Source organism: Natator depressus, chromosome 12, assembly GCF_965152275.1.
Source record: "Natator depressus isolate rNatDep1 chromosome 12, rNatDep2.hap1, whole genome shotgun sequence".
Taxonomy (NCBI): domain Eukaryota; kingdom Metazoa; phylum Chordata; order Testudines; family Cheloniidae; genus Natator; species Natator depressus.
Genome location: NC_134245.1, coordinates 34,998,871 through 35,059,818, shown reverse-complemented (window position 1 = coordinate 35,059,818; position 60,948 = coordinate 34,998,871). Strand labels below are relative to the sequence as shown.

Sequence of the window (60,948 nt, the reverse complement as noted above, 5' to 3'; positions counted from 1 at the left end):
TTAATTGCTTCAATGTCGAACTATGCAAATCCAGAAAATCTGTGTCGCCACTGCAATTAGATATGGCCTATTGTTCCTTAAAAAGCCACTGCCAGACTCACGTATGTTCCAGTTTGTTTGGCCACTGGAAAAGACCCACACATAACCAGACTCACCCACCACCTGGGTGGATTCATGTTGGATATGAATAGTTGAATTGCCATTTCTAACGTTATATACCTGCTCCTTTGGAAGTCAGTGGGAGTTTTGCCATTGATTTTCACGGAACCAGGATTGAAACTTTTACTTAGGTTCACACATGGCTAGATTGAGTCTTTAGCCTTGGTTCTGAGTAAGGTGAAATATGCAACTGCTTTGCCCCAGGAGCAGAGTCATACTTCCTCACCTGCTCCACTCTTACTCAGGAAAGGGGGAATTTTGAGAATTACACCCCTCAAAAGGAGGCAGCTAACATCCCAAGTCTGGTCAGCAAATAGATGGGGAAACCACCTCTCTCCAGACATTTACTCCCAGGTGATGTATCTGGAGAGCAAGGACTGGGCTTCACCCCATTCTTAAGAAGCACATGGGCCAAACAAGAGTCCTTACTCACTCCTATTCCCCTGCTCGGCTGAGTAAGCGATGGGGACCATTTAGCCCATTATGAGCATTATTACTTATAGTCCAGTGCAACTCAGCCAGCTTGTGTCACATTAACAATTATTGCACGTGGCAGCATTTGGGCCTTTTAGAGTTTTCGTTATTTGTTTTCCCTCTGCAGAAAACAGAAAGACACCTACAATTTCCCAGAGAGTTCTTCCTGCTTTCGTCCTCAGGGTGTCCTCACTATTAATCATAGGATGGCTGGGTACAAAGGAGACGCACTAGGCATCCATAAAAGCAAGTTACAGTAGAATAGCAAAAACATCCATGAACAAAAGAAAGGGAGATAGGGACATCGTCATCACTTAGCAGGTAAAAATAATCAGGAGGCTGGGGCTGAATTTATGGTAGCAGAAAGATAACAGGAGTTGATATGACTGAGGGGGTGGGTAATAAAGGAAGGAGGGATGAGAAGAATTAGAGAGACTGCAAGAGAAATTGAACGAGAGGGAGGAAAAGGGAGAGAGGGATAGCGAGTCTCAAACTGAATGAGTGAGGGAAATTTACAGTGAAAGAAAAGTACCTGGGAACCATCTGGAGTGAGCTTGAAAAAAGACCGGTAACTAAAAGACAAGGAAAGGTAACAGAAGTGCAACTATAAGAAGAGAGAGATGAATTGGGTAGAGGGGACACAGTGACGTGTGCTTAAAAGCACAAAATAGGAGAAACAGAAAGCAAGAATTGGATACAGTGGAAGGATGGTCTGAGGGTTAAGAGTGGGATGCAGGAGATCTGGTTCAATTCCTGGCCCCATCCCAGACTTCCATGTGTGACCTTGGGAAAGCTATTTAGGGCTTGTCTAAGTGAACAGTTAGTGCATGGCAAGTGCACTCGCATGACATGCACTCTCTTATGTGGATTCTGCTACCGTGCACTAAAAATTCCCTAGTGTACTTTGATCTACTCTGCTTTGAAATGGGAGTAGGTCAGTGTGCACGAGGGAACTTTCAGTGCGTGATACCAAGATCCACCTGGACAGTTAGTGCACAGCATGCTAGTGTGCTGTAGATTTATTCCCCAGCTTGTTATCGCTGTCTAGACAAGTCCTGAGTCTCTCTGTGCCCCAGTCCCTATCTGCAAAATGGGGATAATGATATTTCCACCTTGTCTATGTAGACTGTGAACTCTTCAGGACTGTCTAATACTAATATTACTGAGCACAATGGGGCCCTGATTTCAGCTGGGGGCGCTACTGTAAAACAAATAATAAGATTCCTAATACCAGGGATGAGGCATTAAATAGTCATAAACACACATTTTTTGGTGAACACTGATAAAATTTTATTATTCATCGTAGTCAAATTTTGCGCATTGCTGTTGGACACATTCTTGTCTCAATACACTTCAGAAACGTTACCTTTAAATATACCTGACCGGGGGGAAGGAGGGGGGGGCGGGCGCAGAGGTAACTCGGCGATGCTGATTGATTTGCCATTTTATGAAATAATTTATCCAAAGTTAATTAGAATAGGATTGTTTTTTCTTTGCACAGAAATCCATGGGAATGGCTGATATGAAGAGTAAACAGCTACATTTATTAATGTGCTAGGATTTAGTGATTTTGAGCTACATTCCCAGGGGTCTGTTGACTAAAGGCATCTATCTCGTCTTCTCAGTAGATGGCATAATTAGCACCTGTGTGTAAACTCCAGTGCGGGAACTTGATAAGAAGTTCATCATCTGGGCACCACGTGGGCCAAAGGAGATGTGCCAAAGTGTCCAATTAGAACTAGTTGCCTTCCTGTCCTAAACGGTGCCCGAGCATAAGTGTACATTGATCAACAGCTGCACCATTCTGCTTCAAAGGGGCTGCAATTCGGTGGTAGGTGATTCCTCCAAAAGTTAAGTGTGGAAGTGGGGCGAAATGAGCCAAGGAAACAAAGGCCCAGATCCTCAAAGATATTTAGGCTTGATTTCAATGGAAGGTAGGAGCCACCATACCTTTGAGGATCTGGGCCAAAGTGCACAGTACATTGACTGTGTGAATGAGAGAGGCACTCAAACCAAAACCCAAAAGAGCCAATGAAATCCAAACTCTGAGGAACACTTTTGCAAATAGCCCTTATCCATGCAATGGGCCAAAGAAAACCTTTGGGTCTGAACACCCTGTGTTAAAATCCAGCTCTGGATCTGAGCTCTGACTTTGGACAACCCAGGTACTATACATCCTAAGGCTGTTGCCTGGGCAGAGTTAGCTCACCATTTGGGAGCATGAGCCTTTGGGGCTCTGCTGATCAGCTCATTGATCCTACTGTGGCACGGTGAGTGGAATACTGATCTAATCCATGCCTCCTTTCTAACACTTCCATCATTCAACCCAAAGTCCCAGTAGCATTCCAGCCACCAGGTATATCCAATCCCCCTTGATCAAATGTGGAAGAAAGGGAGAGAAGGAATATATGGAATATCCTCCTGCCTCAACTGCTTGTGTAATAAAAAGATGAGAATACCCTCCCTGACCTGGGGGGCGGAGGGGGGGGGCTGAGAGTCTTCCGGGCAGCTCTGTGGGAAATAGAAGGTTCCAACCCCACTCCCTGGTCTCAGGGGGCAGGTGGGTAGGGAGACCCACTGTGCCGGGGAATGTCTTCTCCCAGCAACCAGGAGGGAGGCGGGATACATCCTCCCAGCAACCAAGCAACTTACCTTTCCCCATAAAATCCCATTAGTCAGTCCCTATTTCAGAAGATGGCCAGCGGTGCTGTGAATGGAAGCTGCTCCCAAAGTACTCAGCTGGTGTCTCCAAAGCAAACAACTCTATGAAGATTCATATAGGTAGCAGGTGTTAATGGGGACAGGGGTTGTTTTATTAACTCTGTTTGCCAGAATTTATTTATTACTGCACATGATTACAGGGGATGCCTCTTTCACTGCAGACTGCTACTGAGTTGCTGCTGCTGCCTGCTGGATGGATGGATGCTGGAGAGATTATTTCTAAGCCCTTCCTCCTTCTCCCTCCCTGCTCTTTCAGGACCACACTGACAATCCCCAAGGGAAGCAGAGGACAGATGGGGAAGAGGGCAGGCTCCACCAGCTCTCCCTCAGTTGATTTCACCATGTCGCCCCAGGAGTCCAGATAAGGAGCTGCCTCCTGAGTCTCTGATAGCCTATGAGGATGCCCTTTTGCAAAGGGACTGCTGGTCAATATATGGATATATTCCTTCCACAGGGGATAGAGTGAGAGAGAGGGGAGGGACTGAGATTTACTGGGTACAATAGAGATTCTCCATGTAATCACTACTCTTAAAATATGCCCAAGTCTCTCTGCTAACTGGTACCAGAGGAAAGTCTTCAGTTTGCAGCATGTGTGCAGGGGAGCAGGATACCCGGAAGCAGCCTGTGTCAGGGTGGTAAGTAACTTTGGGGAAGTTGCTTTGGGATTTTTATTGTTGTGGTGGGTTCAGGAGATTAGTTGCTAATGATTGTTACAGATCAAGGACAAAAAGAGGGTTTTGTTCTTTATTAGGAGACTATAAATCAGCTCATAAACTGGGATAATATTTTGCTCTCTGGGATTGTGCATACTCCAAAGTTTTCTCTGGCTGGGAAAATTTTACTTATGTCCTCTCAGTAATTTGCAATGAACAGCGGTGGATAAATAAGGCTACTCATAATTTATATAACCCTTTCTATCTTCAAAAGTACTTTACAAATGCCCAGGAGAGGTTGGTAAGGAGGGAGCATAGTGAAAAGGAGAAGGAGGAATTTCAATCTGTGTACATTTCAAGTTAAAACAATTTAGAAGAACCATGCATCCAGCTGATGATGGGTAATTGACCAGTCTAACTTTAGTAACTATTAAGCAGCTTCCTTTAGCTGGTACATATTTAAGTGTTTATTGAAATACCAGAGGCATGAGACAAGCAAGTGCTAGCAAATACAAAGACATGCTTGTGACAAAAACGAGCTCCAAATGGAAGAGACCGATCTGTTCACTTTATGACTTGCAGTCATCCAGTGCGCTGCCATAATAATGAACAAGGCTTCATTTTTTCTGTGTGTGTATGTGTGTGTGTGTTACCAGAAAATTAATGACGGGGGATTCACAGGCTGCAGATTTCAAAAAGAGGTGCAGTATGACTTATATACACACGCGCTTTGTGAATGTCTTGGGGAAGTAGCCTGTGATGCCTTTTAACTCATAATAACCTTTACTATGTTTCTCTCCTCTACCCCCATCTTTAGGTTGAAGAGTTAACCCTGCTCTGGTGCCATTTTGGATGTCCCAGTGAGAGCTCTCAGAAATGCCTATTGTCTCGGGAGGCAGCAACCAGGACTATAGTAATGTTAGCTTCGGTTCTTGTAGTTCCTTGAACCATCTATTCCCTATCTCTGTTGACACCCCTTCTGTCAAAGGGGTCCACTATCAAAGGGCCAGCAGGATTTACCACCCTGATCAGCTCTGTACTGTTGATGTGAAGAGGGAGATCATAATAAATGTTGGAGGAATCAAATACCTACTGCCTTGGAGCACTTTAGACGAATTCCCACTGACCCGGCTAAGCAAGCTAAAGTTTTGCAGCAGCTACGATGAAATTATTCAGCTGTGTGATGATTATGATGAAGACACCCATGAGTTCTTCTTCGACCGGAATCCCAAAGCTTTTGGGATGATCGTCAGCTTTCTAGCAGCAGGGAAGCTGATGCTCTTCCGAGACATGTGTGCCTTGTCATTCCAGGAGGAGCTGAGATACTGGGGAATTGAGGAATCCAACTTGGAGAAATGCTGCTTCCGAAAACTGTTTAAAAAACTGCAGGAGCTGGCAGAGATGCACAAGGAGGAAGAGATGCAAATGAGCAAGGAGACCACATGTGTCCTGGTTGAGGAAACACAATTTGGACAATTTATGAATAAACTCAGGGATATGGTCGAAAATCCCCAGTCAGGACTCCCAGGAAAAGTCTTTGCTTGTCTCTCCATCCTCTTTGTGGCCACCACAGCTATAAGCCTTTGTGTTAGCACAATGCCGGACTTAAGAGCTGAAGAAGACAGGGTAAGTCAGTCCCCTTTCAACTAGTATGACAACCCTCTATAAACCTACTATAGTGTTACAAGAAACAAACCTGTCATTGTTAAACATGCATCACAAAAAGATATAAAACAATCCTCAGAGAAAATCCTCAGGAAACAATATCAAAATTTGCCTGTGTATATTATTTATTATAAATAGAAATAACTCCTGAAACTGACTTTGTATCAGTTTCAAAGTCATATTCAGTCACAAAGAATTAAACAAAGTTTTGTAGTGCTTGCCAGCCAGAGATATAGAAAAGGCTTTCTGAATGGAATCAAAGAATTAAGATCATACAGTTAGCAAATATGCATGCAATTAGCAAATACCGAGTATTCAACATTGTAACACAGCATTCCCCCCACCTTACCCACAGCTTAGGAAAGCGTTGTTAACAAAAGTTATTTTATTTGCTGCTAGCAGGAGTCTCACACTCAGTCATAGCAGAGTTTCATCTACCACATACTTTATCCTACCATAGGATCACTCTGGTTATCAGCAATATTTCAATCGGACTTAGTGAAAGAAATATTTTCCCCTGGCATCTTTATTTTTAAAAATAGCAAGTTGTCTTCTGTTGTGATAACTAGATCAACTCTGATGTAGTTATTATTTTAGGAGACTTGAAATAATTTTTCCAGAACAATATTGTGTTACATTTTGTACAATGATAACACAGTATGATATACAAACAAACAAACAAACAAACAACACCAGAGAAGCGGAGTTTCAAAGTTTACCTCCAAAATGGATGCACAAGTTTTGTGTCTGTAGTACCCTGCATTTGGCACACACAAAAATTGCAGAAACACTATTAAAGTGTGGCTGAAATTTTAACCCATTAAGTACATATAAACCCTCTCCAAACACTTCTCCCAAAATAATTCAGGGCAAATAAAATCAAACTTATATCATACGTGGGAGAAACTTTCAATGTTTTAAAGATCTGTCATTCTAATAAGAAAAGAAATGGAGATAAGAATGTAATGTGATTTTAGGTATAATAACATCCAAACTACCACTGAATTCTTCCGCATGCTGTATTCCACAAATTGATTCTGAAAGTAACATGACACTTTTCAAAATACTGACACCAAGATTAAATGAACAAGCCACATTCATTTTTCCCCACTGATGCCATAGATAAGTTTATCAGTTTATTGTGCATGGCTTAATTAAACCATTTTCACATTTATTGCACAATATGCTGTGTCATTTTATTGTCAAAGTAGTAATTCAGGAAGGCACAGAATGCAATCACATCAAAGATATGTCATGATATTTGATGTCTTTCAATAAGGCTAAGGATTGCACAGAAGACTGGGATTTAAAGAGATAATTTCCTGTTCTATATAACCTTGAATTTCTACTTACATTTATATAAAAAGTTTGAATCCCTTCAGTAATATCTCTGAGTATCTAAGAGCCTCCCAAAGCTATTGCATTTTGAAGTCAAAATTGTTAAGATGTTTCAGTGCCTTTTCCAAGATGCAGCTTAAACACAGAGCATGTTTTTATGGCTATAAGCAAAATGAACACAAAGACTTCTATGGGAAATATTGCTTCCTATTAACTTTGTTCCTAAAAAAGAGCATGATGCATATTTTATCTCAAATTTAAAACATAAAACAAGAGAACTCTTGTCTAAGTATTTTTAAAGAAAAATAAAAAACACATAATTGGTGTATCAGATCTCAACTAGGTCTAATTTGCTGCATTTTTAAAAATTAACCCTATCTTTAGAAGGCAAGAATTTTGAGCAGAGGGGTACAAATGTAGCTGGTAGTAAGATATAGTAGCCTCTCTGCAGCCAGAGTGTTCTATAAAATAGAGCTGTGTTAATGAGCATAGGTTTTTTTATATATAGTCAGGTTTTTAATGTGTAGACACTTTAAAAAGTTGGGATTAAGACATAAATAATATAGAATCATAGAATTCTATCCATTCATAGATGCTGCAGTATTTGAGAAAGAGTCTGCAGGGGAAGTGGGAGTAATGGGGTGAAGTTGAGCAAAGGATAAAGTTAGGGCTGGTCTACACTGGGAACTTACATTGGTAGAACTATGTCTCTTAGGGGTTTGAAATATCCACACCTTGAAAGATTTAGCTATACCAACATAATCCTAGGTGTAGACAGCGCTAGGTCAGTGGAAGAATTCTTCTCATCAACCTAGCTACAGCCTCTCAGAGAGGTGGATTACCTACTCTGACGGGAGAACGTCTCCTGTCAGTGTAAATAATGTCTACATTCAAGCACTACAGCATTTCCCTTCTCAATATCAGAATCTATTAGACTGTGTAATAGCATTCTAGGGACCATGTACAAAGTTATAATAATCCCATTGTTTGACTCAATTTAAACCAAGATTGGCAAAGCACTTGAGAATGTATGGTGGTGAACTGACCTGGCTTGTGGAGGGACAGACTACAGGATCTAATAAGTATTTTCCTTCTGTCATTTCTATGAGGCTGTGAACTGACCTTATATGCCTAAAGCGCTGCAGCACCGAAGGTCTCCTTTCTGGGGGGCCTCATAACAGTGTCTTATCTAGAGCTTGGCAAGTAACTCATAGCAAGTAATGTAGTCAAGAAATGTAGCTTCTTGGTTGTCGCTGTGACTCATCCACCCACAATCTACAATTTTCTTGAATGTATTTGTTATTCAAAAGTATTCCCCACATGACTTCGGTAAAGGGTGCCTAGCAGGGGGTATGTTCACCAGCAGCTTCAGATGAGCATTCAGAATGTGAAATTCTTGCTGCTCGGACTAGACACAAAGGTCATGTGATTTGCTTCTTTCCACTGACTACATGAGTGCAGCTCTTTGAATCAGGTTTCTGGTGTTAACCAGCAGCAACGTTCAGATCCAGATCTGAATTCAAAACAGTCCAAAGTTGAGGGCTGTTCAGTTCTGGGGTTTTGGCTTGGACCCACCTCTGACCAGAACTTTGCTGAAAGGTATTGTAAGGGTCAATTCCCCCATGTCAGTAACCCAGGAAGGAGGGTGTATTGCTTCCAAGATAGCAATAAGAAAGATTTTACCTCTGTTGCCACATGTTCTTCTCCGGGCTCCTTTCAGCATCCCAACCACACTCCATAGTGTCAGAATGGGCTGCTCTCCAGTGCCTGAAGAAAGAAGAAAGCAAAAAGAGAAGGGAGAATAATACAAGGTGAACTTGACTTCTGTCGGAGGGTTTGGCTGTCTCGGCATTGTATGCTCTGCAGTAACATTCCCTTCTCGCTCCAGCTAAGCATCCCAGAAACGGGCTGCCTGGGCAAGCAGAAGAAGAACAAACAGAACAACTTGCCACCAAAGGGAAAGCGAAAACTCGGGCTCTGCTGAGAGATGTGGCACTCAGCCAAGTAACAAGCATCTGCATCAGGGAAGCCCAGCTGCCATAGTAACAGGAGAGAGGGAAGGAAGGAAGGTGGCCATTTCTACAGAAATGTAGCAATAGGGAGGGGAGGACTGTCGTAAAGGCACAGGTCCCACTTAAAGGCAAATGAGGAAGAGAAAATTAGGAGTCTGTGTTTCCTGTAACCCCCTTCTGAGGCATGGCCAAAATGAAGACCCTGATTCATTCTGTGTTAGGGCTTGCCCACAAGAACAATAAATGCCACGTAAATTCCCATGGGTATTTCAAGCAATACTTAGACACCCAGTTATAAGCACCTTGGAAATATAAAAGACACAGAGAGAAGGACATACAATTTGTATATACTTTATGTAACCCACTGGTTAGTGTTATGAGTCCCCCAGTGTACCCAGACCACAAAGGATATGAGTCTGTTAGAGCCCCCCAGTACAGAGAACTGAATCTTTAGTTCAAGAAGTGGAGACACAAGCTTATTGCTCTAGACTCGAGGTTCCTGGCTTAATCCATGGTTTATTGGGCAAGATGGTAGCTGTCACAATTGGTCTTAATTTATAATCAGAAGAAAGAGTATAAAATGGCCCAAGGACAAATTGGATCATTTGTGCAAACAGTTAATACAAGTGCACATGCAGTTATGGAAAAGGCACTCATAGGCATGCAAATATCTGTATTTTTATATGCACTTTGATCATGCAGGCTTCTGGAAATTTGTCCCATAATGTCATCTATGAGTGTACAAAACGAAATAATCCCAACAGAGGTACACAGATGTAGATGTGGCACTTCCTTACGAGAGTTGGGAAGAAAGAGAATTGTGCTGCAGATGAGTAGATGATGTAGAGCAGGCAGACACAAGCCATAAAATCCAGATTCAAAATTTCCCAAGTGAGCAGTGGCTGTTCAGATAAAGGGGCTTAGCTCAATCCATTATAGACAAGTAAAGGGTTCTGCTCCAGGGTTATAATTCAAACCCAAAGACCTGAGAGACAGAAAAGTCACCATAATGGTCATTGCATAGTTTTCAGCAGGCTGCGGAGATAAAGAGTGTAGCTAATCCGAAGATAAAAGAGGTGACCAGAATGGAATCCAACCACTATAGAAGTGCTTGATTAGGGAAAGGATCTGCTTTGAACTGGACACCAGTGGAAGTTTCTTTTGAAGAGTCGGGGGAGATTTGGGATGACTAAGCAGAAAAGATGCAGCAAAGCCTTTTCCTCAGAAAAGAAAACTAAAGTTAACAAAAGCAGGCAACACAGCCCCCAAACATGGGCTCCATCCTAGTCCTATGGCCCTGGATGTGGAGTCCAAGCTTTCTCAAGGTAGTCAGCCTTTTCCCAAGTTGTGCAGCATAAAGACCCCCAAACCAGAGGGCAAATAAAAAGAGCCTCCAAACCATTATTTGGTAAAATCTAATGATTTTGAAACCTATCAAGTATTTTGGGGCCCTGGTTTGTGATATTTGAATGCTGTATGAATCATACTGAAAATGTCCCTAGACTCTAGAGGAAACTACAGAGAAAAAAACATCTTGAGCAGTTGAAGGATTTTTACCACACAGGTGAAAAGACAATTTATTGACCCTATTGGGAAGGGAAAGAAGAAAATCAAAGACCAACTATTTGTATTGTCAGGGTTAATAACTCCACTACTCAGTCTCTTGCCTATAAACGCACTGCACCTTCTTACACTGAAATAGCCCAGGCTACTCAGGCCAGTAGTACAGGTCCAATATTCAGGAGGAACAATTATTAGTTTGCCTTACACTAGTCCAGTCTTGGCTATTTCCCAACAGTATTACAGTAGTAATACAGTAGTCCCTTGACTTCTCACTCGACTCTGGTGGATCACACAGCTGTTATTAGCACCCAATCAGTTCAAATTCTGTATGCTATCACATGCATTCTATTTGGATAAACATGCTTTCTAGGGGACCTTTTTTGTGTTTTTGAAGTTTGCAGATACCTACAGTAGGACCAAATCCAGTTCACTTTACTCACACAAGTAGTCTGAGTAATTTCAACAGGAATAACTGTGTAATGGCTACCTCCTTTGGAGTGATAGGCATCTCCTCTTGCGCGTTAGACCTTTCCAAAAACAGAGGTCAATAGTAGCCAGCACAAACTCTAATTTTATGACAATAATGCCTCTGTGTAACAAACCCCTTAATCTTACACCTGTGAAATTCCTTCTCCATTATGATATATTGTTTTGGAAAAGTCTCAATCCATTGATTTCAGTGAAGTTAATTCCAGATTTAGCCTGGTGTACCTGAGATCAGAATCCGGTCTTTCATTGCTAATGAGATTTTACAGTTCTATCTCAGGCATGCTAAAGATACTGCTTAGACTATGGATGGATTATGAAATTGTGCATGGAATGTTAACATCCTCTTTTAGCAGTATTATTTTAACTTACAGTGTTATCTGGAAGTCTCGACCTTGTTTAGGGGTCCCATTGGTCTGTGCACTGCACAAACATGTAATAAGAGACAACCACTACCCTGAAGAACTGACAATCTAAGTAGACAAGAAATAGGAGGAGAAATGGTGGGGAGAAAGTGACTTGTCCCAGGTCAAACAGCAATCACATGAGCCCCACTCCAGGCCACTATCCACTTGACTATGCTGCTTCTCATGTTTAAAAAGTGAGTTCCGCTAAGCTTGCTCCTTGAAATACAATAATTCCTGCATAGTGACCTCCCATCCTTCATATTCTGGGCCCAGAAACAGAAGGGCCAACTTTCAGCTGGTGTAAGTCAGATTCACTCCTTCAAGTCATGATCTTTCTTAGGTACTTATATGCCCCCCAATCATCATAGTGTCTGAGCACTGAAAACTTTTAACATATTTATTCTTATACTCTGCCAGCTATGGGCAGTGCTATCACAGTTCCATTGAACAGCTGCAGGACTCAGTGTTTCCATGCATAAGTGACTTGCCCAAGTTTATGCAGCAAGTCTGTAGCAAAGCAGGTCTGTCAAGACTTTTACTCAGGACTCAAGATTATGAATTAGTTAATATAACATAATAAAGATCATGAATACAATAATATAGAAACACAATAATATAATAAAGATTATAAATTAATTAATATAAAATAATAAAGTATTACTTTTCCATTTTAATGTTTTGTTCCCAATAAAAGGCACAGCATACTGTGTACATATGCAAACATAATATCTCGATTTATTTGCTAATGCCCATGTTACTACAAACCCAATATTAACACTATTATTATTTATTATCTATACTACCTGAGTGCATTGGAGCCCTGCTAAAGGACCTGAAGCCTGTACTGGTTTTAACAGTAGTTTTCAGATGTCCGGATTATTTTTTTTCAAGCTGAATTGGGTGGGAGATCGCTGTGTGACTAGAGTACACAATGTTTTTAACAGCTAGCGGTCCTGCAAATAGGTTATAGTCTTTCTTTCCACAGGCATTCAACCTTTTCATTTCACTGCATCCATAACAGGGAGTTTTCAAGTTCTCCCAGAGTGTCGTTTGATTTAACGGCGCGTAGTTTAATTATTCAAACAGCGGCAGCAATGCTGGCATGGTGACTCAGCAGTACCTGCGGCAGTGCAGTCAGATTCCTGCTGCTCCAGATCAGAAACAGAATCAGAATGGTGCATATGCTGAATCTCCAAATTCTGATTTTCCAGTCAAAAGGTCTCAGTTCTCTCCTGCATCTGAGCTCTGCTTAGCACATGGAGAAGGGGGGGAAGGGCCTGGTTATGGCTCTCTGATTCTGCAATGGCCTAATCCAGGCATGAACTAGAGCAATTTAGGGGCTGCTATAATATATGCCATTGATGTATGTTCCCTAATGGTCCTTACACCACGGAAGGATTGGCAGAAACAGGCCACAGTCCTGGTCCATCTCTTCCCACACACAACACACCTCCTTCCTCTGACATGTCCCCTATACACAGGTTGCTGGAACACCTGGTGCAGGAGCTGATTTTCCCAGCTTTACCCTACTGGAGAAGTTTCACTCCACCTGGGGAATACTTTGCTGTCAAGTTATGGCCAGAATCCATCCCTTTGTGCTGTCTGACAGGGGACAAGGCTGGATGGTGATGCTGAATCTGGCCCAAGAAGCAAGTTGCCTGGGGAAATGAGGTGGCGAGTTCCTATGGTTGCTTATGAGAGATACTTCTGAATCCTCTAAGTACAGGCCTGAATAATTTCCATCTGAGTGGACCACAGTGCTGTGCAAATGAACCCTGCTAGAATAATGATCAATCTGTGCAAGCAGGCAGAAGGCAGGTTCTATTCTACTATAACTCGAATAGCCTACAGCAACAACGCTGTCTGCTCCCATCTGTCGGTGTCTTAGTGGACACTGACCTCAATCCATATAATTGCGTGTAAGGCTGAAGGGAGGAAATGGGCAGTAATAGGCCACATTTGAATCTGCCAAACAAAATCTGCATGTGCCAAGATAAGTTTAGCAGATGTTTGAGTTGTGACCTTGCTTCACCACACTGCAGTGCTGTGCTGATCTGTTGCCGGGGCCCATATTCCAGCAACCCATGTTAAGAGCACATGCTGCAAAGCAAAGCCAACCATTTTCTAATACACTCATCCAGGCAGACCCCCTTATGCTTCAGTATGAGTTTGAATTTGGGCTACTGTAAACAGTCAAACACAAACTCTACTGGGTTCACTCACCACTGATTTTGTGCTATTTCAAAGCACATGTGGTTGGATTATGGTATTCTGCAGGATACTAATGACTCTTGTGCCTACCGCATTTCACAAAATGCGAAGCCCTATAACTCTGACTGTGGAATACTAATAACCCTATTAACTGAGGAGGGACAGGTCTGATACCTACATCATCTGTGTAGGTTGTGTGAGTTCTGGGTTCAGTTCCTGATTTTGCCACTGACTTGCTGTGTGATGATGAGCAAGTCGTATCCCTTTCTGTAATACTGGAATAACAATATTTTCCACACTGGGTGTTCTGATTAATTCATTCTTTGTAAAGCACTCGAAGATCCTTGGATTCTAAAATAACAATATTGTTAATCTTCTATGTAGGTCACAGTTTCAAAGCCTTGATTAAGCTATTTGTATACATTCGGCTAATGCAGGATTTGAATCTCCAATATATGGCTTGGAAATAGGGTCACCGAGGACTATATTCTAGCAGCTCATGTTAAGAGCACGTGCTCTTTCAACCGGAATGTCCAGTCAAAAAGGGAACCTGGCAGTGTCCAGTCAGCACCAGGGATGGCCTTACCATGAGGTGAACTGAGGCAGCCGCCTCAGGTGCCAGACTGTGTGTGTGTGTGTGTGTGTGGGTGCCATTAGGACCCAGAGTTTCAAAGTTTTGGCCCAAGTGATGGAGAATGGGGGCGTCATTTGAGCTCCCCGCCTCAGGTGCCAAAATGTTGTGGGCCAGCCCTGGTCAGCACAATAAAAATCTGGTTACCTGCAGTAACCGGCCTCCACCATCAGGGGGTGGGAAAGAGCAGCAGTTGCTGCTGGCGCCTGGAGGAGCATTCAGCAACGGCTCCAGTGGAGACAGGTACCGGCGACACCCCTGTCCTGCCCCGAGCGCGGCTTTCCCTCCCCCGCCCCGCTCCACTCAACCCTCTTCCACCCCTGGAGCGCATTTCTCCCTGTCCCTTCCTGCCCCACTCACCCCTCCACACCTAGAGTCCTGCTCAGCTGGCAGGGGGAGGATGGTGGAGAGAGCAACGAGCGACCGTGGGGGGGAGGAAAGGGGACAGGGGCAGGAACTCAGGGGAAGAGGCAGAGCAGTGGGCGGGGGGAGGTTCTGGCACTCAGTGTCTGGTTTTCACAAATGAGAAAGTTGGCCACCCTACTTGGAAAATATTATTTTCTGTAATGGTGGACAGGCTGTTGAAATAACCCACACACCAGCATATGCTACCAAAATACTCTACAAGTAATAGTATATCCTGGCCCATGTGATATCTGAAAATATACACCTGGTCAGGTGTTCATTGCTTAAACCACCTACAGCCACTGTCCTCAACATGAACAAGGCTGATGAGATAAAACAAGGAGGGAGGCAGGATAAATAATAGAGATTTGCTCTTCTTGTACTTCAGAAAATCAGAAATTTGTCTTGTTTATTTTGTCTTGCAAGTGGCTCATTTCACCCCACTTCATTCAGCATGAAAACTATTAGTGATTACCAGGATCTCTTCTGTAAATCTGCCTCTGGTTTGAGGCTCTTCACTCAGTTGAAGTCCATTATCAATATTCATTTCTATCCTGGCGTGGTATGGTCTTCTTAAGTTAGCTGACATGGTGGTGCACTCTATGTCGTTTGAACAGACAAGGTGAATTGTAACTACAGTTGCAGTAAAACCACTCACCAGAGGAGCAAAGTTTTCCTATAGCAATTGAACTCTACACACTATTCCCTCACAGAAAAACCTGATTGCACCAATTAAGTTTTCATAAGGCGTGAACACAATTAAAAGGCAGAATATCACACCACTGATGCAACACAAACTGCTCCAAGCTCGTTACTAAAAAGAAGAGCAGTGTTCAAAATTAGATCAGTGTATGTCACACTAAAGAGGTCATGTGTCCGAAGGCTGGACCAGCATGGAATAGTAAGAGAAGAGAACTTGTGCAAGTGAATATAAAAATACTGTCAGCAACCCTTCTAATTAATTAAAGCCTCAGTAAAGAATCAAAGAAACATAGACAAAGAGATCATCATAGGACTTTTAGGGACCATCAGGAGTTCTTAGCGCGTCTCCTCCAACTTAAAGTGTCCAAGACTAAGTAATATAGTAATAGATTGTCATACACTTTGCCGGTCCTTCTCTTGTATAACATCTTTCCCTATGGTGGAAGGTCATAACAAAATTGAAGAAGTCTTCAATCAAGTTTTATAGACATGGGAAAAATTCAGCCACTTATGTAATGTACCTGGATGTTCAGAAAGGCTTTGACCAGGTCCCTCACCAAAGGCTCTTTTGCAAACTAAGCTGTCATGGGAAAGAGGGAAGTTCCTCTCATGGATCTGTAACTGGTTAAAAGGAAGGAACAAAAGGGTAGGATTGGATAGTCAGTTTTCACAATAGCGAGAGGTGAATAGCGGAGTCTCCCAAGGCTCTGTACTGGGACCTGTGCTGTACAACATATTCATAAATGATCTGGAAAAGGGGATGAACAGTGAGGTGGCAAAATTTGCAGATGAAACAAAATTACTCAGTGGAGTTAAGTCCAAAGCTGACTGCGAAGAGCTACAAAAGTAATCTCACTAAACTGGGTGACAAAATGGCAGATGGAATTTGATGTTCATAAGTGCAAAATTGTGCACACTGGAAAAATAATCCCAACTACACATCCATAATTATGGGATCTAAATTAGGTGTTACTACTCAAGAAAGAGATTTTACAGTCATCATGGATTGTTCTCTGAAAACATCTGCTCAATGTGTAGTAGCAGTTAAAAAAAGTTAACAAAATGTTAGGAACCATGAAGAAAAGAACAGATAAAACAGAAAATATCATAATGCCACTGTATAAATCCATGGTACACCCACACCATGAATACTGCATGCAGTTCTGGCTGCCCCATGTCAAAAAAGATATATTGGAAAGGGTGCAGATAAGGGCAACAAAATGATTAGGGGTATAGAAATACTTCCATACAAGCAGAGATTAAAAAGACTGGAAATGGTCAGCTTAGAAAAGAGACGACTAAGGGGGATATGATAAAAGTCTATAAAATCATGAATGGTGTGGAGAAAGTGAATAAGGAAGTATTACCCCTTTACATAACAGAAGAAACAAGGGTCACCCAATGAAAGTAATAGGCAGCAAGTTTAAAACAAACAAAAGGAAGTACTTCTTCACACAACTCATAATCAACCTGTAGAACTCGTTGCCAGGGGATTCTGTGAAGGACAAAAGTATAACTGGGTTCAGAAAAAGAATTAGATAAGTTCATGGAAGATAGGTCCATCAATGGTTATTAGCCAAGATGGTCAGGGATGCAACCAACCATACTCAGAGTGTCTCTAAACCTCCATCTGCCAGAATCTGGGACTCGGACAACAGGGGATGGCTCACCTGTTTTGTTCATTCCCTTTCAAGAATCTGGCACTGGTGACTGTCAGACGACGGAATACTGGGCTAGATGGACCATTGGGTTGACCCAGTATGGCCATTCTTGTGTTCTTAAGAAAAGTTCTGAATAAAAATGTAGGCCGATGGATAAAACCACGAGCCTGGAAAGAAAAATACTGCTCTCAACAGCAGGAGAGTTTCAGTCTCTTTTCTCAGGCCATTCAACTACTCAGAACTGGGAGCCCCAATTGCTAAAGACCTTTCCAGTTTCCCAACAGTTTCTCCAACACCACTTTCTCCTCACCTTCCTAGCCCCACCCCGAACACCCATGTGAAAGGCAAGGGTCTGGGTTAACCCCTTAGGTACTGGGCTTGTGAAACATCTTTCTACCTTATCACAAAACAAAGAAATTGATGGCCATGACAATAACGTAACAAGTGAAATCCTCTACTTTTTAACATAAAGAAACTTTGCAAGGAATGACTATTTCATGTGGAATTAGGAAGCTGCTCCTCCATACATTACATGCACACACACTCTACTGCACAAATTCTTGTCATACTGGTCAGACCAGTGGTCAATTTAGTCCAGTAGCCCATCGTCAATCAGGCGAGTACCTGATGCTTCAGAGGAATGTGTAAGAAGCCCTGCAGTGGGCAGTTATGGAATAACCTGCCCATAGAAAAAAATTCTTCCTAGTCCCCATTAGTTAGAGTTTGGTTTATGCTCTGAAGCAGGAGAGTTTATAACTCTTCCAAAACTCCTGTTTATTATTTTAGTATTTTCTGTTATAACTCTCTCTCCTTATCTATGGGAATGTTCATTAACTGTACATATTGGAAGTATATTTTTTAACTTTCTTTCAACAGTGCCCTACAAAGCACTGGAGAAACTAGGAATTTATCATCATTTCCCTTGTCCCGTGCTACCAGACAACTGACATTTTACTTAATCTACACTACAGGAGACTTATATCTGCGCACATGTTATCATTTCATAGTGCAGGACCATTGGGATGTGCCATTTTCCATACTCTCTTGGTAACAATCATAAGCAGAATATGAGATGCTTTGAGAAAGTCACTGGGAGGAGCTGAAATTGGCTTTGATACTTAATTCCTATTTTTTTCCTCTGACATTTGCTGCTTTAGAGTTTTGATGTTAGTCTTGTTCTAATGAGAAGCTCAGGAATAGGACTGTCATCTACTGAACCCTAGAAAGATTGATGGTAGGGAGGAATATTATATCCAAAACATAATATATATAGGCTAATATATAAAAATAGTCCTAATATATAAAACACACATATGGAGTCCCTGGGTGAAATTATTTTCCCACTGAAGTCAATGGGAGCGTTCTTATTGACTTCAATAGGGCCAGGGTTTCATCCTGTGTTTCTAGATAGCCAACTAGACAGATTTTATTTTCAGGAAGCATATAATGTGTATGTATCTTAATATTTTTTGAGCATTTGCTTAGAGGTTGGTTTTTTTTTGCAGATATACTATATAAATTGGCTGAATAAGTAAACAGTAAATCTTTTATTTCAATAGACTGTTTGAAGCAAGGAAAGGCGTGCTTTCAACACAGTGATGGAGAGTGTGGAATTATTATTTTATATTATTTGTCTTTTTTTTTTGTTCTACTCAAGAGAAAGTTTTATGTCCGATAAGTCTCAGATAAGTCGTGGCAGAAATAAAAAAAGCAGAGTAAGATTTCCTAGTATGTACAAGTAGAAGGTTATTTCCCACTGAAATTGGTAATAGTGCGTTTGGGAAGATGATCCTTCAGCTTTCAAAGGAAGAAAGCAGACGTAAGTTATCTACCTCTGGCTGGCTGGCGGGGGGGGGGGGGGCTGGGGGAGAGAGAAGAGGGTAACAAAAGGTGTGGGGTGAAATAAACTAATCAGTTCTGAAGAAATTGTACCTGAAAATTTCACCAGGAGGCAGCTTAGACCATTTTGTTTTATGGCTAAAATTCTTGGCAAAAAGACTTCTTTTCCTGTGGTTTCCTGGTAGAGGAGACTCATGAAGGCTGAGGGGCCTGACAGAGAGATGTGGAATCTCAAAACAAGCACCCTGCTGGAAGGCTTTATTGTATCTTAGGTAATATTCCTCCATTTGGCACACAAGCCCAAATGTACAAAGCTAAATGAAGTAGCTGATGTACTTGTAATTCAGCCCAGATAGCAAAAATTTTAAATCACGCCTGAAAATAATGAATAATTCACAAGTCATTAGAGTGACCACAGGCAGACAAAGTACAGGCTGTGCTGAAAGAATAATTTTCATCTTGGAGAAAGAGAACTCTGCATACTGTGACTGCTGATTATAAGCAATTACATCAAACTAAGTCAGCAAACTCTCCATACATAATGCGCAGCCCATTGAAGTCCATGGCACTGACTTCAATGAGGCTAAAATCTGATCCCCTATGAATAAAACAAAGGGTGCAGATTCCTCATTATCTTTTGAGGTGCTTGCTTTCAAGACTAAATCTTGAAGCTAGAGATAAAACCCAAACTGCTTATTCTAGAGCCAAGCATCAGGACACCTCCTTCAAGGGCAATCTCAGAGCAGGCAGCTCAGGGGAGGAAAGTTCTGTGATCTTATTCTCACTAAGTTTCCTCCAAACTCAAACCACATGGTGAGCTCTTAAGCTTGGAATCACTGTCCCACTCTGGCCAGACTGTGTCCCAAAGTCACAGGTTCACATGCTACACGTCCCCTGAGAGTGTTCTGGGATTGGGCTCCGTTCCTCCTCTTTCTTACTGGCCCACAAAAGAATCATGGCCACTGTGCTACCCATTAGACAGGTACAGCTCATGATCCTCTCTGTAGATGGTCCTCCTACCTCTCCATGATCTTTTAGGGGTATTACCAAGGAGCTATGTTTGAGCATAGAGCATGCAATTGTGGCTGGCCCTTGTGCAGCAGGTGCAAAGGAAAATAAGATTCTTTGGACTTTCTCCATGCCTTTCTGCACCCACAAAAGGGCAGCCACAATCTAGCCCTGAGCAGCAGATATTTCAGTCTCATTTTCAAGCCTCTTAACAACATTAGCTGAAATTATTGCTCCCTAGCATCCCCTTGCTACTCCCCTGGGTCCGTAATTACAGCCTCCCTGGCAATCTAATTAGTGTAATCCCAGCATGAAATTTCAACTGATGATGACAACAGTATTTTACTAACCCATTACTCCTGTTCTCATATAGAAAACCATCCTGGATTTATGGGGAAAGAATAGAATTCTTATCCTCCCAAGGACTGCACAGCTAATGCATTTGAGATGCCTTCATTTTGAATATCTGTTCAGTAACGAAAAATGTATGGGCCCTGCTTCAAAACCCATTGCTGACTTGACTGGGATTTGGATCAGGCCTATAATGCATCAAAGCATGTGTTCCTTAACAGTTATAGCATCCTGGTGTGGAAATATTATGCAATTGCCTGTGTCTTTTGAGTCTTTGTCACAATGGTGGTTTTCCAGAGGTTTATTCACAATATTTAAATGAACATTTTAGTTTTAGTCAAACATCAAGAGCAGGTTTCATATTAATTTACTATCCCAAGGTGTAGGATTTTAATGTGTTAATCTATGGGACAGGTGGACCATATTTTAAGGCAAGAGCAAATGATGGGTACTATGGAGCATTCGGGAGAGAGAGAGAGAGCAATATGGACCCAGATCCTCAAAGATATTTAGGCACCTAACTCCCATGGAAATATTTTTGAGGATCTGAGTCATGCTGATTATTATCCAGTTTAGTGTCAATTTGCTATGGCCCAGTGAATTCTTCTAATTACATAGACACTGGTGGACCTGAAGGTAATGGAACTATGCTGATTTACACCAGCTGAGGCTCTGATGCACTGTGACCACTGGATGGTTTTCTGATCATCTGGACTTTGCCAGAAGACCCAGTGTTTGGCTCTCTTATCACTGAGGTGAAGTGCCCAATGTGGTTTCTCATGTACGTGACATTTTCTAAAGTTTATCCAATTCCTAAGTGACTGAGGGGGTGGGGGAGGCAAGTTGTGTTTGACTCTTGCCTTCAGGTTGAACAAATGACATTTTTAGGCTCAGCCGGGGACAAGGGAAATAGTGAATCCATCACAGCCCATGGCAGTTGGCGTTTGCATAACTGTCTTGATGTAGCGGCTCAGAAGATAGCACTGGTATCATGTGACCTCAACCCTAGAACAGAAATCTCCATTGGTATGTTGCACCTGCTGGATGAGTGTTTTTTAAAATTTAATCATCCTTTTGATTTGAATGTTTATAGCATACTTGCAGACACTGAAAGAAAAGATGTGGTTCATACTAGGGCACAACTAGGGGCAAGGTCTAAATGACCTAGTAAGTCTTCTACATCCCTGAACTATTTCCCTTCGTTACATCAAATTATCTAGTTCTGTGCAGTCACCACAGATTGAATAGCACTTTACACACAGAGCAGAAAGAGAACCAGAACATCCATAAAATAATCCCTCACTTAGGGTTAAATTTACTTCTGTTCAGACTTATGCACCATTTAAGTCTCAATTAATTTCTATTTTCAGGGCTTAAGTGGGATTTAAATAGTCCATATGCCTTGTGCTGGGCCTTTGCACAAAGATAAATTTCATCCATTCAGACTCATAAGAATAATACAATTAAAACAACACCAGTTCACTTGAATAGCTTTTTAACAGAATGTAACATGGCTGCTATAGAAGTAGCTATTTGCTGCGTTTGTTTCCCCCCAATACCAGTACACTCATGAAGATGCACATTTCTTCTTCTTTAATGATTTCTGATGTCAGTTCAGAGATTGCTCATTTATTTGACCTTCTGTTTGTTTTGTGCCAGGGTGAATGTTCTCAGAAGTGCTATTACATCTTTGTCATCGAGACCATCTGTGTGGCTTGGTTCTCGCTGGAGCTCTGCCTCCGATTCATTCAGGCGAAGAGCAAGTGTCACTTCTTCAGAGGCCCCCTAAATATCATTGATTTCTTGGCTATTTCACCCTATTATGTTTCCCTCATAGTGGTAGATGACGAGCCAAGTGAGGAGGCCGAGAGGCCGAGCAGCAACTCATATTTGGAGAAGATTGGACTGGTGCTACGAGTCTTACGTGCCTTGAAGATCTTGTATGTAATGCGCCTTGCCAGGCACTCCTTAGGCCTGCAGACTTTGGGGCTCACGGTTCGAAGGTGCACCCGAGAATTTGGCCTGCTTTTGCTCTTCTTGTGTGTAGCTGTCACCCTGTTTTCTCCCCTGGTCTACCTGGCTGAGAATGAATCTGGGAAGGTCCTTGAATTTACAAGCATTCCTGCCTCATACTGGTGGGCTATCATCTCAATGACCACTGTCGGATATGGAGATATGGTACCAAGAAGTGTCCCAGGCCAGATGGTGGCTCTGAGTAGCATCCTCAGTGGGATTCTAATTATGGCTTTCCCAGCAACCTCGATATTCCACACTTTCTCCCATTCCTATTCAGAGTTGAGAAAACAACATGAAAGATTACAGTCCCGGCTAAACAGGACAAAAAGCACCAATCACTCCTGTGAAACTGATACCTTCAATGAGACAGACAGTTTGATTTCAGAGGCGCCAATGTCACCGATTAAGTACATTTACAGAGGAAACTAAGGCTTGCTGCAAAATGTCTTTAAGTACATGAATAAAGCAAAGCAACAACATGTGACACCTGGAGCCAAGCATTAGAATGGATTCTTGTAGGGCTACACATCATTGCCCTTTTTACAATGCTCATCAATTGGTATATAAAAGAGTCCTTGATATCAATACATATCTATATCCAAAGGCACCAACAAGCTAAAATAAAAGTTTTTAAAGCTCGTTCTGCAGTTACATGATCTATCTATAAGTAAAGAATTGCACTGCTTCTGTAAATGATTTACATAATCCCATAAAAGACTTTGGTTAAAATGCAATTTCAATCTGCCATCTGTAAACATTTCACACTAGATACAAAAAGTTTTCAGGCTTTTTTCTTACATGTACTCGACTCAGATAATGACGAAAGAATTAAAAAAGCTTAGTGACTAAAAGAGAGGAATCAATGTTATCCTGTTTATTGGAGTGTGATGGTGTGTCACCATGTAAGAAAGGTTAAAAATAAATCTGGCAGACATGATAGCACTCTGATATTGAAGCCCTTTGAATATTTAGAAACAGTGAAATGAATTATTTAGGATGGGACAATGGGTGTAGTTAGGAATGAGGGGATTAAACAGAAAAGGGTTTGGTTGAATATCAGGAAACATTTCCAGAAAGGTATTTGGTTTGGTTTCCTACAGAAAATTGTGGACACGTCACTTGGGACATTTAGATCCAGACAGGTCAAGGCACTAGACAATGTAATAAGCCTCAGTGTTACCTCATGGGATAATCTAGATGGCCTAACAGTTTTTTGCAATTCTAACTTCTTAGATGCTCTGAATTAAATTAATTGGGACCTAATTTAAAGTGTGGGGCCTAACTTTATGAACTAACGCCTGAGTTCAGCATGGTACTTACATGTAGGGCTTGTCTACACAATGAGTTAGTACTCAGCAAGCTGGGGCATAAATTTACAGCACGCTAGCATGCCTCACACTAACTGTCCACATAGGCCCTAAAAGTACCCTAGTGTGTTTGACCTTTTGCTGCTGCACAAAGCACACAAGGGAACTTTTGGTGCATGGTAGCAGTGTCCACATGGCCAGCACACCCTGGCTTGCTGTGCACTAACTTGTCCTATAGACATTCCCATAGGCTTCAATGGGACTAGTCTCTTACCTAAAGTTAAGTATATATTTAAGTACCTTGCTGAATCAAAGCCTAAATTAATTAAGTTTCAGACCTGACTGGCAGTCTAAATTACTGTGTTTTTTAAAATCTTACTAAAGTCCCATGAAAGTGAATATTATGGTCCAAATTTTCAAAGGGCTGTGTTATATATGCACCACTGCAAAGCTCCAATCTCACGCCATACTTTGCAGGACAAAGCCCCAGTGCATTCACATTCATTGTAAACATATAATTGTTCAGGAAATTGCACATGCAATCACCTTATTTGCACATACAAACGTGCAAATACAGTGTTATGTGACTGCAATGGGTGTTTACACATTTTGTGTGGCTCATCCTTCATATGGATATTTGAGAACTTGGGCCTGTATTTATCCTAACTGCCTCATTGTTTATAAATAGTAAACCACAACCAGGATTATTTATCATTGCAATGAGCTGAGAGAGGGATACATGACTTGGAATTATGTCCTGTATTGTCCGGCGTTTGACCCTGTGACCTAAAACAAAGAAAACTCAGCAGGTCAGAGATCTGATGCTCCAACATAATCAGGGCATGAAGATACTGTATTTGAGGCATTTAAACTTATTTCACACACTGAACCAAATTCTGCCCTATTTTATACCTCTATCCACCTGATTTCTATCTGTAACTAAGCTAACCCATATTGTCCTACCTGCCAGCAAGTCTTTAAAGCACTGGTCCCCAAACTGTGAGGGGCATGCAGCAGAGCCTGGGCCAGCATCCCCTGCTCCGGCCACAGTTTCGCTCTGCCCCCTGCCCAGCTCTGCCCTCATTCCCTCTCCACTTCCAGGCCAGCTCCGCTTCTAACACCAGCTGTTCTTCCATCCCCAGTTCAGCCCCCAGCTCTGCCTTCAGCCCAAGCTCCTCTGCTGAGCCAACTGTGCAATAAAGGAGGGGGACGCAGACAGATTCCATTATTGGTAAGGGGGGCCCTGACAGGAAAAGTTTGGGCACCGTTGCTTTAGAGTATATACCTCTGTGAAATACACATTTACATTAAAGCATTGGTATTCTCTGGAAACATATATAATTAGTCAATGCCATTGATTTTCTTTCTTAAATTAGTAGTTTTTATCGGTTTAAGAATTATTTCAACATGATCAAGTGCATAACCAGCCCAGCAAAATTGTTCTAAAAAAATTAAATAACCAGGTAAGTGCATGGCCTTTTTGTTGATGTCAAGTGTCGTATCGGTTTAATTTCTGATGCGTCCTTTGTCAAGGGGCTATATCATGCTCAGTCAAAGGTCCCAATGAGCTAAGCCTCAATTCAGCACTTAAGCACACAGGTAAGTCCTACTGAAGTCAATGAAGTATACATCTGTTGAACAGAAGTAGGGATTACTCTCATGATTCCGCTGAAGCGTGTGTTTCCATGCTAGGGCCTTAAGATACATTTCTATCTCTAATTGATCTCATCCTATAGCTTGGTCTGGGCTGCACTGGCTTCCATTGAAATTGGCCTTCATGATTCACTGTGTTAGTAGAAAGAAAAAAAAATGTGTTGAAAGGAACATTTAGTGCCTGTATAATTCAGTCTAGTAATGAATTCAGTACAGGCAGTTACAATTAACGGATGTTGTTGCTGCCAAGTACATATCATTTCATAACCAGACTTATGAATAGTTGAGGTACCTGACATTCAGCTGCTCTTAGTTTCAGCTCTGTTTTTTCCCCTCAGCTAAACCTCAGAAACAGCAATCAGCAGATTGAGAAATACGGTCTATTATCAAGGTAGGGACCATAATTTTAGCTCTTACTGATAGCATCACATTCCTTTTAAGGCACAGGCCCTCTCTCTGTCTCTGGGGTCAACCTGCTGCTGGGTCATAGCTGGGTCACAGGGTTCCCCTTCCAACTCCCGCTCATGCTTCCATGTTTGGGGAGACTGGAAGAGACCTCATCCTGCAAGCCAGCTATTGATTCCACACGTGGCGGGCAACACCACAGAGACTAGTCTGGCTCCTGCTTCAGATTTGCTTCCACAGCAACTGCTGAAAGAGGAAGCGAAATGGTTGGAGACCATGGTGACCAACCGAAATGGTTGGAGAGTACAATGTAGGGGCTTCAGTGAGAAATTGACGCAATCTGAAGGATCCCTCAAGATATTAATTAGAGATGGATCAAAACAAGGATCATAGACCCTCGCCTGCTTTTGAACTTTGCTGGAGTTTGGATTTGGATTCCCTGAACAAAACCCACACACTAGTGTACTGGTTCCAGGTCAGACCTCCAGGATCTTATTTTTCTATTTCATTGCAGCAGCCCCAGAAATCTCACCAGACCAGTGCTTCATTCTCCTAGTGCGAATACAAATTACAGCTGTTTGAAAGCCACCATTTTATTTTCCTTTCAAAAATTTGCAGGGGAATGTTTGCCAGTGTGGGTTTGCACTTCGAATTTCAGTGCGTGCTTATATTTGCATCAAAAATATAAATTTCCACATGTTTTCAGTGCAAAGACCATTTTATCTTGGCAACAGGCCTGTTTTTCTCGAAAACATCCATTTTCATTGAGAAAAAGGGAACCATTCTGCTATGGGTCCTGCTTAGAGAACTTGCATATAAATGGTCTCATAAATAAATAAAAGTGTTCTGAATTATAAATATTTTTCCACCTTAAATTAATGCATATAGAGCAGTGTTGCCTAGTGGATCGAGGGCATCACCTTTGTGCCTCAGTTTCTCCATCTATAAAATGCAGCTAATGAGACTGATCTTTGTAAATCACTTTGCAAGTTATTGATAAAAACTATATCTATATAAGATCTAGGCATTATGATTTTTATATTTTATTTTATTGTATGTAATGTTATTATCATAACATCATTAGCAAAACTCCCACGGACTTCACTGGTGGAGGATTTTGTTAGCTTAGTTTTTTGTTGGGTGTCATGGAATCTGCTACAGCTTAACAGCTATCTTCATTGTACAGCCTGAGGTCTGTAACCCACACACTAGCATTCATATATAATTAAGGATACAGGGTTTAATATTTAACTCAGATAAATTCATCAGTGCGATTAGTGTGATAGTCTGATGAATTCTGTTACAATTTACTCCTGAATGTACTGCATAATTTAATCATGAATCAGACAGCAAAGTGAAGCAATTTAGGTGCACTCAGTATTGTTATTTCAAACTTTATTAATGAAGGGAGAATTATACATTTCTGCTGAATAAAATTGACTAAGCACCCTCAACTAAATCTTATTCATAATGAATTGTGCGTAATGAATTCTGATTATTATGCAGTAAATTATTTTAAAGCTTGATACTAACCTTTAAATACAGATGAGACATAAGAATATTCATGAAAATGAAAATGAAAACAAGTTCTCTAATCGGCTGAGAGAAAGTTTTAGTCTCCTAACACTAGTGATTTTTCTTAATCACTCATTAAAATAAAACAAAGAGTGAAGATTTACTGTGTAATATTCATTTTCTAATCAGTCATAGAAGGTGAAAGGCCAGATAATTCAGCCCAGCTCCCTGCTGATGCATGATTGTTCCTTATACTACGTAAGCTACTGTTCTGTCCAATCTAGTTTCAAATATCTCAAATGACAGGGCTTCCACTATTTCCCTTAGAAGATTATTGCACAAGCTTCATACCAGAATCACAGAAGTTACAGATGGAAAAGACCTATTAAGTCTAATAATATATGAATAATACTGAACATTTTTAACATACACACTGTTATCTTTTCTGGCCTCTCTTTTGAGAGAGTCAAGTGGGTTTTCCCTGTAAGCAAAGCACAAAAACTAGGTAAAATAGTACTCTTTGTTTCTAGGCAGGTAACATCTATCTATCTTGATTTCTACTATTTCATTGTATGTAAGTGTTCACCACATAGTGGACAAAATTTTCAGCTTATGGGTGCTGTTCATTTGTTCTATTCATTTTTTGCAGTGTTAGGATTGGTCTTCTAAATTACATAGCATTTTTTTTTCTGGGTGGCTGAAACTTTTTAATCAGCAGAATGAAGAATGAAGAACAAAGAATGATTTGTAAACGGACTTGTTTGTCCATAGGCACCTGTGTATGTAAGCAGAGAGGAGTATTGGTAGGAAGAACAATGCTTCCCTAAATTGCAAACAAATGTATTTTTTAACAAATAGTGATTTTTTAAGATGTACAAACATCATCAAACAAAAATATTCACTCAAATTTTGAATGGCTGTTTGCAAAATCTGACCAAGCCCTATTCATAAGACATCATCCATGGATTCTGAAAATACATATGCATTTAGGAAGGCATCTATGAGGAAGCAGATTTCTCTAGATTCGGTCACTCTGGTGTTATATCTGAAAAGTTTTATTTGGGTCTCTTCATTAATGCAGTCTCGCTATGAAAACACAACCTTCTTTCAGCTGGCCATTGTACAGGATCCTTTATACATGTACTGCTGATGTCTCCCATGGCCAATGTAGTGTGATTTGGTGAAAAATGAATGAGATCTAGTGGCCTCTTGGAGGAAGATTTGTGGCTGAGAGAATAACTAGCAAAAATTCATACTCAACATCTAAGTGAACAGAGATTCTACGTGGCTAACATAAGCCCTGAAATGTTGGGAAGTCTCCCCAAAAGTATCTGAATTTTTGTGGTTCCTTTTTCTGTGATCACCACCCCATCCCCTTTTACAAGCGTTAACATTCTGCTCCCAATGGACCCCAGCTCCCAGGAGCTTGTCTTATCTTTGGTTCTAAAGGTGAGTTATGTGCCCAGCAGCTGTTGTAGTCTCTCTGCTCAGTTCCAATGCCTGGTCTACATGAAAAATCTCTCACATGCAGTGCATTGTGGGGCTTCCTCTTTTATGAATGAGATTTCCATTCGGACTGACACCAGGGACCAAGAGATTGGTATAGTAACGGGGACCTGGAACATCAGCACCATGGGAGGAAAGCCTATGAAGCATCTTAGCCAAACTTTAAAGTAGAGTTGGGGGCCAGCTTGGGGACAGGCTGAATAGTCAGGCTGGATTTTATTTTTTCTTGATTTGATCACCCGTGAAAATACCAAATGGCCTGCAATAAGGAAATGCATGTGTTCAATAGGAAATGGTTGGAACAGACCCTTTGAATAATTTTTTAGAAAGTTATAAACTGTTCTATCACTATTAATAAATTCCATAACTACGTAATGAAATGTAATCAAGCAGACACAGCACCTATTGGTATTTGAAATTTTAAATCTTTAATACGAGGTCCACTGCTTCATACCTGGCAATTTTACTTTTTTTTTTTTAAAAATAGACTTTACTGCAGTGATACTCAGACTGAGGCTTAGGAGCCGCAAGTGGCTCTTTAATGGGTCTCCTGAAGCTCTTTGTAGCACATGATATTAAAACATTGTGATTTAATTATTAACCAATCTAAGTTATTAACCAATCAGGATGCTTTTACTATGTTATTAACCAATTGTAGAATACTTGGTCAGTCATTTTGCTGGCAGAATTATATATTATAAGTAGTAAATGAAACAATGAATTCATACTACTGTGGCTCTTTTGGGTAAGTTTGGCTCCTGAACCACAGAGGTCTGAGCATCACCGTTCTAGTACTTAATGTAGTTGGCCAGAGTTCTGTATATGTAGGCAATAAAGTAATATCTTTCAAATATTCTTGCTCAGTAGTTCTAGGGTTCAGCTATGTACCAATTACTGTTCAATATTAGGCACAAATCACTGGTTATTATCTTGAGTGTTTCCATGACCTTTATTATCACCAGCTGTCATCATACTGACTTTTATCAACAAGAACAAATTAGGTGTAAAGTCTTCTCCTTAAAATTAAAGTGACTCATATACACCTGAAAGGTTGCAATATATATCTATTTCTAGCCCATCAGTGGGACCTGATTCTCCATTTCCTCATGCCATTTACATCAGTGCAAAGTGGAAGTAAAGTGTTTCCAAATTGGAGTAGTTGCATTTTATACCCACCTTGCACAGCTGAAAATGATGACACAAGCTGTAAGACAGTGGAGAGTGTGCTCTTATGGTATCTCCATGCCAGTACAATAACTTTTCAGATCACACTAATTACCGGCATCATATTATCACAAATGACATGAAATTTTATTATAACAAAAACTTTGCTGAGGTTTTCATAGCTTGTCTTTTAGTCAGCCTAATGTTTCTGTCCCTTTCACCCACAAAGATGGACAAGGATTAGACCAGATAAATTCTAAATTCTGTGTCTCCAGAGTTCATTTTTCTGCCTGCTTGCACATGGATCCGTATGAGGAAATGCCAGTTTTCCAGAAGACGTGCTATCTCAATAAAGGATATTTTTCCCCAATCCCAGACTTATGGATATAGTGCAATAAACACTGACGATTACTTGACTCCATTAATGGATGGAAAAAGCCAATAAAACATATGGTAAGCCTTTTGTTTCTGTTAATCATCAGGCAGGCGGACTGCCAGATAGGCAAATCTGTTAAGATTTTCTAATTACAAATTTCACTTGCAAATTACTTCTTTCTTAAAGTATCTTCTTTACAGGAACACAGCAGATAAACAATATGGTATAAAGAACTATATTTTTCAATGGGCTAGATTCTAAGCTGATGTAAAGAGGCCTAGTTCCACTGAAGCAGTGTTGTAGAAGGAACAGATAGGTCCTTACCGAAACGACTTTTCAAATCTGAGTCTCTTCAGTAATCAGTAAAAATGAGATGAGAAACAGAATTCGACTCTGTTTTAAAAACTCTGAGCCTGAATATACAGGAACACCATACAGAAAAACTCCCATTACTACAATAAGAATTTTGTCTGTGGTCAGGCACGAGGATTGTGAGACCAGCTCCTGTATACAGTTGGTGTTTTAAGTTCTGTTGATTTGTTCAGGTATGAAGAGGTTACTAATAAAAGGCTCTAGTTTACAGGTAGATCGGGTTGAATAAGGAAAAAAGTAGGATTCACTAAAAGAATCTCAAATTAAATTTGCTGCTAAACTTGGGGCCATATAATGCATTATTTTATTTGTACAACTACCTATATTCACCAAAGTATTTGTGATTTTCAGCTGTTTTACCCATTTGAACCAGAAGCAGATTATTCACTGTTCGTTCTTTGCCATTCATTATTCTCCTGTTAAGAACTTTCAGATGTCCACCCAGAAAGCAGAAATATACTATATGACAAACCACACATGCCCAAAAGTGAATAAATAAATAGCCAAGGTATATGGCGAGTGAACTGTCAATAATTTGGAAAGTATTCCCCCCCCCCAACTATTTTTCAAATACTTACAAATACTAGATATTCACTGAAATCAGGAATGGTTCCTGAATGTTTCATAGACTACAAAAAGACCTAAATTCATTAAATTTTTGCTTTGACAAATGCTATTTGGCCAGATCCATTTAAAAGCTTTATAATAACTGATAAATCTGCTCATTTTGTAGGAGGTGTTTGCAAACCAACAGAATTTAGTACAGTAGTTTTGAAAGTTAATATAGATAATTCCACCAGCTCAATAAGATATAAGTGTTTTTTTAAAAAAAACAAAACAAAGCAAAACAACTTATTTCATATTAGAAGAGGATACTTACAGGAAATTGTAGGCGGAGATTTATGCAGCAAGGGAATCTGAGATTGTGAAATATCCTGTCTGAAAGAGTACAGAATTCTGAATTGCATTTCTGAATAGAATTGTTACTAAGAGTCCACTGCAGAGAGCTGTGGTGGGGCAAAATCTGTGGTGTAAAATCGCAGATGGGACATCACCAGAGCAAGACACCTCCTTTGAGGTCACACTAGAAAGTACAAAAGGTAAAATGAGTTTTAAATGATCACCCTTGGGGACAAAGCATATCCGCGAGGTTGGCACTTTCTGGTCTTTAATCACGCTGTTTGTTGAAACAACAACAAATTAAGGCCCTGATCCTGCAACGTCCTGAACACTTTCTTTAAACTGCTAAGAGCCTTTTGCACTCATGGAAGTGCAGAGAGGCTGAGCCGCCCAGCACACTGCAAAAGCATGAGACATCTGCTGAAGGTTAAGGTACAGCAGCTTAGTTTTATGCTCTTCTTCATCTAGAACTCTGGCACAGATTTACTCAGGCTCTCTCAGGAAAACACTGGTCCTAAAAAGGATTGTTTTAACGTAGATAGTTTCATGCTGCCTGCGGGATGCCAAAAGATGGAGAATCGGAGCCAGATGCTCAGCTGGTGTAAATCAGCATAGCTTTATTGAAATTAATGATCCTTTCCCAGTTTACACCAGTTGAGGAGAACACTTTAAGGCCCAGATCCTCAAAGGTATTAATGGGAGGTAGGCACCTAAATACTTCTGGGGTCTGGGCCTAAATGTTCTTCTTTCTGCTGCAGCAATCTCTCTTCCGCCCCTGTCATTCAGCACGCTGCATTAAGCCTATCGTGTTATTCAGAGGTGTAAAACAGAGTATTGTAAAGAAAGACAGAAAAAGATTATTCATCCTTTTTACCACCAGCACATAAGAATGGTGGGAAGAGCAATCCACCAGATTGGCTTGACCGTGACACTTTACCCTTCAGCATTTTTGCTGTCATGAACTGCAGGCCCCAGAAATGCATGCAAGTCAAATATAGACCCCTGTATATTTCCATCCTTAACTGCACTCTGCCATTGCAAGCACCTTTCCCCCCACAACCCTCAAGCATATACGACCCATTCTCTGAAATGGCCACAACTGTAAGGCCATCTGCTAGCAGGGATCCTGGTCCCAGTTTTTGAAAGGCAGGGATTGTAATAGGACATTCAAATCCCATATTAGATCTGTATTAAGTACAGGAGTACTTGTGGCACCTTAGAGACTAACAAATTTATTTGAGCATAAGCTTTCATGGGCTACAGCCCACTTCATCGGATGCATGCAGTGGAAAATACAGAAGTACGATTTTATATACACAGAGAACATGAAACAATGGGTGTCTCATGTTCAGATCTGTATTGTGGCTGATCCCATGTGGGATGCAAGAATGGGCAATGGTGTTGCATGGTGGTAGAAGAACATACAAGAAATCTCCCCTTATCCTTGTACAGAAGCCAATTACAATGGAACCATTGTTCTGTGCTAGTTCTGATGTTACTCTCTCCAGAGGGAGAGGGGAGAGGCTAGGTTAAGGGGGATATATATTGGATAGGTAGAAGTGAGAGGTGGGAATGTCAGTACTTGCAGCTGTCCGTTAGAAACCGGCTGTGTGCTTGCTATATTCTAGTTTGCCTGGGTCAGGAGAGGATATATTTTAATTAGAGCTCCGGGGAGCTGTTGAACAAGCTCCTCTAGGGCCTGATCATTTAGAAAAGCCAGCATAATCACAGTTGTTTACTTGCTAAGAGCTGGATAAAAAAGCAGCTCTGAGGGTTGCCATTATTTATTTATGTGATTCTCTCATTTTATTCAGAGAGTGAGAGCAATCAGCAAAGAAAGTCTCCGGAAACAAAACAAGCCCACAGAAGCATTCATTTTTCCTAAGTGATTTCTCTGTTGAATAATCAAGCTTCTACTAGGTTTGGAAGCTTTTCTTTTTCAAGAGAGCTTATTAGCCAAGTGGCTTCTTCCAGGCTCTCACTGGAACGCAGATCACCAAGACTGTCTAAGAGTTTAACAGGAGTTTCCAATTGTATCCACTGCATGGTCTTTGTAATCAGAGACCTCACAATATTCATTTAGTTAATGAAAACACAAGACTGTATTTAATTTCAGCAATATTCAAGCATGCACTCTTTTGTGGATGTGTTTTAATTAGTGGTAGAGGATACTGTTTCTAACATATTAAAGGAACTGCATTCATATAATCAAGGGAAAAGCAGAGAGAAGAGCTAACCCAGGGCCTGATCCTGCTAATACATATGTGACACGTATGTGGGACGTCTCACTGAACTGTGTTTGCCTGACTAGAGCCTTCGATGGAATGGGGAGGCAGTGTGGCCTAGTGGAGAGAGCACTAGAAGACTCAAGAGACTTAGGTTCTATTCCCAGCTTTGCCACTGGTCTCCTGGGTGGCTTTAGGTGAGTCACTTCCCCTCACTGTGCCTCAGTTTCCCCATCTTTAAAATGGGGATAACAGTACCTCCTTTGTAAAGCACTCAGATGTAATGCCTAGCACAACAGTACCCTCAGCTCAATTGGGGTCTCAAAGTTCTACTGCAATGCAAATAATGATACTAAGTGGGGATATCGTGAAGGAAAATACTCTTATGTTGTAGCACTGTTTTCTTACAGGGGATTGCAAGAGGAGTTCTTATTCTCTGTAGCGTATGAATTACCAGACTGGATCTTACCAAGATCCATCTGTCTGTGACAGATGCTTCAGGTGCAAGAAATCCTGTAGCAGGCAGCGATGCAATATTCTGCCCATGAAATATTTTATTCTAGCCCCATATGAAAGGCCCAATTATAATTGACATCTAGGGCTCCTGTTATGCAGATACAGTTTAAAGGGACTAATCCTCTCTTTTTTCTTCCCTTCTCTCTTTATTTCAGTGACACTGAAGCATCTCCCCTACCCTGATAGTGGAGACTCGCCATCAAAATCTCGGGTCAGGAGGCACTTTTGAAACCAGCTTCCCTTAAGCCCCCACTGTATTTGCTGAGCTGCTTAAAAAAGGTCTTGTTACTGCTGCTTTAGCAGTTCTTGTTACTTGTTATTACTACCGCCTAGTGCCATGTGTGCTACACAGGGAAGGATGATTGAACAGATAACCCCTGCACTGGAGGAGAGAAGTTACTGGCATTAACAGCTGTCTAGGGAAAATGGAATTTACAGCTTTGATTGGTTCATACTGAATTAAGATAAAATGTAAAATAAATGTATTTTTTTCATTGTTCTGAATAGAATGACCATTTATTACATGGACAACTTGCATTAGGCAGGGTGATATGTGACAATGTTGAATGCTGTGGTGATATAAGGAAACCTTGGGATCCTTCTGTGTCTGTTCCCATTCTTTGGTTTATGGTAGCCAGCTGTACCCTACAATACATTTAACCTCCAAGCTGTTGCCTTATGTCTGAAGTAAGCTAGCAGTCAGTAGGTCTAAATCAGATTCTTTCTTCAAAGAAAAGCAAGAGAACTCCCACCATCCTGATATTCTTGTCGTCCCTCTAGTGCGCTCATATATGAATTGCATTTACATACTTCTGTGCTACTCAGTTAACATTAGAAACAAAATAAGGACTTGTGAAGCCCTTTTTCAAGGCTGGCTAAACTTGCTATTCCTGTACTTGGAGGTTTATTCAACATACTCACTACTCTTTGCATACAGACAGCTCATTTGAGTTCCTCCGATTCCTTCCTCGGCTTCTTTTTGCCCCTTTTGTATGAGAAACATAACACCTTTATACCATCTGCCCTCTGCATCACCTACAGATTTTTCTGTATACTTGTCTCCATAAGTTACCCTTCTAGCTCCTTTTCTCTGAGCAATCCAGAGCACGCTGCTCACCATAGTCCAACACCACACATCGCAGAGCCAGAAGAATGAACCCTCAAAAGGCTCACATGCCAAACTAACAGTTACTCATGTAATGTATAACTTGTAACTAGGATGGATACGCTGTTGCTTTCCTTCCTAACTACAGGTGTCAATCGCCAGCTTCTAGACTTACATGGCTGCCCCTGCCTTTAAGCTGCTCTGAAGTGTGGAGAACCACAAACACATTAAAAGCTGCATTGGGTCATTTGGCCTGACAGCGGAGACTTTGAAAAGCTGAGAGTACATTTCAGTCTGGTTTATCATAGGGGCAGGAATATTCACAAGTTTAACAGTCCCAGAAGAACTGTAAGGGGTCAGCGTGGGCTCTTCAGACACAGGGCTGCAATGAAGAGGCAGTTGTATTTCTCCAGCAGAAATTTTCAGGCAAATTTGCCTCCTGGGGCTCTATGGAGCACAGTCACAATGTCACAGATGAGGTAGGGCTGTCATTCCCACTCCCTTTGTGCTATGGTAGGTACTAGCTTTTCAGAGCCCTCACACTCTCACATGCAAGGACACTGCTTTTCCAAGTCCCCTAAGCCATGTGCATGTTGGGAAGCACTCTTTGTGCCCCCCCTCATTCCAGACACAACCAAGCCCTAACTATCCATTATGAAAGTAAAGGTCCTATGGCAGCCCATTATATCACAGCAGCAACTTGATACTTTTTAAAGATCCTGGGCCCAGTATGTTTCTCCAACATACATAGATTCATAGATATTAAGTTCAGGAGGGACCATTATGATCATCTTGTCCGATCTCCTGCACAACCCAGGCCACAGAATCTCACCCACCCACTCATGCGATAAACCTCTCACCTATGTCTGAGCTATTGAAGTCCTCAAATCATGGTTTAAAGACTTCAAGATTCAGAGAATCCTCCAGCAAGTGACCCGTGCCCCATGCTACAGAGGAAGGCGAAAACCCCCCAGGGCCTCTTCTAATCTGCCCTGGAGGAAATTTCCTTCCCAACCCCAAATATGGCGATCAGCTAAACCCTGAGCATATGGGCAAGATTCACCAGCCAGTAAGAATAAATGAAATCCTTATACTAATGAACACTCTAGGAGCAGCTGACTGCTCCTTGGACTGACAGGGAACACCATCTCTAATTTCCCTGTAGCTTGAGCTCAGTATGGATAGAAACCTTCTCTTCTTTCCTATCTATCAACACTGAGCAGCCTAAACTTCTTGTGCCCCAGCCCCAGCCCCAGCCCCAGCCCCAGCCCCAGCCCCAGCCCCAGCCCTCGCCCTCGCCCCCGCCCCCGCCCCCAGATTTCTGTGCTTTACAGAGGGTCACAGCCTCTAGAAATTTATAATGATCTCCAGCTGGCCCTCATCCGCAATTAACAGAGGGATGTTTTTCCCCCCCAGCCTTTGCCCTGAATCATTAACCCTTTGTGTGCCCCATGACACCACTAAAAGAAGAGGGGAGTGAGAGAGAAAAGGCTTAGCTGGAGCCCCTCCAAATACTCACATTGGGAACTCAGTGACATGGTTAAATCCCGCATGTCACAATGTTACAGGAGGGATCTCCTAACCAGCGTGCTGTAAATAAGATAAACAGTCTGGAATCACCGTGTTACAGAAATACTGTTCATGTTCTAGTTTAAAACGCTTCAATCTTTTCACCCAAGCTAAAAGGACGATGCAGGATTTGATCTATAATTTAAACACAGGTCAGCTCCTTTCACAATCCAGAAGCACTGAACACAGGCACGTCTCATTGTGGGATGTAGCTTTCTTCCATCATGCTGAAAAGAGCTAGTGCACGTATGTTCATGGAAAGGAAGCTCCAGGCTAAAAGCGCAAGTATCAGTTGGAGAAATGGCAAAATACATTACACTCATTCTTTGTCTTGGAGCAGGTGTTCCAATCAACAATTTAAAAAAAACCCATAATTGTCTGTATTTCATCATTTATAATCCAAATATAATGCATAGAACGGTATGCAAATCAGATCCCTGTTAGCATGAAACTTACAAGAGGGTCTGTAGCCTGGCCAAGTAAATTGATGCTTTGTCCCAAGTAGCAGGAGACAGTTGATCATATCCTCAGTCTTCTGCCAGCAGATAAATCTCTAAGGGACCTGGGGAAAAAAACCGTATATAGCAAATGTCTTAGAAACTAGGTCAGGAGAGAATTCAGACATGCACTTATATGTAAGATCAAGAGAGCAACAGGAAATGTCAAATATTAATCTACATAATTTTACCTGTGAAGATTTAAATCCAGTATTTTAAAGATTTTTGAAATCCTCAGTGATCTAATTGATTAGTCATTGTTTTATAATTAGAAGTTGGTTTTTGATATGCAATTTATCTTTGCATGGAATGTTCAGAACCAAGAGTTACTTCATAAAAAAATTAAATCATAGCACATGATCCTGAAAATATATATTCCTGAGCATAATGTTTACTACTGTATGTAGTCCCATTGATCAGTGTTTGCCAGCCCCTGGAGACAGCCCTAGCCTGTGGAGCCCAGCTGCCATGAGATGCTCCCCTGGCTCTGTTGCTGCTCCAGAACCAGGAGCACCAAGGCAGAGGAGAGCGAGTGCCTTGGGGAGCATCTCATGGCAGCAGGGCTTCCCGGGCTGGCACGGAGAGACAAGAGCGCATCAGGGGTGCAGCTCAGAGCTGGACTCTCCACTCTGTCTGGGGTGTGCCCGGCCATGTAGAGGTGGCCTGGCTCAGGGAAAAGGGCAGGGAAGGATGCCAGGCAGCCAGTCAGCATCCCAGCTCCAGTGCTTATATTTGTGCCAGGCCTGAGCCCAGCACCTCTAGGCTTGGCAGTTCATAGCCCTGGCAAATCTGGGCTTGCTGCATCAGTTATGAAAGTAAAAAAAAATTGCTTGAGCCTTGGCACCCCTTTCATTACAGATTAAGCACTGCCCAGCTCTCACAGAGTGGAGAGCCAGGGGCCAAGTGAGCCAGGCAGATCCAGCCAGCTTCCGATCCGCTGGGTCCTGGCAAGAGGCGGATCCTGGCAAAAGCGCGCCCCACAGTTTGAAAACCTCTGTGCTAAATGGAAGGTAGAAATCTGGGGGGGGGCGGGGGGGGAAGCACATGACCCTGCATGACCCCCTTGTGTCACTTCTAGGGGGCGCAAATATGCTTGCTTGCCCCGGGTATGGCTCTGAATGAGGGCTACATGAATTAGTGCTATTTAATGAGTTAAGCACATCTATGTAAAAGCTGCAGTTCATTGGGAAAATGAGCCATTGCTGGCACCATTTGGGGGTTAAAATCTTGCAAGAACAGCCCAAAGAACTTTGGCACAATCAAGTTGAAACCAAAACCTTACACTTGGTTTAGGGTCAGATCCGAATGGCAATGGTGGCCTTAAACCTCCTGTACTACTGCACCTTTGCCTCTCAGATATTATGTATTAAGGAAGCACACAGGTATCTTGGCATACTTAAATATTACATATTAAATGTGAAGCAGAATATTGACTCCATATAAAGGCACTGAAACCCACGTCAGTGCTGATCATATATTCTTTTGCATTGCCCTCTTAGTTCTTGATTTTGCGGTTGCCACTTTAATACCGGTTTCTGTGATTGCTGCTGTTGAAATGGGAGATCCAGATCCACAAAGAAATCAGTGGGAGTAAGGCATCTAAACTCCTTTGAAGATCAGGGCCTAACTCTATAAAGAACAGGAGCACAAATTGACAGATCAGGAACGCGCAAACTGAGCATGTAGCATTTTGAACTAATAAGACAGAGCGAGTTGAAATTTTTGAATGAAAAGGGACGGGGTTTTGTTGTTATTGTTTTTAATCCAAACCCAGCCATTTTTTGAAAATGATTTTTCCCTCCCACAAAAGATTGTTGACATTGTCAAAATGTTTCATCATTTGTGAAAATTTGGGCCTTTCCTCTGTCAAGATGTTTTGTTTATCAAGAACCTGGTTGTTCAAAACAATGAAAAATGGGTCCATTCCAAAAACTTTAAAAGGAAAACAAGTGCAAAATTTCAACATAGGTTTTCATTTTTCAACCAGCTTTAAATAAGAACTCAGAATTCAGTCTGTATAGCTCGTTCTTTTATCTAATATTCATCTATTCCTTCTTCTTCCCCTCTTTTGAGTGACAATATTTCAGTGATGCAACCTGGGGAACAATTCAGTGTAATTCTCACACATATCACATTTTTTCACTTTCAGATATTTTACTACCTCATACAGCATTAAAGAGAAGTTTATTATCAGCTTGCGGACTGGCTTAAACATACACATTCACAGAGTTACGCGAAGCTGAATCGGATCTTCATCAATAGCTCTTTTCCCCTTTGTTTCCTATTTTGTGGGAGGATTTTACTCTTCCTACCATCCATCTGCACAAAGAGAATTTAGAATGCATTTCATAATGAAACCCATCTAAAAATCACCTTGTATGATTGAGGAAGTTATTCTGAAATAACTAGAAAAGGAGTACTTGTGGCACCTTAGAGACTAACAAATTTATTTGACCATAAGCTTTCGTGAGCTACAGCTCACTTCATCGGATGCATTCAGTGGAAAATACAGTGGAGAGATTTATATACATAGAGAACATGAAACAATGGGTGTTACCATACACACTGTAATGAGAGTGAGCTATTACCAGCAGGAGAGCGGGGGGGTGGGGGGGGAACCTTTTATAGTGATAATCAAGGTGGGCCATTTCCAGCAGTTGACAAGAACGTCTGAGGAACAGCAGGCGGGGAGGGAGGGGGATAAACATGGGGAAATAGTTTCACGTTTTATAATGACCCATCCACTCCCAGTCTCTATTCAAGCCTAAGTTAATTGTATCCAGTTTGCAAATTAATTCCAATTCAGCAGTCTCTCATTGGAGTCTGTTTCTGAAGTTTTTTTGTTGAAGAATTGCCACTTTTAGGTCTGTAATCGAGTGACCAGAGAGATTGAAGTGTTCTCCGACTGGTTTTTGAATGCTATAATTCTTGACGTCTGATTTGTGTCCATTTATTCTTTTATGTAGAGACTGTCCGGTTTGGCCAATGTATATGGCAGAGGGGCATTGCTGGCACATGATGGCATAGATCACATTGGTGGATGTGCAAGTGAACGAGCCTCTGATAGTGTCGCTGATGTGATTAGGCCCTATAACTTCGTGTACTCTTGTCAGAAGATTAATTTCAGAGAAAAAATCAGGAGAGAAAACAACCACATTTCTTTTACTCTAGAACAGCAGGAAAGTTTAACATAAGCTTTCGTCTGGTAGCCATTAAACCTTGAATTGTTTTCTAGGTGGAATTATCACGACATGTTCCATAAGGATTAACTAATATATTGCTATCAGAATAGTCACTGACTCAGTATATCCAAAGATTGGAAGATTAAACAAGAGCTGTTTGTCATAAAAGCAGGGCAAAATGCTTTGTTTCTTATTCAGGATGGAAAAGTTACAATTTTCAGCATTTCAGAGGCTGGTTTCCCATTTGCCATCTTGACAAGAAGGTTTTGTTTTTTTTCCAAACAGCAAAACTGGCTGGTCACGTCTCTCAGCAGAATGCTGCATTTCAACAACTGTGCATTACAGATGATCGTGAATCATAAAGCATTAGAGACTCATGCTGATTTCCTTTGTTCAGTTTCTGACAGCCTAGCAAGTAATTCATTAATTAATGTTTTTTATAATCCGGCAATTCTCTCTTGCATAGGGCACAAGTGTCCAACACAACTGGATGTACCTAACACATCAGGTTGTTATAAAGTTTGAAGAGGTGTTCACCAATATTGCTGATATGAAACATGATGCTCTGAATGGTGTTTATTTTAAAAAGAAAACTATTCATATTTGCACAGATTCCACTTTCATTTCCAAACTGAACACACAATATAAAAGCCTGCACATTCTGAGTGCTTGTCACTGCCTTATCAGCTTTAGGTTCCATTTCCTAAGAGAACATTTAGATCAGTTAGACACATTTTGCTCTGCTAAACAGCTTTCCCTGTAAAGGAAATTGTTGCTTTGCTGTCAACCTTTACTTATTTAGGCCCAAATTTTCAGAAGTGAACAGTGATTCAATTTTTGGGTACCCAACTTGAGATCAGAAAGATGCAGGTTATAAATAAACGTCTGTCATATGTAGTATCTTTTTATTGTGCTTTGATGACAATCTGTAAATCATATCCAAATCAGACACATTTCCCATCTAAACTTTTGACTTGCTATCTCTAAACATGGAAGAAGTATATAAAGTTTCATTTACTATACATACCTTATAATATAAACAAAGACAAACACTGATAGAACACGCTATATTGAATTCTCAGCTGAGCAGCAATGTCATGCTATTAAAGAAAGCAATTAATTAGATTAATGGACATTTACTGGAATAATTAGGAAATGTTGATTTTTATATGAGAAAGATGGTTAATTCAGAGCCAACCACCGGATGTAAATCCAAATCAGATTTTTTTTTGCATTTAAATTTTACTTTTGAATCTATGCCTCTCTCCAAGTTTTGTATTAGAAATGCCAGTTAAAGTCAGGGCTGTAGTAAAGAGAGGAAAGATAACATGTCAGACAAAAATATCTAGTACTGCCACCCCCAAAGGTTCAAAAATCTTGAGTCAGACCCCCAAAATCATGAGGGTCTTTTTCAAAATAAAGATTATACTGTGGTTTTGGGTCTGTGTTTTTGAACACCCCCTGCCCACCCGCATTGCGTGTGTGTGACAATTACTGTCGCCCACTCTCCCAAATGTATTGAGTATGGTGATTTCAGCCCCCATGCAGAAGTTCTCAGCCCCACATATGCCCATCCCCTGCCCAGCAATTAATTCTGCCCCCAGATCAGTCATCTCCCTCACAGTCCACACATCAACTCTGCTTCCACAGCTGCCTGTCACATCAATTCTACCCATCCCTCAGCAGCCCTCACATCAGTTCTGCCCCCACATCTGCCCGGCCCCCACATCAGTTCTGTTCCCCAAACCCTGCATCTCCTGGGATTCTTCATCCCCTTTCTCCCAGTTCTAGAGGGGGAGACTGCACCCCTTGTCCCTTTCCCTGCTGGGTGTTTGCAGGGAGGGAGGGGGAGAAGTAGAGGAGCTGTCCCATTGTTTTGAAGGTAAAAGGGAGAGTGTAGCCACCCTGAGCTGCTGGGCCCTTTCTCTCTCTCCTGCCTCCCACAGTGAGAATGGTACCAACTCCTGAGGGAGCAGGAGAGAGCTCTGCCTGCTTCCTGCTGCAGCCCTCAATGGATGCTCTTTCCCAGGAGGTGGCCCATCCAACTGAAATCCCGGGACTCATGAAAAAAGTCACAAGACTTGGCTTCTCATAAGTGAGTCACACAGGAAGATGCATGTATGCATAAATACATGGTTGAGATTTTCAGAGCTAGGGGGCTCGGGCAGCCAGGGTGAGATTTTCAGAAGCTCCTAAGGGAGTTATTCATGCACCCAGCTCCCAATGACTGACAATGGGAGCCGGGCACTTAACTCATTTAGACACTTTTGAAAACTGTCTGAATTGTCTTTTGAAAATTGGGTGCCCAGATTGTGTGGGTATCTTTGAAAATCTTAGCCTGTGTATATAAAGTTATGATGCACTGTGTAGACGATGCCAAATATTCAGTAACCCTGTATGCATTTCCATTTGGTAATTATTCACCAAACTCCCTAGTCTCAGGCCCCTGGATATATTCAGTTGCACTGGTGGAAATCTCAGTCCCCAACCATGGAATGTCTGCCTAGAGTGGCAGTGGCACAAATCATTTGCAGTGTCTGGGAGAACTTGTCCAAGTGAGACAAGCTCTGACACACTTGGCGTTCACAGCTGAGTGATTTCCCACTTCTTTCCAGGCTCCTGTTTAGCCTTGCAGCCATGCTCTGTTCCAAGTCTCCAGTTAAACATATGCAGCTGCTCAAATTAATTATCTCAATAACCATGCATCAGTCTGTGCCTTTCCTTTCAGGATCACACAAATAGAAACAGAATGGCTTCTATAGACAACATCCATAGAGGCTACCTCGGGCAATTCTCTGAACTCTTATATCGTCGGTCAAGCCCCAGACCCAGTAACTGACAGTGTGTGGGCAGACTGTTGCACCCAGGCAGAGAACCACTGACTTCAATGCGGCTTCCCCATAGTCTGCCCCTACACTGTCAGCTGCAGGATTGAGGCCTTACATTTGTACAGCGCCATTGCCTTCAGTGCGGACATGCAGGTATAACTGAGAGCAGACTTTGGCTTCCCGAGCTTATTTGGTTATTCTCTGCTATGACCTGGTCGGTCTCATTGCACACAATGGTCCACATCCTCAGGTGGTGTAAATCAGCATAGCTCCATGGACTCCAGCAGAGCTGCATTAGTTTACACCAGCTGAGAATTTGGCCCAGTATTCCAAAAGGTGCTGGTACTAGCACCAGAATAACTCCCTGGCATGTAGTGATTTGTAGGGAAATACGGGGCTACATTCTGCCCTGTCATACAGCCTTAATACTTAGAAAATTATCAGTTGGTGTCAGGGACAGCTATTATCCACATATTTCCCAATTAACCCCTCTCTCCCTCCATATCCTGGTCTTGAGTTGTGCCCTACTTTTTTATTCTACAGCAGTGGTTCTCAAACGTATTTGATCGTGCCCCCTGCCCTCTCCCCCATTTGTGTCTGTAGTGGTTTACGCCCTTCCCGCCACACAATACCCATAAAAAAAAAATCAACATGCGACTCTCACTAAAAACAGTATGATCCATTGTAATAAGAGCAAATGCAAACGTGCGACTCCAGTTGATGCTTGCCATTAATGTGCATGCTGAGTCGTAGCAAACGGATTAACGTACAGATGGCAACAACTTTGTATAATGCTAGGCAAGCTTAACAGAAAACGATCAAAATGCACAGTGTCACCTAGAATCAAATGCATGGCACCGTCTGAGGACCCGATATGTCTGGAGGAACCAGCGTTGCTAGTTATTCATTACTGTGGGTAAAATGTGCTCAGTGAGGGTTTTTCCCCTAAAGTTTCTCATGCCTCCCCTCCCCCCCACCTCACCCCTGGGCAATAGCAAGTTCAACAGCTATAGCCTCTTGGTTTCCCTTACCTTACACTTCTCTCCATTTGGCCTCATGGGAATTCCAACCCCTTGCATCTACCTTGACCAAATCACTTGGATTTGTTGACTTTGTTCCTTGGGAAGTGCTGCCCCCTTGGTACCATCAACTCAGTGAAGGCAGACCTGCCCAATTTATACTCAAAAGTTTTTGCTAGCTCGTGGACTAAACATCCCAACAACAGCAAGCTTTTACCCTTTCCTCTCATTGCTCTACATGAAGCACCAGAAAGTCCTGGCAGTTTTTGAATCTATTTGATGGTTAACATGGTGATTTATTCCTATTATTTGTTATTATTTTCCCAGGGCCAAAATTGATAACTCAGTACTCATAAATTGCATGCTCGGCCAGAACATCAGTTGGTGTAAATTGCCAGAGCTCCACTGAAGTCAGTTGGAGCTATACCAATTTTCACCAGTTGAGATCAGGCCCTAGGTCCCTGCCCAGCAGAGCTTGCAATCTATTTGCACACCAGATGCAATTAAAAGGCAACAAAAGTGTGGGATACAAGATAAGGGAAAGAAAAATAAAAGCAAGGATTATGCTGTTACTCAGCCAAGGTATGTACATAAACCAGGTGGAATATTTGTGTATAGTTTTAAATATATAATAAATAGCCCCTAGAGAGAAAAATGCCATGGCACATGTCTAGTCGATTGAGCAGGGCAGATGGGCCCTATGGAGGTTTTTGAAGATGAGGAGGGTGATGGCTTGGTGAACCAGTTCAGGCAAGACACTAGTGGCACTAAAGCAATCAAAAATGAACACAAAGCAAAGCAACTTGCCAACTGTTGAAAAGTCCGAGTCTCTGGGTCTCCATTTTCTCTGAAAAAAATTATGATTGCTAGTACTGAAGCTCCCGCTTAGGTCAGGATCCACTATGCTAGGAATTGTAAAGACACACAGTCCCCGTTCCATCGACCCTACCATCTAAACAAAAGGTGTGGGAGAGGAAGGATTATTATCCCCACTTTAAAGGTGGGCAACTGAGGCACAGAGATATTAAATGACTTGCCCAAGGATGTTTGTGGCACACATGGAAACTGAACCCCTATTTCCCAAGTCCCAGACCACCTCCTTAGTCACAAGACCATCCGTCTCGATACACCAGGCTATAGCCATCCAATATATTTGTAAATCCAATCTGTAATAAACCTAGGGCTCTCTAAGTATCATTACCTCAGGAATCATGTCTTTACTCTCTTGCTCTTATGTCATGTTATTTATTTATGTTGTTTGTGCGCCATTATCCTCTGGTAGGGTTGGTGCAAAGGTCCACCCAGTAACGCAAATGTATTCACATACCATCCATAAAACGCCCACCCCAAGAGACTGAAGGGAGCTTAGACAAGCTTGCAGAGACGCTTCCTTGTCTCTTTCTTCTCCTTTCTTTGTTTTGAAGTTCTAGAGTTCTCATTCAATCCTACCTTCTGCCTCTCAAAATAATGTGAGCTATGGACCTGGTCTACTGTTCCCTGACATCAGTGGAAAGCATCCCATTGACTTCAGTGGGCTTTCCATCAGCCCCTTCGTAGTCCTCTACATGAAATGTGACATTGTACAAACAACGATGTCTTCAGTGATGGTGTGAGATAACAAATGACTGCTGGGGACCCACAATGGCTGCAATGGAACATCCATTATCAACCAGTAAGCAACCAGCTTACTTTAAAAACAGATTCACCCAGGAACTTGTTCCTTTGCCACGAGCCCCTACTATTTCATTTGCGAAGCGTGAAGCTGAATGCAGGTCAAGCTGAACAGGTGGAACTTTATTAACCCTGTGGATGGCTCTGTCCACATGGCTGAGTTGCTTCCAGAATAACTCTCCACATTCCCAGTTCCACTGGCGTCTCTTCAATAACAGTCACTCCAGGGAACATGGGCCCTCTGTGTCCAGTTCCACTGAGCATGATACACCTATATCCAAACCCTCCATGCTGAATCAAGGGAATGGGACAGAAAGAGATAGATCCTGGAGATTCAGAGCTTGCATGATTATCAGGAGTGCTGGAGCTATTATTAGGACTGTTAAAGTATTTAACATGTGCTGCAAGTTCTTTGCAGCTAGTTATCCACACAACAGCTCATCCATGGATTCTTAATGATTTGCTCAGACAGGGAGGAGCAGTAGGAGCATCCTACTTTTGATCCACAGGAGGAGGATTTAACTCAGGTTGGCAGCCAGATCTAACAAATGTTTCTCTTCAGTGATGCTCTTGATGGATGGTATTGCAGTGGCGCTTGCCAGAGCAGCAGCTGGTGCTAGCAAAGGGTGAGGGATACGTGCATCTGATTCTGACCCGGTGTGGATGCAGTTCAGCTTAAACAGTTTGGAACAAGCATTAACGACAAAGTCTAGCAGAATATTATTGTTTAATAATGAGTTTCCTTGGGAGATTTAGATTTCTGACCACGTAAGTAAAAGGACATGGATTTCTTTGGCCAGGGGGAAGCTCTGCTGACAGTTATTTAGACACAAGCTCAAAATACACAAAACCCAGACCCTCCAAGAATTTTAGGCCCATAACTCCCATTCACTCCAATGGGAGTTAGGCACTAAATCCCTGGATGATCTGGGCCATGATCTTTTCATAATTATACACGCATCTTCTACTTCCAATATTTTAAATCAAATGTACATACGGCATCATTTTGCCCTTGCATATAATTGTTGAGTGCATTTTACAGCCCTTCTACACCTAAAACACTCCCAAATCATACAGGCAGTCTTCTTTGTTAAAGCTCACAATCACTGTTCCCACCAAGACTGTGTCTGCAGCTACTAGTGGGTGAAAAATAGAAGGTCAATTTGAGGATCTGCAGAAAATTAGGGAATCTGGGTTAGATCCTCAACTGGTTTGGCATAGCTCCATTGAAGTCAGAAGAGCTATGCCATCTATGTAGATTTATACCAGCTAAGGATCTGACTGATCATTCCTAAAATGAACTTTACAAAATGTTCTCTCCATGCATGGTCCAAGGGAGGAGAAAGATGAAACAATGACCTCTCCATTTTTTAGTAGGCAAAGTAATGCACCCAGGATATCTTCCTGAAAATTAACCAACCAACATCAATGCAGGCTGTGAAGCCTCAGACCTCAGCAGCTGCTCTTTAGTCAACAACTTTTGTGCAGTCACAAATGCCTCCCACTGAAGAATCATTTTGGGTGAAAAAAGTTGATGAATCATGATCTGCTTCTCACAATGGCCCATCGTATATTATTGACTTGGGTTCACAATTCACTTGTCTAAAGCAGTTGCAACATTCAGATATAAGTGTCAAGACTTTTAAAGTGATGTTGCAGAATGTTCAGTTTATAATATTTATGTGTCAATTTTTGGAGTTATACCAACAAATGTTAAAGTTTTGCTGAAATGGTTGAAAAATGAAAAGAACTGCAGAATTTGGGGGATTTTATATTATTTTAATTATAAATAAATCATTTGCTAAAGTCACTTTCCGCACATTATTTTAGATTTATTTGACACTTCAGGTTTGAGAATGGAGATGAATCTAAAAGGCTGGGTTACAGTCACTTGAGATGTAGACAATTTTAGTATATGAGCAGTGTTCATATATTTCAACTTCTTGCAATTTATGTGATTTACAAAGTTGCAAGGGGTATGCAGGAGTATAATCTATTGCTTAGAGCCATCGGGATTCAGAACTTCAGCATTCAGTTTCTGATTCTCCACAGACTTTAGCTGTGGCCTGTTGCAAGTCACTTAAGCCCTCCATGCTACATACTATTACCTGTCACAGTAAGGATATCTGACTGGAAGACCAGAATGAATTGTTAAATGAAAAGGGAATGCTGAATTAGATTGTAAAAGGTCTCAGCATTGTGTGACTTTTCTTTTCCGATGCTACCCAATTTTGTTTTACTAACACTGTCCAAAATGGCTTCAGTTCTTATTCAGCTTCTTACGGGGAAAAAAAAAAAATTACAGCCCTGAAAATATTAGGGTTATTTATAGTCCCACAAAGAATCAGAGCCTTAATATTGGGAGACAAACTCAAAGAGTTATTCAGCATATATTTTTTTCCCTTTTCACAGAGCCTGACAGTCCTAATTAATCAAATCTTAAGATAGCGAATATCAACTGCCTGCTCTTTGGCTGGCAGAGTTCTTAAAGCCTCTATGTACTCAGGTAAATAACTTGCTCCATTGTTTTATTATTGGAATACATTAAAACCATAACTTTTAATCTCTTTAGAAAACGCTTTGTCACATAGGTCTGCAGTAGCATGTGCATTTCTGCAAAAATAATAACCGCACAAATGCTGCTTTTCATCTGTAGATCTCTAAGCACTTTACAACGGTGGGTAAGTAATATATTATACCCATTTTATAGATGGGGAAGCTGAGGTGCAGAGAGCTCAGTGGCCTGAGTTTCAGAGGTGCTGAGTACTCACTGCTTTTATTGACTGCATTTGGAATTGTTCAGTGTGATGGCCAGTGCTTGCTGGCTGCATCGCCTGGTGGTTAGGGAATCAGATCTTTTGTTACCATACCCCTATTCTTTCCCCCAGACCACCTTCACACCTGGTGTCAGTCTTAGTTATGCTGGGGGTGGAGTCGACCCTGTGGTCAGGTCAGGTTATCCATTCAGCCCTATCTCCCCATAGTGGGGCAGGGTGTCTGGGAAGATAGGGGTTCAGCTTTTGACCCCCATGAGTGCCAACCCCAGCCGGAGGTTTCAAAAGGTACTTATACTTCCCTTCCTTCCCATCAGGGGAGAGTCTAGAATGTCAGGGGTTCCATGCCCTTCTTAATAGGGGGGTAGGGTTAGCAGGGGAGCCCGGGTCCTCCCATTCCACCGGGCTCTGGCCCAGCACCCAGGGGCGCCTTATGGCTGCCTCTGGTGGGCCACTAAATACCACTCACTCTGTTGTCCAAGTCTTTCAGTCTGTCCCAAAATAGTAACAGAAAAGGGTACTAACTGAACCTCAGGCCATCTGGGCACAGGGCAGGCTCTTCTTCTCCAGGAGAAGGGTTCTGCAGCACTCTTCCTCAGGAGCTCTCAGGGCAGGTCCTTCTCCCCACCTCATCAGCCCCCATCTGAGCTGTCTGAGTCCCTTTTATGCTCCACCTTCAGCTGGTGCACAATCTGCAGGTATGGCTGGGCAGGGTCATCTGGGCCAGAGTTGCTCTTTAATCCCTTCAGTTCTAGTGCAGGGTTTATACACCCAGTCACATTCAGCATGTCTGAAGAAAAACATTGAACCTCAATAGCAAGATTTGCCCAAAAACTCAGCTCCCAGTTAGGGATCTACATGAAAAAGCCGGATTTTCAAAAGTGAGAACGGTCAGAGCTGTTGGCTACCATGGGCTTTTGAAAATCTGCCCATTTCCTTTAGTTGCCTAAATGAGAACTGAGCTCTTGCCAAGAATGTGGCCCCAAGAGCTTTGCCTAATGTCACACAACCAGGCAGTGGCAGGGTCAGAAACAGAACCCAAGTTACCTGACCTGCAGTCCAGTGACTGATCCATGTCATTCAATTGTTTCTTGCAGATGTCTGATTTTAGTACCTATCTGGTAGGCCACCGGTTTCCTCCTGGTTTGAGCTCACTTGATATTCACTTTGAAGAAGTCATTAATTTGTTATATTGCTGTACAGCATGATAATTAATGGCATTGTCTCAAAGTCACAACATCCCTGAAGCACGTATTAATTGCCCACTAAAACATGAATTTTCATGCTATAACAAATCAACTTGTGCCATCATATATATAACCAGCTCTTTGGCTGACAGTTTGAGCCCTACATATGGTGCTGAGTTTGTGCTGTGCATCTTCTAATTGCTGCTCTGCTTTCACATGGTTACACAGCTAAATCTCGTAACAAGCTTTTCTCATGTTACATGAAAACTGATATTAACTGATCTGGATTTCAAAGCACACTGTGGGACGGATGCCTGGCACAAGCAAGAAAGGAGTGAAGAATGATGGGAACCAGCTTATGCAAAAAGAGAATGCAGATTTACGAACAGAAATGAAAGAAGGTCAGAATACATTTTTTGAAAGACAAGTACACACATTACACAAAGTTCTAGGATGGTCTAGTAGATGTGATTGGCATGTATAAAATTTTCAGGATCTTGTCCTAAGGTACATGGTGCAGTGGCTGAGATACAACACTGGGAATCAAGAAACCAGGGTTTCATTCCTGGCTTTGTCAGTGTCTGTGACCTTGGACAAGAGATGCCCTGAAAATCAGGCCCTAGATTTTTCTGTGCCTCTGTCACAGATAGAATTATAGAAATGTATCATAGAATATCAGGGTTGGAAGGGACCTCAGAAAGTCATCTAGTCCAACCCCTGCTCAAAGCAGGACCAATCCCCAACTAAATCATCCCAGCCAGGGCTTTGTCAAGCCTGACCTTGAAAACCTCTAAGGAAGGAGATTCCACCACCTCCCTAGGTAACCCATTCCAGTGCTTCACCACCCTCCTAGTGAAAAAGTTTTTCCTAATATCCAACCTAAACCTCCCCCACTGCAACTTGAAACCATTACTCCTCGTTCTGTCATCTGGTACCACTGAGAACAGTCTAGATCCATCCTCTTTGGAACCCCCCTTCAGGTAGTTGAAAGCAGCTATCAAATCCCCCCTCATTCTTCTATTCTGCAGACTAAAGAATCCCAATCCCCTCAGCCTCTCCTCATAAGTCATGTGCTCCAGACCCCTAATCATTTTTGTTGCCCTCCACTGGACTCTTTCCAATTTTTCCACATCCTTCTTGTAGTGTAGGGCCCCAAACTGGACACAGTACTCCAGATGAGGCCTCACGAATGTCAAATAGAGGGGAATGATCACGTCCCTCGATCTGCTGGCAATGCCCCTACTTATACAGCCCAAAATGCCATTGGCCTTCTTGGCAACAAGGGCACACTATTGACTCATATCTAAAAGGGCATCCCCTCTTGTCAGTTCAGCAATTACTTGATGAAGGAATCCATCAGCTATCGCATCTAGGAAAATCTGAGCCCTATTATTATTACTAGCACTTGTCCTCCAGTCTATATCTGGGAAGTTAAAGTCTCCATGATCACGCAGTTTCCATAGTATTTACTTCATTAAAAACATTAAAGAGGGCTCGATCCACATCCAAATTAGATCCCGGTGGTCTATAGCACACCCCAAGCACACAGGGGAGGCTCTAGTAGTTCTCTTCCCCAATATGATTTTTGCCCAGACGGACTCTGTCTTATCCATTCCATCGCTTCTTATTTCTTTACATTCTACCTCATCATTGATATGCAATACTACTCCACCACCTTTACCTTTATTTCTGTCTTTCCTAAACAGCACATACCCTTCAATACCTGTAGTCCAGTCATGACTACTATTCCACCATGTTTCTGTTATCCCTAGAATATCCGGGTTCACTTCCTGCACCAGTAGCTCTAGTTCCTCCATTTTGTTACCTAGGCTCCTCGCATTGGTGTACAAACATCTTAATTTTTGATGTTTGGCCTCGCTCACATTCTTTACCCGATTAGGCATGGACATTCTACAGCCAGTATGACCTATTAGACTGGTATCCACACTGCTCTTCCTCCTTATGTCCATTCTCCTACCCACGGCTGTATCCTTTCTTACTTTGTTTTCTTCCCTCTCAATGCTAAAATCCAGCATGGAGATTACCTGGACATCTCCCAACCATCTCCCCCGAATTCCTAGTTTAAAGCTCTCTTAATCAGTTGTGCCAGCCTCCATCCTAGAAGTCTATTTCCTTCCCTATTCAGATGCAGTCCATCCCGAGAGAACTGTCCTCTGTTCATGAATGCCTCCCAGTGGCCATACATCCCAAAGCCCTCCTTTTAGCACCACTGCGTGAGCCATCTGTTGATAGTCATAATCTTGTCACACCTTTGTTGCCCTTCTCTAGGAACAGGCAGAATCCCACTGAAGATCACCTGAGCCTCAATTTCCTTAAGCGTATTCCCCAGCCTGGCATAGTCTCCCTTGATACGTTCCAGCGAGAATCTACCGGTATAATTTGTTCCCACATGAAGGACGATCAGTGGATTCTTTCCCGCTCCCTTTAGGATCCTTTTCAACTTCAGGTCCACATCCCATATCTTAGCACCTGGAAAACAGCACACCCTACTATTCTCTGGATCAGCTCTGGTTACAGGCCTGTCCATTCTTCTCAGTAAGGAGTCCCCGATCACGGAGACCTGCCTTTTCCTGGTGACGGTGTGATTCTCCAGTCTATTCCCTGTTTCCTCTGGCTGCAAGTTCTTTTCATTCCTATTCTCCCTTGTAATCCTCTTCAACCCATCCTGTATCCTCCTGGGGCTCATATCTGGTGTAGTCTCCATTGACTCTTCCCCTTTTCCTATAGGATTAGCAGCTCTTCTCTTCTTCCTTGCCCTTCCACCTTCAGTGACCACCTGCTGAGCCCCTTCTTCATTTTCCAACTCTGCAAACCTGTTCTTGAGCTCTATTTCTCCTTCACTAGCCCGTCTTTTCCTCTGCCTGGTTCTCTTAGTCACATGCTTCCACTGTCCATTTTCTTCACCCAGCAGTCTCCCCTCAGAATTCTTCAGTCCTGCTTCCATCTGCAAGTCTGAGCTTTTCCCTTCAGCTGCCTCATGTCTTTGCTCCATAATCTGCTCGAACCCCCTTCTAAACTCAACCAGACTTTTCAGCTGCGTCTCCAATCCTCGGATCTTTTCTTCCATCAGCTCTATCAGACGCCACTTCATGCAGACAAAACTCTTTCCAGTACCCCCTCCAGGATCATGTACATACCTCAGCTTCCACTTCCAGTCATCTTCATTGTGCCTTCCACTACATGGGTCACTCCCACTGCTGCCTCTGTAGCTGTCACAGCCTTCCCACCGAAATCCTGTGAGTCTTCTCCTCCAACAGAATTCCCACTCAGACTCCCCTGTTTACAGCTGTTTGCTGGCTCCTGTGCCGCTGCAGCTGTCTGTCGTATGTGGCCAGTAGTCTTGGAAATAACAATAAATAGCAGTAGCCTGAGGTTGAACACAAAGCCAAACAAGTTCTTTTGCCACCAGCCTTTGGAATTTCAACCCAATATGGAGACAAGCCATAGAGAAGGCAAAAAGCTGCACATTCAGAATGGAGTTTGCAGCCTGACATAGACACATGATGTTCATAGTCTCCCACAGGCTTCATAAATTATACAAACATAGTCCCCTCCCAAGTCATCACAGACTCTCTTACACCCATCTGTTAAATTGGCATAACAAGGATTACTATTATTTAGTCCTAATAGGGGGCATCTCACTCATTGACTAGCAGTTACGCCTGAGTAAAGGCTGCACAATTTGGACTCTAGGCAGCAAGATAATTCAAAATAGCATGGTGTTTTGCTAGCATTTCAGGAGAAAATTTTCACATGGATTCGCTGCTGCTTGTATGTGGCCAGTAGTCTTGGAAATAACAATAAATAGCCATGGCATGAGGTTTAACACAAAGCCAAACAAGTCCTTTTCCTTTAAAATATGCTTTTATTTTGCTTTATCTACTAAAGCTGATGCACCTACAGCTGTTTGGGTTTTCTCCTTTTTAAAAGTCCAGTGTCACTTTTTATCCAGGTAAGCAAGCGGTGTAGGGGTTGAAACTGATGATCTTCATGGTAGAGAGACAAAGTGGGTGAGGTAATATCTTTTATGCTTTTGAGCTACATAGAGCTCTTCTTTCGGTCCCTGTATAGCTTGAAAGCTTGCCTCTTTCCCGAATGGAAATTTGTCCAATAAAAGATTATCTCACCCACCTTGTCTTGCTAATGTCCTGGGACCAACATGACTACAACAACATTGCAAACAGTTCTCCATAGTGTACAATGAGCCGGTAGGTGCTCAGAGGCACATTGCCCCGGAACATGAAGTGGGTCCTTTAAATCAGCTTCTGTCCCCAATGACTGGAAGATAGCTAATGTAATGCCAATATTTTAAAAAGGCTCTAGAAGTGATCCCGGCAATTACAGACCAGTCAGTCTAATGTCAGTACCAGGCAAATTAGTTGAAACAATAGTAAAGAATAAAATGGTCAGACACATAGAAAAACATAAATTGTTGGGCAAAAGTCAACATGGTTTCTGTGAAGGGAAATCATGTCTTACTGATCGATTAGAGTTTTTTGAAGGGGTCAACAAACATGTGGACAAGGGGGATCCAGTGGACATAGTGTATTTAGATTTCCAGAAAGCCTTTGGCAAGGTCGCTCACCAAAGGCTCTTATGTAAATTAAGTAGTCATGGGATAAGAGGGAAGATCCTTTCATGTATTGAGAACTGGTTAAAAGACAGGGAACAATGGGTAGGAATAAATGGTAAATTTTCAGAATGGAGATGGGTAACTAGTGGTGTTCCCCAAGGGTCAGTCCTAGGACCAATCCTATTCAACTTATTCATAAATGATCTGGAGAAAGGGGTAAACAGTGAAGTGGCAAAGTTTGCAGACAATACTAAACTGCTCAAGATAGTTAAGACCAAAGCAGACTATGAAGAACTTCAAAAAGATCTCACAAAACTAAGTGATTGGGCAATAAAATGGCAAATGAAATTTAATGTGGATATTAATGCACATTGGAAAAAATACCCCCAACTATACATACAATATGATGGGGGCTAATTTAACTACAATTAATCAGGAAAGAGATCTTGGAGTCATCAGGGATAGTTCTCTGAAGATGTCCATGCAGTGCACAGCAGCAGCCAAAAAAGCCAACAGGAAGTTAGGAATAATTTAAAAAGGGATAGAGAATAAGACAGAGAATATCTTATTGCCCTTATATAAATCCATGGTACACCTACATCTTGAATACTGTGTACAGATGTGGTCTCCTCATCTCAAAAAAGATATACTGGCATTAGAAAAGGTCCAGAGAAGGGCAACTAAAATGACTAGGGGTTTGGAATGGGTCCCATATGAGGGGAGATTAAAGAGGCTAGGACTTTTCAGCTTGGAAAAAAGGAGACTAAGGGGGGATATGATAGAGGTATATAAAATCATGAGTGGTGTGGAGAAAGTGAATAAGGAAAAGTTATTTACTTGTTCCCATAATATAAGAACTAGGGGCCACTAAATGAAATTAATGGGCAGCAGATTTAAAACAAATAAAAGGAAGGTCTTCTTCACACAGCGCACAGTCAACCTGTGGAACTCCTTGCTTGAGGAGGTTGTGAAGGCTAGGACTATAACAGGGTTTAAAAGAGAACTAGGTAAATTCATGGAGTTTCAGTCCATTCATGGCTATTAGCCAGGATGGGTACGGAATGGTGTCCCTAGCCTCTGTTTGTCAGAGGGTGGAGATGGATGGCAGGAGAGAGTTCACTTGATCATTACCTGTTAGGTTCACTCACTCTGGGGCACCTGGCATTGGCCACTGTCGGTAGACAGGATACTGGGCTGGATGGACCTTTGGTCTGACCCAGTATGGCCATTCTTATCTTCTTATGTGTCCAGTAGTTGCACCTTTGAAGGCAGGAGCTTTCAAGGAATAATAAATACTGGGTCTGGCGAGTGCAGTGAGTCATTTCTTTTACTGTCAGGGGATATAAGCTGCCTCGCTTTAGATAATGAAAGTGCAATTTGTACAGTCTCCATTAAGAACTCATGCAGTGAATTTATAAGTGATAAGCTAACCGGATTTTCTGGCTGTTAAACCAGAAGTCTGTTTGGAGGAAGTGGAAGTCAGGGAAGATACTGAGTTTTGCTTGAATTCCAGGCCTCTATGACAGATTGAACTTAAATTCTGTAGCAGAGAAACATGCTATTCTCTTGCATGCTGTTAGATGCTGGTATAATTTGCTTGTAGCAGGGGAATGTTAAATCCCAGGCCGATGAGGAATTAAGGCCGTATGCTGAGGACTCTGAAGGAGCAGATTGACAGAGTGATTGGAAGTCATTAACACAATTATAGATGAGTAATGATTACCAGAGAGAGAGAGAGGAGAAGGTTTGATGACTTAGTGGGAGGAAGAGGGAGAACACTAAATGCCAAAATCTGCTACCCTTACTCCTGCAGAGAACCACCTCACTCCAAGACCTGTCCCATTGATTTCAATGCGGCTAGTCATGATCATAAGGCACTACTCAGTGTGAGTACGGGTATCAGGAACTGTTTTGCAAGGGACAGGTTAGATCACATGGGCAGAGCTATTCACCTAACACAGGGCAGGAGAGTGTGAGTGGCCAGGCACAAAGCAAACAGGGAGGCCCAGAGAATTGGAGAAGGGGGAGAGAGGAGGACTCACTGGGAAGTATCAGAGCTGGATGCAATAAAACTGGGAGGTTTAGATGAGGTGGGTCACAGAAAAAAAGGCAGAATGCAGTAAATGAGCTTCTCAAGACTAAATTTTATCTGTACCACACAGAATTTTTCTGCCTCCCAAGTGAGGACCAAAGAGTTGCAATTTATCATGTTAAATTCTCTCTCTCTTTTTACTATGATAAACAACTTTTTATCTTAGGCACTTTGAGTCTTAAGCTCTCTTTGGGGGTAACTTCACTGTGGTACCTTCTCAAAGGAAAAGCAACTTTGACGTCCGTGACAGGCAGAGGAGGAGCAGAAGGTAAATCAGGTGGGGTGCTTAGTCCAGACAACACACAATAGAGGCATCCCATGAACTGGCCAAAGTCAGGAGGGGCTGGGGAAAAGCCATCTGACTAGGGTGAGCAGAGGGAATAGGGGACTTGAAGTTGTGATGACTGACAAAGCTTTCTTCATACTTTGGAGGATTTTCTTCAGGCAGAGACGAAGAGAGGGTCCTGGAAGGGAAATACTGAGGTATCTAGTTCTAAATTCAAGTCACCATTTAAGGCACACATCTTGTCTAATGACTTTAAGTGTTAATCCACCAAAGAAAGATTCTTAAAGACAAAATCCTCCTTCTAGATCTTGACAGCAGATTTCACCACCGATCAGCTCTTTCCAATATCCTTTATTACATGGGACAAAACTTTAGTTTCCAAGTTGCCTATCTTGAACACAAATTTGGTGTCCACTCTACTTTTATCATGGAAAATTATTTACCTCAGAAACAAACAATCCTGAAACTATTATAGATGAATGACATTAAGGGAATGAATCTCACTGTACTTTACATTTCCTGTTCTATTTAGGAATATATCATGTTCCATCACCACAGTATCTGAGAGTGCCTGCATACTGCTTCAGTTTCACATGTCCTTCATTTTTGGATCTTTGGTGCACACTGTGTCCCCCAACAAGGTAGTAGCCGGTTGAGAGGTATGCCTCTGATGTTCTCCTCTCCCTACAGACATGGCTCTACAGTAACATCAGTGAAAGGGCCTGGCTTGAGGGTAAGGAATATGTGGTAAAGATATGCACTGCAGATAAATGGACCATTATATCCAGACTGAAAGCTGGATTTTGCCCAAACTAACCCAAGTTCAACAGTGTGAATAGTCACATTAAAGGCAACACAATTTAAATAAACAAAATGTCAAGAAAATGAACTGCACTGAATAACTTACAATGTTTAAAAATTCAAAAAAGTTTTCTTCCCTCCTTCAGTTTGGCCTGAAACTGACTTTTTTTCATGACCAGGAAATATAAAGAGGGATAACAAAGGCAGGGCAAATTCTATTGCCTTGAAAAGTAGGCTATTATCTCAGCAGGGTGTAAATCACAGCCATTTCGACAGATTCCCTGGAAAAAGATTCATAAGTAGTTAGTTCCTGTGTTATTTTGCCTTAAAAAAACCTGTAATGACTTCTCACATGCTCTTCTGCAAATGTACCTATTAAACATTAATGCTAGGCTTGATCTGAATTACAAAATACATACCCCGGTATAGGATGAGAACTTTAAAAATCACTTAGCACAAACTTTGAGTGGTGATGCAGGTACGTCGTTTACTTGTTGAGTTTGACTAATTTCCTTTTCAGCTAGAATCAATAACTCTTGCTTGCTTCTTAAAATATTAAAAGATGACAAATAATGGTTAAAAATGCAAAAGTTGACCGGTTATATTCTTTTGGCTGAGAAGGGTATAGCAATCAAGGGAATAGAAACGATTTAGTGTCTCTGTGAAATGAACAACTGAACCATCTGAGGAAATGTGGACCTAGTGAGATGAGTGGATTAAAAGCAAATTGTGGGCATAACTTTTTATAATAACAGTTCGGATAACCTATCTTGCCACTGCTTGGCTTACTCCAATTACTCCACAACCAAATCCCTTTACCTGCATGTCTCTCTTTCATAGCATAGCAGCCCTATCCTGCCTGGTGCTGAGCATCTGCAAATTGCTGAATGACTACAACACCCATTGACTTCAATGAAGGTTAAGGATGCATAGCACCTTACGGGAGGGCACTATAAAGCCGGAACATCTGGCCACCAGGAAATATGCCTGGCACAGGTGATTCCCGGATTGGTGTAAAGCCATCATAGTGACTTTTACCCCCTCTTCCCAGCAGCCCCCAGTATAGAGGACATGATGGGGGAAAATAGCCATGGCAAGTGTACCCATGTGCTGTGGCTAGTCTTGGTAGCTGTCCTCTGGGGACTGAGATGGGGTGTGTACCCAACATATGCCCTAAAGGGGTTAATGTGGGCCTATGAGACCACTTAATGTACCTGGCAGCACCTGTGAGAGAGAGAAAGGCAAGCTTAATTGATAATGATGCCCAGCTAGGGCTGGGCTGGGTGGTGATTATAAAGCCAGGAAGTGTGTGGAAGAAAGAGGCTGCTATCACTCTCAAGGGGGAGAAGAGATAGGAAACAGTCCAGAGAACCAGCAAGGAGCCTGAGGGAGTAGACCTTGGCTGTTAGCTACAGGGTCCCTGGACTGAAACCCAGAGCAGAGGGAGCACCTGGGTTCCCCTACCAGCCATTGAGGAAGGTGGGGTGAAACTCCCTGAGGCAAGGGGAGTGAGGACCATGAAGGCCAGAGACAGACAGAAGGGTTGAACTCTGTTACCCTGGAAGGGGTGGATTAAAGGGTGACCTGGCCGGAGGACCAAGTTGTGGGAAGAGATCCCACTGCAGTAATGGAGTGACCATTGGCAGAGGGTGCCATATAAGGAGATAGCTGCTACACCACACCTGACCACAAGGAGGTGCTCCTGTGGTGAGTTAACTCCTGTACACTGAAACATGTAAGGGGACTGTTGCCCCCTTACTAACAGTCAGTGGGGGTGTTTTGGTTTCCTAGCTCCCACTACTAAAAAGGGGGAAGGGTTGATGGGGAATCAGGACCCTGAGACTAACAGCTCCCAGGAACAATGGGGAGAGGCCAATGCTCCAGGTCAGCCTGAATGACAGGGCGAGCAGGCTAATCAGGGAGTCAGGAGGCCAGGAGGTCCCGTCCTCCGTGTGAGCAGGATTTGCCTGGGTCAGACAGACAGAGTGGGGCCAAGCTAAGGAGAAAGCAGGGGCCCAAGCTGAGCTGTGCCAGATCCAGTGAGAGCAGACCCTGTCCTGGGAGCAGAGCTGTAGCCCTAAAGCCAGAGGCACAGCCCAGAGAGAGCAGACTTGCCCTGGGAGCAGAGCTGCAGCAACCAGAGCCAGAGGGGCCAGAAAAGCAGCCCAGGAAGCAGGTCAGTGCTGGGAGCAGAGTCACAGAAGCAGCCTGTAGAGCAGACCTGTCCTGGGAGCAGAGCCGTAGCAACCAGAGACAGAGGGGCCAAAGAAGCAGCCCAGGGAGCCGGAGGCAGAGCAGCAGCAGTGCAGAGACCGAGCGGTGCAGCTGGGGCTGGAGCAGTCTGGACCTGGGTGTGGTGAGCAGCTGGGTAGACCAAGGGGGACCCTGGGCAGCAGGCCCAGTACAGGGAGATGCCTCAGCCAAGGGGCTCTGCAGGCCAGGCTTGGATCATAACCCCAACAGGGCGTGGGCGACACTGGGAAGAAGGGTCCTGCCACTTAGAGCCTGAGAGCATGTGGCCACCACCAGAGCAAGTGTCCAACCCACAGCATCCCTGCAGCACAGCCAGGGCCGGAGAAGGAGGCCTGGGACTTACAAGGAACAGACTGTGAACTGCCCTGACTTTCCAGAGACACTGTTTGTGATGTTCCCTGCCACAGAGCGGGGTGATGTGTTTCCTTTAACCTTTCCCATTTTCCTTATTCTTTTTAAATTTAATTGTTGATTAAATAATTTGCATTTGCTTTAACTTGTATGTAATGATCAGTGGGTCAGAGAAGTGCCCAGTGCAGAGAGAGTACCCTGGAGTAGGGACACCCTAGCCCCTGTCCTAGGTGACCACAGCAGGGTTGGGGGTAGAGCCCCCCAGGAATCCTGGGCCCAGCCTTGTTGGGGTTACAAGGACTCTGCCAGACAGGAGAGTGGAAGGGGAGTCCTCAAGGGCAGGGAGGCCACTGGGTAAAGGAAGTGGGAGCAAGGACTCGATCCTTTCGCTAGCCCACTTCACCGGGGTAGTGCAGAAGCCAGGAAAGTTTCCCACAAGAGCGGGACTATTCCCCTGCTTACACATAGGCAGCTGAGCGTAGGTTAGAGCATCCCTTA

General features: G+C 42.3%; 1 protein-coding gene and 1 long non-coding RNA gene across 4 annotated transcripts; one reads left to right on the top strand and one right to left on the bottom strand.

Annotated features, from left to right (window-relative positions):
* The first annotated feature begins 3,912 nt into the window (after nucleotides 1–3,912).
* KCNG4 (potassium voltage-gated channel modifier subfamily G member 4) lies at nucleotides 3,913–22,887 on the top strand. Of its 3 annotated transcripts, none has more exons than XM_074969185.1 (3): nucleotides 3,913–3,989; nucleotides 4,825–5,633; nucleotides 21,946–22,887. In XM_074969185.1, exons 2-3 carry the CDS (start codon nucleotides 4,884–4,886, stop codon nucleotides 22,729–22,731), a joined length of 1,536 nt encoding a protein of 511 aa, XP_074825286.1. In that variant the 5' UTR covers nucleotides 3,913–3,989; nucleotides 4,825–4,883; the 3' UTR covers nucleotides 22,732–22,887. The 3 variants fall into 3 exon arrangements, with proteins under 3 accessions (XP_074825286.1, XP_074825287.1, XP_074825288.1); XM_074969186.1 differs by lacking the exon at nucleotides 3,913–3,989 and adding an exon at nucleotides 4,656–4,708; XM_074969187.1 differs by lacking the exon at nucleotides 3,913–3,989 and having other exon boundaries at nucleotides 4,805–5,633.
* LOC141996889 (uncharacterized) lies at nucleotides 4,641–12,320 on the bottom strand. The gene is made up of 3 exons (XR_012641642.1): nucleotides 12,282–12,320; nucleotides 8,694–8,777; nucleotides 4,641–5,456 (listed from the first exon to the last, which is right to left on the bottom strand). It is a non-coding gene; the product is annotated as an uncharacterized LOC141996889 (long non-coding RNA).
* Nucleotides 22,888–60,948: the final 38,061 nt, after the last annotated feature.

Bases quoted from the DNA above. Each gene is read 5' to 3' on its own strand.
- KCNG4 (XM_074969185.1), top strand. From the start codon at position 4,884: ATGCCTATTGTCTCGGGAGGCAGCAACCAGGACTATAGTAATGTTAGC. The intron at 5,634-21,945 runs GTAAGTCAGTCC...GTTTTGTGCCAG, and splicing joins TAAGAGCTGAAGAAGACAGG to GGTGAATGTTCTCAGAAGTG.